Genomic DNA, 72,089 nt, shown 5'->3' with positions numbered 1-72,089 from the left:
CTGAAGAGAGACTGATTGAAAGCCGGCTGGGCAAAACGGTGTGAACGTGGCGGCCATCTTAGTGTGTTAATTCCGAATAAAGAAAAATGCAAATAAACTGAAAAGCGAAAGTAAAAAAGAGTGGAGTGTGCATAAATCTGAAGAAACATCACTCATGCTTACGTTCAGTGTGAAGAACTAAATAATACAACATTACTAACAATCAGAATTAAAATAAAAATGAATAAAAGATAGTGACATTCTAAATGGGGAAACCCCTGTTGCACATGACAGTAACATTAAACTACTTCATATATAGTGAATGCTGAATGCATCATATCAAATCTGTATGACACCTTAATTGCTAAGTATGGGCGAAATTTGCGAATTTGCGTTCCATGAATTCGCGCGAAATCGAACTCGCAATCCGCAAAATCTGCAAATTCGTGCGAATTTGCGAATTATTTTTTTTCTGTGTTCGCAAGGGTTTTTGGCAGTTCGCAAGGGTTTTTTACAAGTTCGGGAAGGCGAACTTGTGTGGTCGCAACGGTCGCGACCATGTTGTTTCTATGTGTCCAGCCTGTTTGCGACCCTGTGGTTCATCGCGGCCACCCTCCGGTTCATCACTGCCACCCTCTGGTTTACCACTGCCACCCTCTGGTTCATCACTATCACCCTCTGGTTCACCACTGCCACCCTCTGGTTCACCACTGTCACCCTCTGGTTCATCACAGCACCCTCTGGTTCCCCACTGTCAACCTCTGGTTCAACCCTGTCACCCTCTGGTTCACCCCTGCCACCCTCTGGTTCATCACAGCACCCTCTGGTTCACCACTGACACCCTCTGGTTCACCCCTGCCACCCTCTGGTTCAGCACTCACCACTGTCACCCTCTGGTTCATAACAGCACCCTCTGGTTCACCACTGTCACCTTCTGGTTCACCCCTGTCACCCTCTGGTTCATCACAGCACTCTCTGGTTCACTAAATTATTGTCCCGGCACTCATATGGTTTTGTTAAATAATTATCATTAATCCAGACAACTATAAGATGATTCACAATAGTCAAAATAACACTTGCCACAGAGATAGGTTGTTCAAAAAAGCAGTATATATTTATTTTCAAAAACAGGTATTTACAGGAATTCAAAATTGACTTTACTTTCTTGATACATCAAAGTAGGATCAAAAATGATGATATATTATGTCAGAATAATGCAACAGTCATGATCCTGGACTTGTATCTGATGTCCTCATTTTCTTGACCCGCACACTCGACAGCCGACACGTGTTTCGTCACGACAAGTGACTTTCTCAAGGCTTATACTTATTCGTTCAAAAGAGGGAAGGGAACGCACATAAATGTTGCCAAAGTTCCCATATTTATACGATTGTCCCAACGATCTGTGCTCTGAGCGCAATTGGTCATAAGATTATGTATAAATAAAAGAAGTAGATATTTCGGAAAGATTTATTTTTGTGCACAATCCCGTATTTCGAGAACAATGTTGCTGATTAGTGGGTACCTCCTATCCGGAATATCCAATCTTAATTTTGGTATCTCCAGTAAATAAGACACCACTGGTATCCTGAATACTTTGGCAAAGACTGAGGCCTCCCACTCGTACCACGATCCTTAATATATCCACCAAATTTGTTGGGGTAAGTCAAATGAATAGAACTTGTTTTAAAAAACCGGCGTCGGCACTTTCCCTTCGACCACGGAAGGAGCCAAGGAGGATACTCTGCCATCCACGATCCATTGACGTATAGCGAGGGCCTACTATAGCCAAGATCGGACACGCTACGCTCTCCACACTCCCCCAAAAGACGTATTTGGGAGGGCCTATCAAAACAAGTTCCATTCATTTGAAGAAAAATAATTCTACTTACCCCAACAAATTTGGTAGATATATTAAGGATCGTGGGAGGCCTCAGTCTTTCCCAAAGTATACAGGATACCAGTGGTGTCTTATTTACTAGAGATCCCAAAATTAAGATTGGATATTCTGGATAGGAGGTACCCACTAATCGGCGACATTATTCTCGAAATACGGGATTGTGCGCAAAAATAAATCTTTCCGAAATATCTACTTCTTTTATTTATACATAATCTTATGACCAATTGTGCTCAGAGCACGGATCGTTGGGACAGTCGTATAAATATGGGAACTTTGGCAACATTTATGTGCGTTCTTTTCCCTCTTTTGAACGAATAAGTATAAACCTTGAGAAAGCCACTTGTCGTGATGAAACACGTGTCGACTGTCAAGTGTGCGGGTCAAGAAAATGAGGACATCAGATACAAGTCCAAGATCATGACTGTTGCATAATTCTGACATAATATATCCTCATTTTTTATCCTACTTTGATGTATCAAGAAAGTAAAGTCAATAGTCCATTTTGAATTCCTGTAAATACCTGTTTTTGAAAACAAATATACACTGCTTTTTTGAACAACCTATCTCTGTGGCAAGTGTTATTTTGACTATTGTGAATCATCTTATAGTTGTCTGGATTAATGACAATTATTTAAGAAAACCATATGAGTGCCAGGACACTAGTTTAGTTATATTGTCTCTCATGGTTACTGCTTTGCAGAAACCTTAGTATTGTAAACATCCAGGTAGTGGGGTGTTTTGTATCCCTAGTGGCACCGCCCTTGAACCAAATGCGTTTGTTGTAAACACTGTGTTAACATTATAGGTGACCTGATCTGATTATACATTTTGTGGATGTGCGCCCCGTTCATCACATTACTACCAGAGATGTTTTTTGTGAAAACTCTCTGGTTCACCACTGCCACCCTCTGGTTTACCCCTGTCACCCTCTGGTTCACCACTGCCACCCTCTGGTTCATCACAGCACCCTCTGGTTCATCACTGCCACCCTCTGTTTCACCCCTGTCACCCTCTGGTTCATCACAGCTCTCTATGGTTCACTACTGCCACCCCTCTGGTTCACCCCTGCCACACTCTGGTTCAGCACTGGCACCCTCTGGTTCACCACTGCCACCCTGTGGTTCACCACTGCCACTCTCTGGTTCACCACTGTCACTCTCTGGTTCACCACTGTCACCCTCTGGTTCACCACTACCACCCTCTGGTTCACCACTGCCACCCTCTGGTTCATCACAGCACCCTCTGGTTAACCACTGCCACCCTCTGGTTCAACACTGCCACCCTCTGGGTCATCACTGCTATCCTCTGGTTCGTCACCCTCTGGTTCACCATTGCCACCCTCTGGTTCATCACTGCCACCCTCTGGTTCATTACTGCCACCCTCTGGTTCGCCACTGCCACCCTCTGGATCATCACTGCCACCCTCTGGTTCATCACTGCCACCCTCTGGTTTGCCACTGCCACCCTCTGGATCATCACTGTGCCCCTCTGGTTCATCACTGCCACCCTCTGGTTCATCACAGCACCCTCTGGTTCACCAGTGCCACCCCCTGGTTCACCACTGCCACCCTCTGGTTCATCACTGCCACCCTCTGGTTCCTCACTGCCACCCTCTGGTTCATTACTGCCACCCTCAGGTTCGCCACTGCCCCCCTCAGGATCATCACTGCCACACTCTGGTTCATCACTGCCACCCTCTGGTTTGCCACTTCTACCCTCTAGATCATCACTGTCCCCCTCTGTTTCATCACTGCCACCCTCTGGTTCATCACAGCACCCTCTGGTTCACCAGTGCCACCCTCTAGTTCATCACTGCCACCCTCTGGTTGATCACTGCCACCCTCTGGTTCAAGACTGCCAGCCTCTGGTTGATCACTGCCATCCTCTGGTTGATCACAGCACCCTCTGGTTCACCACTGCCACCCTCTGGTTCATCCCTGCCACCCTCTGGTTCAGCACTGCCACCCTCTGGTTCATCACACCACCCTCTGGTTCACCACTGTAGATTATGGGGAGAAAGCACACCGGCCCAGCCTCAACTGAGATTAATTAATTTGGGGCTGGTTAATGTGTCACTGAATTTAAGCTTCAAGTCTGGCACCTGCTTCCTTAGCTGTAAGTGCTTCCTGTTGCAGTTTACATTTTTTTACAGGAGCATTGTGCCAAACTTGTAACTATTCACTGACCCTGCTTTGAGGGTCAGAGCAGGGTCAGAGAATAGTTGCAAGTAGGCAACTGAACTCTGGAGGGGCCCCTCAGAAAGCACTACAAGGAATGGTTACTAATTAGCTTGAACTTTTGCACCTGCTAAGTGCTTTCAGTTTTGCAAAATTCGATTTTCTGCAATTTCGTGAGATTCGCGGTACGTGAATTTGCGCGAAATCAAACTCGCAATCCGCGAATTCGTGCAAATTAGCTGGTTTTTTTTTTTGCGTGATCGCAGGATTTTTTGCGTCTTCGCGGGCCGCTTGCAACGCAACAACCGCAAAGTTACCCATACGTCTTGTGCGCGTTGCGTATTTCCGGTTCCGGGTGCTATTGGCAATCTCGCGTTGTGTGCGGCGCCTTATTACGAGTTCGCGTGTGTTTTTGCGTGCTTGCGGGGAAAATATCGCGCAAACTTACCCACGCGGTCCTCTATGGGCGCGGCTATCTTGATTTTCATCCATTGCTATGGTTTTTGGGCATACTACCTTTCTCCCCATCTTACATCTTTGTAATCCTATGTTTTTCTGAACTTTTTTTTGCTTATTATCTATCTCTACAATTTCCTACATCTATATTTTGTGTTTTTTTAAAGTTTTTGTTACTTTATTACCTACTTTATTTCTTTCGCTCTCTCTCTTATTTTTTTTCACACCTATTCTTCCTTCCTTTTTCTTGTGCCCACACCATGGCTAAGGGAGCCGACAAGGGCAAGGGGAAAGGCCCAGCACCCCGTACCCGGCTCCCTTGCGGGCGTTTTAGGTGGGAGGAAGTCCAGGCCAGGGAGATCTTCTCTGTGGTGGAGTTGGCCGCCTTGATGGTTTTTGTCCAAGTCCACCTCCCTAAGACCGTGGCAGCAGGTGGGTGGATTGCTTCCGGTTACGGCCTCCGGGAGCGTCGCCAGCTGTGGGAGAAGGTGTGCCGGGGCATATGGAAGGAGTCTGGGGTCTGGCGCACCTACCAGCAAGCGACGCACCGGTTGACTGACATCCTGGACCGGGAGCATGACATGCTCGACCTGCTAGGATTGGAGACCCCTGGCCTTGGTAAGTAGCTATTTAATAACTACTTTTTTTCCTTCTGCTCTGTTATATTGCTAATCTATTTTTTCCCTGAAGAGTACGAATGCTGCTGATTTGATTACATTGCAGGTAAATCAATCTTTAAATAGCTTCTATCATTGCAGGTGCTCGCCTGGTTATTGGCGTTGCTACTATGCTTACTTGTTTGCAACTTTTTACTCATTTGAGAGCATTACTGCGTAATGCTAGAGACAGTAGACTCAAGTCTTTCTTTGTACTCCTGCTGCCCCCACTTTGAAGAGATAGTGGTGGATTGATACGTTGAGTATATTATTTATTACTTGTTATAGGAGATTTGTTAGTGGTCTGCAATCATGATGACGGACTGTGTCTGTCACGCGACGTCTCGTGCTGCTGAGTGATGGCAGTCGTAGTAGAACCTTTTTGTTGTTGGTGTAGTTAGTGAATTACATAACTTTCCTATTAGACGGTCTGCGAATCCTGCAATACTGTACTACTATCCTCCTAGTTGACCAGATCAGATGCAATTGTTGTTAATTTGTTTCCCCAGCATAATTTTAGATTGTGTTCAAAGAAATCAAATATTTCCAAAAAAACAATCATCCATGTTGTGTTTCTTTATTTCATGTTCACCAGCAACTCCCAGGGGCAAGGCGCCGGCGGCGAGTGAGACTCCGGTGGAAGAAGGTGGACAGGATCAGTCCCTTGCAGGCTCTTCTGCTGGTCCCAGTAACTTGTTCTATTGTTATATTAATACTTATAATTCCCTAACTTTTACAGCTCCTATTCATTACAAACTGTTTCCTAATAATTCTATGTTTTAGAAAATAGTCTTTGATCTTCTTCTAATGTAGACTACTTTCTACATTCTTATCCTGCCTCTACCATCACTCTCTGTGCTACTACTATTTACGATTGCGAGTCGGTCTGTGTAGGTAGCTAAGCTTGCCCAGTCGGCAAACGGTGTGAAACAAAACTCTGATCCAGCAATAGCTCTAGGCACTGAGTGCAGTCCTCTGGGTTGCCTTTGCTGGCTATTCCAGTCTTCTTAATGTAAGTGCTTTGACAATTTCCAACAACAAAATGTCAATGTTTACACCAAGTAAAAGGTAGCAGTTGCCTTTTTGATTTGAGAGGAGCACATCCCATACCGCTAGCGTTTTAGGGACTATTCTACATACAAAGAAGTATGGACAAGAGAAATAGGACATTGTTGATGATAGGTGCAGTTCGACTTTCGACATAGCTCAGTCCAAACAGAAGTTGAACCCCCAATCCCCTGACTAGTGTGTCTGACCAATGATTTTATGACCCAGAAGACCAGAAGAAGACTACCGCCGAGTCCCGGCCTATCTGAGTCACTGAAACATGACTGCCAAGTGCAGTAGTTCAAACCCTTCCGCTCACTCACTCGTGAACAAAAACCACACAGTGTTTGTTAGTTTTGAAGTTTTATTTTCAATTAAGAAATGGAAACATTATTTCTTTACTTTTAATAGCGTAGTATTCGGAGCGAGCAATGGTGAGCAATGGTGATGGATGAAGATGACGTTAAAGTTTAAACAACATTCCCATGAATGAAATTACTATGACTCAAACTTAATAATAGTTAACAGACACATGAAATTATTGGAATAACTGTGCGGGAGCCCCCACCTTCTTTAAAGTACTTAAAGTACTGCTGGTGATGACTTACTAGTAGTTGGTGAATCGTCTGGCAGAAGGGCAATGGAATCTTCTTTCTGTAATGAGAAAAATGGTGCACGTTAAGCAAGCATTCATCTGTTGTCATAAGAAGAAGTGTAGCATTTAATAGAATAAGCATATAAAAGGTTAACACTTCCTGCCCAAAACCGTTACTTTTTTTGAATCCCAGTAATAAAAAATGTGTTATGTAACATTTTCTTCCATTATGAGACAAAATAGGGGGTTGTGTATGGTATTTGAAAATATGACATGTTTTTCCTAGACGTCACAACATCTGATGCGGCACAGATGACCACCAATGCCGGGGCCAGCAGTGCGGAGGGGTCAACTCTGAATGCGGTGGTGCCAACAGGAGGAGCTGGGGGGGACGACTCAGCGGCGGCGGGCAGCGGTAAGTTATTATACTCCTTACTCATTGAAATGTTTTTGAGTAGGTTCGCAAAGGAGTGTAAGATGTACTGTACAGTAGTACACCGTGCACTAGTATAAGTAGACTGTACTTTTAAGAACAGTTACTAATTTAGAACTACTTTTTGGGCTATCAGGGAGAAGACAGTCAACCTTGACTTGTAATAGCATTAGCAGCGATACATCTCGGGTAACCAATGGCCCCCTCTATTTCACTTCAACTCAGCTGGCAAATTTTTATTGTGAAGCTAAATCATATCAGATGTAGTTTAGGGATGTGAAGAACGAAAAATTAAAGAAGGGTGAAACGAAGGATGAGTGATTCTTAATATTTATGACTGTAAAGAATGGTTTTGTTGAATGCAATTCAAGATAAGAAGACAGCGGTTTCCAAAATATAATGAAACGGTTGTTAGTTGATTGTTGACAAAAATAAATTTTGGTACATTTGAGACATTAAGAAGAATCATAGACGTACTTTGGAAGCCTGGATGTTATCTTCTTTATCCTCATCAATAGCAGAGGTGTATGATGTAGTAGAGCAGACGCTGAGTGGATGAAGTATGGCCAGTGGCAGTGCCACCCCTATAGAAAAGTAAGACATTCCTATCCCCACCTGCATGTACTGCTTAAAGTACTGCGAGTCTACATCATCATGACCTGTGTCTGTATTTCTTGGGTGAAAGCTGAGTGAGCTGCCATTATGGCGGCTACCACAAGTTCACGTACAAGTAATTTCTTTTGCAAAACAAGAGAAAAAAAAGTAAAAAAGGCCTTTTTTTATCACTCTCTGACTATGTATGTAGTAGTGAGCCCACCCATAGTGCTGCTAGTGGAATTCCTGAAACTCCCAGTAATGTCACAGGCTTACAAAGACGGCGGAAAGATACATGCCAAAATGTTATACTGTGTTTGTTACTTGCTGGTGTTACTGAGTGTCAACTTTCCGTTGAATTATTTTGACTTTATGTTAAAGACTAATCGCTACAGTATTTTTCTTTCTTACTTCATAGATGCTACTCCAAAAAAGCTCACCCGCAAGGAGATGGCTGTCCGGGCCAGGGCCCGTAAGCTGGAGGCTATTTGTGCCGAGTATTGGCGGTTGTGGGCTCGGGAGCATGAGGAGACATCAACCAGTACATCCTCCTCCACTGCCCCCGGGTCCACCAGCCAGAAGCCTCCAGCCAAACGGAGCCGTGGCCTGACAGCCTCCCCCACCGACGCACAGCAGCAACAAAATCAGCTGCTCCCCCAGATCCTGGATGGTACGTCAGCGCCGGCTCCGTAAAAGAGTGGAATACCTGGAGCGGTTGGGCAAAAAATATCAGCGCCAGCTCCGGGACCTCCGCAAAGAGCTGCGGGACGTGCAGCACCAGCTGTCCACACTACGCCACAGTCGGAAGTGACTTTCCCTTGCCCCTTTTTTAAAGACTGTTGGGGGTGGTGGGAATTGGGTTTTTGGGAAAGGGGACTTTTGGATTTTTGGACATTGGTTTGGTTAGTGAGGGGGGCTGAGTTGGGGTAATTTATTTTATATTTGTGACGACAACAACATCAATAATATCTATTTCTTACTAATTATATTTTTCATACCAAAACACAGTATACGCGCTCATATTATTTTATGTGGGGGTTGGCGGTGGTTACTGGACGTTTGGTTTCTTCAAACTTACCAGCATGAATGAAACATCTAGTCCTGAAATGTACCAATATGCAAGTAACTGAGTTAGTCAATTCAGTAGCCCTACTACTGTACTTTACTAGTAGTACTGTCAGTCTCTGCTCTCCTCCCAACTTAGTCCGAGCCTATTATTCTACTACCTCTCCAATATGCTTATCTTACCTGTGATTTGTGTTTGAGAATCGGGGTAGCCCCAGGGCTGCCTGCATTGCAAATGGTGATTAAGGTTGGTTGTTGACTTGAATCCTCGACGGATGCAATATCATTGTTGTGCTGGTAGCAGTAGTGGTACACACTGGCAGTGTCACCATATGAAAAAAAAGGAAATGAAACATTGAGTGGCCTGAGCGTAGCATTAGAAACAGTACAATAGATAGTACGGTAGAGAACAGTGCCCTAAATTATAGCCTAAGCTGTGCTAAATTAATGTAAATATAAGTAGAGGTTGCGTGGAGTTTTACTGCTATAAGAAATTAAGGCAAAGGACACGTCATCAACGTAACGTATTCAGAAAAGGGGGGTGGTGATGAACAGAGTGTCTGAATTGAGCAGACCACTCTTACCCAGTCCAAAGATCAGGGCTTGATCCATCACCGTTATTTATCTCACTGCACCATCCCAGCTCAGAACCTGGCTATATGCAAATCAGTCCGTCCCTGGCCCAGTGCATCATGGGAACAGGGCAGACTAAACTACAAAGCCAATTCTTTACCAGAAAGGAGACAAGCTACCGGGGACCGGTTTCTGGCATTTCAGCCGTCTTCGGCCCGGCTTGCTTGAATCCTGATGGTGCAGTGAGAAAGGGACTCATGTCTGAGTATACCCTGCCACACCTATAGTGGCCAAAAACGATTCAGAAAAGGGGGGTGGTGATGAACAGAGTGTCTGAATTGAGCAGACCACTCTTACCCAGTCCAAAGATCAGGGCTTGATCCATCACCGTTATTTATCTCACTGCATCATCCCAGCTCAGAACCTGGCTATATGCAAATCAGTCCGTCCCTGGCCCAGTGCATCATGGGAACAGGGCAGACTAAACTACAAAGCCAATTCTTTACCAGAAAGGAGACAAGCTACCGGGGACCGGTTTCTGGCATTTCAGCCGTCTTCGGCCCGGCTTGCTTGAATCCTGATGGTGCAGTGAGAAAGGGACTCATGTCTGAGTATACCCTGCCACACCTATAGTGGCCAAAAACGATTCAGAAAAGGGGGGTGGTGATGAACAGAGTGTCTGAATTGAGCAGACCACTCTTACCCAGTCCAAAGATCAGGGCTTGATCCATCACCGTTATTTATCTCACTGCACCATCCCAGCTCAGAACCTGGCTATATGCAAATCAGTCCGTCCCGGGCCCAGTGCATCATGGGAACAGGGCAGACTAAACTACAAAGCCAATTCTTTACCAGAAAGGAGACAAGCTACCGGGGACCGGTTTCTGGCATTTCAGCCGTCTTCGGCCCGGCTTGCTTGAATCCTGATGGTGCAGTGAGAAAGGGACTCATGTCTGAGTATACCCTGCCACACCTATAGTGGCCAAAAACGATTCAGAAAAGGGGGGTGGTGATGAACAGAGTGTCTGAATTGAGCAGACCACTCTTACCCAGTCCAAAGATCAGGGCTTGATCCATCACCGTTATTTATCTCACTGCACCATCCCAGCTCAGAACCTGGCTATATGCAAATCAGTCCGTCCCTGGCCCAGTGCATCATGGGAACAGGGCAGACTAAACTACAAAGCCAATTCTTTACCAGAAAGGAGACAAGCTACCGGGGACCGGTTTCTGGCATTTCAGCCGTCTTCGGCCCGGCTTGCTTGAATCCTGATGGTGCAGTGAGAAAGGGACTCATGTCTGAGTATACCCTGCCACACCTATAGTGGCCAAAAACGATTCAGAAAAGGGGGGTGGTGATGAACAGAGTGTCTGAATTGAGCAGACCACTCTTACCCAGTCCAAAGATCAGGGCTTGATCCATCACCGTTATTTATCTCACTGCACCATCCCAGCTCAGAACCTGGCTATAAGCAAATCAGTCCGTCCCTGGCCCAGTGCATCATGGGAACAGGGCAGACTAAACTACAAAGCCAATTCTTTACCAGAAAGGAGACAAGCTACCGGGGACCGGTTTCTGGCATTTCAGCCGTCTTCGGCCCGGCTTGCTTGAATCCTGATGGTGCAGTGAGAAAGGGACTCAACGTAACGTAAGCATTAAGCATTTGATTGTTCACATCGTGTAGGAGGAGGATGCTCTTATCAATCCACAATGGAGCACATGAACTTCTGATTGTAATGAATTTGGTTGATTTGGCCTTTTCCTCCCCAGCAAGTGTGTGGAATTTATTGTTGTTGTCAGTCACACCACAATGAAATACCACACAGCCCGGGGGAAGAGGGTTAGGGTTTGAAAACTGGATGGGAATGGGGGGTTTTGGGAAAGTTTGGTAGAGAGGAAAAAAAACACAGCGTGGACAGTCAAACAACAAATGAAGAGAAACAAATCTTTGGATTTGAAGATATTGATAAATCTTTAAAGGGACATAAAGGAAGTGCACTACTGCATGCGAGAAGTTGTTTACTAAATGGACGGTTAGGTTACTGCAAAGTAGCACTACTACTTACTGCAACTTACTAGTAACTACGAAGAAACAAGTTGACAGTACAGGGCTGCAGTCATTACTCAATTTCACTTGCTTCTCTGCCCTCAGAGAGAATAAACACTTAGAACATTAAATTACTGTTAAACATAGCAAAAACATAGCAAATTTAGAAGCAGAGAGCAAAGAAATGCAGAGTCACACTCATAGAAGTTCACAGCAATAACATTACTTAAAAGATAAGTAGAAATAAATGGATACTGTTACTGTATGTTGTTGTACTTGTCCTGTTGAATTTGGGAAGTTGCATGCATCCAGCCATTCCTCTTATTTGCGGTACACCTCCGTTCCATCTGACGCTCCGTCGATCAATATTGGATGACCAGAAGACACCCTGTCCACTGCCTGCCTGATGCTAAATTGCGGCTCGCTAATGTGAAGCCTGACTTCATCCTTTTTTCCATTGCACAGGGTGAAAGCCGCCCTGTAAATGTTGATGGAAAAACAGGAAGTGATATTAAAACACCACTGAGAAAAAAATATAAGGTACGTACGCTGTGTAGTGCAAAAAGTCACACTTTCAGTTTCAGAATCGACAGTACAATAGTTTCGAAAGGGCGTACTCTGAGTCTCCTTTTGAAGGATAAATAGGTATGGGCGAAATTTGCGGATCTTTCCCCTCAAGCTATGTGTACTGTAAACTACGATTTTAGAACAAAATCAGACCTTCCCAGCAGTGCTCCCAGACCCTTAAACCCAGACGCTAAAATGTAGAATACCCCCAATCAGACCCCAGAAAACGTGCGATACTGCTACCTGTCTGAGGCCTAGTGGAAAATGGTGACAAAACGTACTTTGAAAGTAAAGGTGGCCCAAATCCCCCCTTTCCCACCATGGATTTTCTTCAAACCACTTGCAACCAAAATTAGACATTTCTTGACAAGTGCTCCAAGAGTAGACCCCAGAACCCAGTTGCCAAAATCTCAAACACCCCCAAACACATGCAATACTGCTAACCCTAACGAGCCCTAAGTTAAAAATAGTGTCAAACGCTTTCTTCAACTAGGCCCTAACTCCCCTTTGCCACCATGGATTTTCTCCAAACCACTTGCAATCAAAAGTATCCATACCCAGCGTTGCACCAAGACCCCCCAAACACCAGGAACCCCCCCCAAGCAGGCCCCCAAAAACACAAAAGTGAGCGAAAACTCTGAAAAGTGAAAAACTTTCCCACCATGGATTTTCTCCAAACCACTTTTATCCGGTATTAGACCTTCCCAGCAATGCCCTCAGACCCGTCAACCCGGGCGAAAACAAGTTTAACAGCCAAAAAGCAAAACCGCAAAAAGTGAGACTTAGCAAATTTCAGGCCTACCTGGAATTCAGTCCAAATGCGCTCTGCAGCTAGGCCCTAACTCCCCTTTTCCACCATGGATTTCCTGAAAAACAAATGCAATCAACATTAGACTGTGCAAGCAGTGCTCCCAGACCCCAAAACCCACCCACAAAAACCTAGAAGCCCCCCAAACAGCACCCCAAAGACAGGCAAGTGAGCAAAAACGCAAAAACGTTTTCACCTCCGATTTTCTCCAAACCACTTTTATCCGGTGTTAGACCTTCACAGCAATGCCCCCAGACCTGTCAACCCAGGCGGAAACAAGTTTAACACCACCAAAGAGCCAAAAAGCAAAACCGCAAAAAGTGACACAGAATTATTTAGCCCTCAATCCCAGATCACTCCGTGCACGCTCTGCAGCTAGGCCCTAACTCCCCTTTGCCACCATGGATTTTCTTCAAACCTCTTGCAATGAAAACTATCCATACCCAGCGTTGCTCCAAGACTCCCCAACCCCCCCCCCCAAACACCAGGTACCCCCCAAGCAGGCCCCCAAAAAACACAAAAGTGAGCGAAAACTCTGAAAAGTTAAAAACTTTTTCACCATGGATTTTATCCAAATCACTTTTATCCGGTATTAGACCTTCCTGGCAATGCCCCCAGACCCGTCAACCCAGGCGGAAACAAGTTTAACACCCCCAAACAGCCAAAAAGCAAAACCGCAAAAAGCAACACTTAGAATTATTTAGCCCTCAATCCCAAATCACTCCGTGCGCGCTCTGCAGCTAGGCCCTAACTCCCCTTTGCCACCATGGATTTTCTCCAAACCACTTGCAATCAAAAGTATCCATACCCAGCGTTGCTCCAAGAGACCCCAAAACCCCCCACAAACACCAGGAACCCTCCCAAACAGCCCCCCGAAAATGCTAAAGTGAGCGGAATGTCTGAAAATGGAGAAAAAAAATTCTCCTCCGATTTTCTCCAAACCACTTTTATCCAGTATTAGACCGTCACACCAATTTGGTCCAAAACACTTGACCTTCTGAGCTAAGCCCCCAGACACCTGCAGCCACCAGCAAAAAAGCAGAACACCCCTAAACAGGCAAAAAGCAAAAATGCAAAAACTCATACTTAGAACATTTTCAGCCAACCAGTCAACATCGGTCCAAACGCGCTCTGAAGTTAGGCCCTAACTCCTCTTTCCCACCATGGATTTTCTTCAAATCACTTCCAATCAGGGGCGTGGCTTGGCCAGCGGACATGGCGGTCATGTAGAGCCGGAGCTCCGACCAGCCGATAATCATCCTGCTTACTATATCCTGCCCCTGGTCAACACTCTATGTTCCCTGCAGTTGGGCCAGTCCCTAACATCCGGACACTTGAATTCTGCGGCCGTAGCCCCCCGCACCGTGTTTTAAGGCGGTGCGACGTCCCGGAGGGTGACTGCGGTGTGGTGCGGCCCTTGGAGCCGGGGCCTTGGTTTCTGGACCATCCCACCGGGTGAGAGGGGCCGCGCAGAGAGTCAATGGGGAGCCAGCTCCGAGTGCTGCCGGAGCTTCGTCCAAGAAAAATAGTGGCGGCCCGCCCCCCCCCCCCCCCACCCCCCCGGCCTGGGAGGAGCGGCCCCCGCAGGGTCGCGCTGCTGGTGGCGGCTGTGGAGCGGGCCTGGCGGGTCACGGCGGCGGGGAGAGCTGAGAGGCGCGGCTGCCATCTTGCCGCAAAGAGCACCTTCATCGGCGCTGGAGGGCGGTGCTGCCCGGACAGGGGCTGATCTGGGGCCCGGCGAGAGACTGCAGCAGATCAAGGTTAGAGCGGGACCCGGAGGGTGGACAGGGGGTAGTGGAGCCGCGCAGCCATTCGGGGGTCCTGTCGGGCCCCGAGCGCACCCCTGCCTCTGCCCTGCATGGCGGCTGCAGCAGTGCCAGTGAGACCCAGGCTCAGTTAGGAGGGGGGCGGGACCGGCGCCTACTGGTCGCGGCGGAGGGCTGCCGGGGATGACAGGGCCCTGCTACATTTCGGGGGTCGGATCGGACCCCGGGGCCTGAGAGGACTGTGCAGTGGGACCCCCTCTCCCCTCCCCCCGGCAAGAGCCTAGGGACTTTGCATCGCTTCTTGGACATATTGGGGCGCTGGCTGGGGGGCGAAGCTACTGCTGAAAGACTCTAGTTAGTGCATCCTTCCTGGGACTGACGCCTTGTTGCAGGATACCTGGTCACAGGAGTCAGCGGCTGAGGGGTTTGGGCTGTGGCCGGCTGGCGCGGGCCCCTCTCCCCCACAACACCATGACACGGGGCGGCAGTGGCAATCAGGGCAAACAGGGCCCCATCGATAAGTTCACCGAGGCCGGGGGGCGCCAAAGGGACGCAACCCCCGGTGCCGGATAATGCTGCCCTCTTGGCCGCGATCACGCAGTCCAGGGATGTCCTGGACGCCAAGATTGGGGCAGTGGGCTCTGACGTTATGCTCCTTCGGCAGGACCTGCGAAACGCCGTGGAACGCATAACTGGTGCGGAGACGCGCATATCGGCCGTGGAAGACGACATGACTACCCTAAAGAAGAGGGTTGTGGCCCTCGAGAGGACACAAAACGGCCTGGTGGCGAGAGCGGAGGAGGCAGAGGGACGCGCCAGGCGCAGTAATCTTCGCTTCCTTGGGTTTCCAGAGGACTGCGAACAGGGCAATGCTGAGCGCTTCCTAACACAATGGCTGGAGGGGTGGATGCCGGCTGATACCCTCTCGCGCTGCTTTGTCGTTCAAAGGGCCCATCGGGCTTTGACGCAGAAGCCCCCGGTGGGAGAACGTCCTCGTCCCATGATCGCTAAATTGCTGAACTACGCCGACAGGGACGCTATCCTGAAACAGGCGAGATTGAAGGGTCAGCTCATGTTCGAGAACTCTCAGATCCTTATTTTCCCGGACTACACGAAATTGGTGCAGCAGCAGCGACAGTCCTTTACTGCGGCCAAGGCCCGCCTTCGGGGCCTGACTTTACCCTATGCCTTACTATACCCGGCTCGGTTGCGGGTTATCTTCCAGTCCCGTACCTTCTTCTTCGACACCCCGGAGGCCGTGTTTCAGTGGACAGATGAGACAGTCAGGGTGCGGGTCAATAAGGCAAAGGGCGGTGAGTCCGACTCCTCGACCGGGGGCCCCCCGAGTGGGGGTCCTGACGATCAGCGTAGGCGCCGGGGCCGTTCCTGCTCGCACCGCAGCCCAAAACCAAGATCCAACACAAGCAATGACAAGAATTTGCAGGAAGCTACTGCTGAAGTGCCTTGACTGTGGGGGGGTGAATGGGATACTTGCTCACCTGCTTGACAGTTCTTTTTGACCAGGGCGCTATAGCTTGGCTGGAGGCCACGCTTTCTCAGAGTTGGGAAGGGGTCACAGCCTAGTTTGACATGGGTTGTGCTGAGGGGATCCATTGGAAGGGGTGCTCCCTGGCTCCCCGTTGGGGCCGGGACCACTCCCTGACCACGACAGGTGCTTCCACGTTTGGGAGGTGCGGGGTGGGGGTTAGGGGGTCGGGGGGGGGGCTTTGTTGGGGATTGGGCCTGTTCTAGTTCAGGGGAGGGGTTTGTGTGTGCTGTGCTGCATCCGATCCGTGGTGAGTGCTGCTGTTGGTACCTGTGGAACGACATGCTTGAATTATAAGCCGCTGCGTAAATGTCTTCGAATGCTGGGGGCTCTCGGTTAGATCCCTGTGGGACACGCATACTGAGCTGGAATGTGCGGGGTATGCTAGATAAGGTGAAGAGAGGGGCTGTGTTTGCGTGGGCCAAAAGTAGGGGAACTGACATACTGCTCCTGCAGGAAACCCATCTGTTGGGTACAAAGGCGCTCTGCCTCCAGCGTAATGGCTTTACGCAGATATTCCATGCAGGCTTCACGAGGGGGTCGCGGGGTGTGGCAGTTCTGATCCATCGGAGAGTTCCCTTCACACATAACATAGACGCACATGGCTAGACGCGCAGGGCAGGTATGTGTTTGTACAGAGCGAGATTGGTGGTGAGATGGTTGTTCTTGGTAGCGTGTATGCGCCGCCCCCACTGCAATGGGCCCTAGTGGAGAAGCTGATGTCCCTATGGGTGGATATGCCAACAGTGTTATCGATTGTGGGGGGAGACTGGAACGACGTTATGGATGTCTCATGGGACAGATGGCGGGGCGCTGCATGCGAGGTGGCGGGGAGGGAGGGGCAAGTGTCTCGGTTGAGGGCAATGGTCACAGGGCTGGACTGGATTGACTCCTGGAGGTACAAGCGAGGGGCGCATAGGGACTTCACATACTTCTCTGCTGCGCGAGACTCGTTTTCGCGCCTGGACTACATTTTCCTCCCGCGGGCGATGGCCGGTAGGCTCCTGTCGGCGGATATCTTGCCACGGGCGCTCTCTGATCATTCTCCGATCTCCGTACTGGTCAGCACTGGGCGCACTAGGCAGCCATTCAGGTGGCGCCTGTCGCCCTGGCAGTTAACACAGCCCTCCTATCGCGCCCACGTTACTTGTGAACTTGCGCACTTTCTGTCCGTCAACGTGGGCTCAGTGACATCCCCGGCGGTCCTGTGGGAGGCCATGAAACCCACCATGAGAGGGGTTGACATTTCATGGTGCTCGGCAGCGCGGAGGAAGAAGCGTAGGGAACTGGTGCGGCGGGAGGCGGACTTGGAGGACCTGGAGCGCAGGGGTCGGGGGAAAGATGGCGAACGGATAAGACGTCAGCTGGTTTTGGCGCGACAACAGTATACTTCGGTATTGTTGAATGAGGCCCGCCAGGTTTGGCTGGCCACACAGAGCCGCATATACCAATGGGGCGATAAATCGTGTAAAATGCTCCACCGCCTGTGCCAGGGCATTATGCATGCACAGCCACTGCCCCAGATAGTCGCCCCCGAGGGGGAGCCGCTGTTGGAGCCCGTAGCGATAGCGGGTAGCTTTGCCTCCTACTACGAGACCCTGTATGCGTCTCGGGAGTGCCTGGATGCCGTCATGATACAGCGCTTCATAGACGATCTTCCGCCTCGGGCCGTTTCGGATGAGGTCCGCGATGTACTTGACCGGCCTCTGACGGATGAAGAGCTGGGCACTGCCCTGGGTGAGCTTAACCCGGGCAAGGCACCCGGCCCGAATGGGTTCCCGTGTGAATTTTTTAGACACTACGCGACGCTGTTGACACCCCATTTCCGGCCGGTTATCGAGGAGGCACGTGAGAGGGGAGTGCTGACCCCGGACTGGAGACATGCGGAGGTTGTAATTTTCCTGAAGCCGGGGCGTCCCCCTGAGAGACACGAGTCCTACAGACCTATTTCGTTGCTCAATACCGAGGCCAAGATTTTGGCGAAAGCCCTCGCCAACAGGCTCAAGCCCTACATCACGGACTTGGTCCATCCGGACCAGGCCGGCTTTATGCCCCAGCGGGCCACTCGCCATAACATCAGGCGAGCTCAGGTTGCGATCTCGGCTTGGCGGGGTCTGGGAGAGCGGGCTGCGTTGCTGCTGGCGGACATGGATAGGGCGTTCGACTCTTTGAGCTGGACATATCTGTTTGCTCTCTTGGGTCGCCTGAATCTGGGTCCCCGTTTCTTAGCATACATACGGCTCCTCTACACGGACCTGACGGCAGCGGTGCGTGTTGGCGGTGGCATTTCTCGTTCTTTCAGTATTCGGCGGGGAACCAGGCAGGGGTGTCCCCTCTCCCCGTACCTCTTTGCGCTCGCAATGGAACCCCTCGCGGTGTGGGTGCGGATCGATGCCCAGCTGAGGGGCTTTCAGTGGTCATCTGGTGTGGCGGATAGAATAGCCCTATACGCCGACGACGTGTTCTTTTTTCTCACTAACCTGGAACGCTCGGGGCCTCGCATTATGCGGATCCTGCAAATTTTTGGAGAAACGTCGGGGCTATATATGAACCCTGGGAAGTCCACACTCAGGAGGTCCGCAGCCACTGGGTGAGTGGGCCGATGGGCTGCAGGTGACGGTAGACGGCGTGAAATACCTCGGGGTGTACCTCACAGAAGACGCTTCCGTAGCCCTGGAGCGCAATATCACCCCGGTCTGGGAACGAACACGTGAAGATCTTAAGGCATGGGCCAGGATGCCGCTTTCCATTCAGGGCAGATCGGCCATCTTTAAGATGGTCGCGCTCCCACGCCTACTGTATCAATTACAGAATCATCCGGTGTTGGTCCCACACGCCTGGTTCCGACGCCTGAATGCGGCATTGAGTGGCTTTTTGTGAGAAGGTGGCATGATACGAGTCGCGTTGCGGACTTGCTTCCGTTCCACATATGAAGGGGGCCTGGCCACGTCTGACCTGTTGTCATACTATCAAGTATCCCACCTACTGGTACTCAATGATTGGTGGTACGCGGACAGGGGCGATCCCGCTTATGCGGTGGAACGTTTCCTCATGGGTTCTGCCTCCCTACACACATTATTGTATTCGGCGGTGCTTCGGAGATCTCTGCCGTCTGCCACGCGGGTGGTCTTTCAGATCTGGCGGCAGGCCCTGCGCAGGGTGGGCTGGTGGAATGTCCTGACCCTAGAAACCCCATTGTGGCAGAATGGACGACTGCCTCAACTAGCGGCCCTGGTGGGCTTTCGACAGTGGGAGGCGATAGGCATCTCCACCCTGGGTGACGTCATGTCTGGGGGAGTGCTCAAGTCCTTTGCCATGTTGCGGGAGGAGTTTGAAATGCCACATGCCCAATTTTACAAGTACCTCCAATTCCGGCATGCTCTGACCCCGTATATCCAGGGAGTGGAAGATGTACCAGACTTTAGTCCCATTGAGGCCAAGGTCTTCATGGGGGAGCTGCCGGACAAAAAGATTTCCCGCATATACCAGACCCTTGTGCGCCACAGCACCACAGACCTTGCCCACCTCAGGACCCAGTGGGAGCGGGATGTTGGGGAGCTTGAAGAGGAAGATTGGGTGGAGGCCCTGGAAGGGCCCAGGGGAGCAGCCATTTCCACGCGCTTGCGATTAATACAATTCAGGTACCTTCACCGTACATATTTTACTAGACAGCGTCTGTGGAGAGCGGGACTTATTGCTTCCCCGAATTGTCTTAGGTGCAACACTGAGCTGGGGACGCTGATACATACAGTGTGGGGCTGTTGGGCGCTTCGGCGGTTTTGGGACAGAGTGTTTCAGTGTTTGAATGAAGTACTGGCTTGGGAGCTGCAGAGGGACCCCAAATTGGCTCTTCTTCATGTTCTGGCAGGGGTTGGGGGCAACCGGTACAAGCGTCATCTACTACTGTTGGGACTGACATTGGCAAAAAGAGACATTGCGAGATCCTGGAAGGTGCCTCGTGCCCCTTCCTTCCTAGCATGGCAGAATGGAATGGACTTTTGTATGGGCCTGGAACAGCCGGTGTATGTCGCACGGGGGTGCCCTCTCAAGCACTATAGAATTTGGAAGCGGTGGGCAGACTATCGGGGCTTGGACTTAGACCCGCCACCGGAGGAGGATGATGTACAATTAATCTGACAGTCTCATAACCTGTGTAATGGCGAACATTGCAACACGCATGGCACAACACGGTCGGAGTAGGCAGCAGCACGCATGGGAGGGAGGGAGGAGTTGGGGGGGGCGGGAAAGGGCGGGGGGGCTTGTTTCTGCACAACTAGGCATTTTCTTTGTTTGATTATTTTACTGTTTGCTCGCCCGTACAAAAAGTTTGCATGTTGCAGTCCTTGATCATTTGCCCTAGTGATTGTCTCTGGAGATCAGAGAATTACTTGATGTATTTTTACCATGCAACTAATAAAATCTGTTGTGAAAAAAAAAATCACTTCCAATCAAAATTATGCTATCCCAGCAGTGCTCCCAGACCCCCACACCCTCCCCCACAAATCTAGAACACCCCAAAACAGCCCCCCAAAAACATGCAATACTGGTATATTCAAAACATGGCAAATTGCGCTGTTCACAAAACATTGCTATTTTCAGCACTTCCACTACTTCGATCCTCTTGAAACTTACCTGGACAGTCACTTGTTCCAAAAATTCACAAGAATCTCAGCAAGGCAGAACACAATCGAACCACTGCACTCTTTGAAGAAGAAGAAGAAGAAGAAGGTCTACGACTAGTTTTCACTTAGTTTTCACAAAAACACACGCGCCCGCAAAACACCCAAAAAGGCCAAAATTCTGCCAATTTTGGACCAAAGAACACCAAATCCCCCTAGAACATTTCCAACATCCTTATGAACTAGCCTGCATCGGGCCCCGAGCCCTAGAATCAGCGTGAACCATACCAACTTAAACCCAAAAACCCTAGTAAATCGCACTGAACCCTAAACCGTAGATATGCTTTGTCTGTCTGTGTCAAAGAGCCTAGGTATGCTACATCAGGAGGATGCTTCACTCAGTGGTGCCTGCCTTGACCGTCTGCATGGCCCTGCCGCAAGCATGGGCCAAAAATCCGTTCCCCTCAAGTATTTGCGATTTTTTGGTACTTTCGCGAGATTTGCGAAATACCGAAAAACAGCACATTTTGCAAACATAACGGATGTTTGGCCCAAGCTTGAGGCAGTGCCATGAAGGGGGTCAAGGCAGGCACCACTCTGTGAAGCAACCTGATGTAGCATACCTAGGCTCTTTGTCAGACAGACAAAGCATATCTAATTGTATGCAGCAAGCCACATAGCCCCAATTTTACATGAACTGCTGTCTGGAGTGGACTCTGCCTGGCATAACAACAACAGTACACTGCCTCGCCCTCGACCAATACATACCACGAATAGACAGACAAGTAGTCCTGCTGTAGTAGTTGTTGTAGACTGGTTTACCTGTTTGCCACTCACGAATTGGCCATAGTTCTTCCGTAAACCGACGCTGATGATCCATCCATCCCAGTGAGTGACTGTAAAGAAAAAAGATATATTATTTAATCAATCATCATGGTATACTGGCAAGTGAGTCAGCTCCAAGGACATTTTGCATATTTTGTGAAATGCAATATAGTGTCCCATGAATTTGAAGTACAATTTTAATTAAACAAGGTAAAAAAAACAGAGTTGTTGACATGAGTTACAATTACTGTGTGAAAGATTAAATAATAACTAAGACAAGACATATGAATCATCATTTCATGCACAAAAAACAAACAGCAATTGGTTTCATCAGAGCCAGACAGCCATTGCTGTCCACAGCATGCCATCTTCTCAATTATTCATTACCTGATCTACTTTTTGTCCGCATCTTCTTCGGAAAGTGAGGGCCCACAGGGCAGCCTCTCCTGTCAATATCAGAAGTAACTCTGTCAGCAATCAGCAAGCATGTAGTCAGTCAGTAATTTCAGTCCCACTTGAGGGGACTCGTCGTAATCCATCCATCTGCCTTGAGGGAAATGGATAGGGGGAGTCTGGAGGAGGAGTATAAAGGAGCATGATTGAGTTGTGAACTTGTGAACCTCAGGAATGCAGACTGCGGCACCTTCAAATCAATAAGGAATATAAGATGAAGACAGTGCTGCTGATGGACTTGTTATGATTAGGTGATTAGAGTTTTGTTGTGGTAAAAGTTGCAAAACAAAGAAAGACATACAGGAATAAAAGTGAATAAGGACGAAAAAAGGAAGTCATTTTCAGGGCTCTGTGTCAGGGAAGTAGAGCTCGTCCTCAAACTCCATGAATTGAGACGGGAGTAGGTCAGGTAACAGAGAAGAACTTCCGTCAGCTAAGTCGGTGTCCTCTTCTTTCTGCGTGCATTCACGTACTTTGTAATCTGGTGGTATCAAGGGCTGATTCATCTTGATCAGTGTTAACCTCTCCACATTTTTGGCCGAGAGGCGGGTCCTTTCTGAAGTTACAATGGCACCAGAAGCACTGAGAACACGTTCAGAAGACACGCTTGCGAGTGGGCAAGACAAATAATTTATAGACAGGTTGGTGATCAGTGGCCATAGAGCCATTTTCCTGTACCAATACAGCAATGGGTTCATCCAGATAGGCCTGCACCATCGACTCAAGGTTCTCCACGGTTGCTCAACTTTGCGTACCATCTGTGGCCTTCGCAGCACTGGAACAAGCAAACCCTTGATGAGTTAGCCAATCCGCTTCCGACAATATTATGGCTGGGCCTGGTGCAGGTGAGGATGATTATACGGTTGCTGCTGGTGTCGTTAATGGCTGTGAGGGAAAGTGACTCCCTTCGCCCACAGATTCAGAAGTGGAACTTGACGCTGGATGGCGTGCTGATTCAGTAGGACTTCTGACGGCTCCTTACATTTTCCGCCGATCTTTTTCGAACCGACTGGCTGACACAGCTAGCCAATGTTTGTACTTTGAAACATCTGCTTCATCAAAAGGAATTAATGCTTTGCTGGCCACTGCCTTTTTGTACCGTGGAGTCAGAATAGTGGCACAAATGTAATGTTGTTCTGTATGTATGTTTTTAAGCCTTTCATTGGCAACTAGGCGGCTTAATAACCTCTCCGCCAACAGATATGCGTCTTGCTTTTCAACATCATCTCTGAACGTTGAAGACACTGCCTTCAGTTGGTGCTCTAGCATGACCAACAATGGGATAGCTTAGCTCAAAGAACAGTCCTCCCTGCTGACTTCACGCGTGAAGACCTCAAAAGGACGAAGCATGTCTGTCAGGCTTTTAACTAGCTTCCATTCCTCCAACTCTAGCCTCATGTCTTTCATAGTAGAACCTAGTTGAAAGACATAGTCATTGATTACCATGCACTGCTCAAACAGACGCTCAAGCATGTAAAAGGTTAAGTTCCAACGTGTTGCCACCTCCTGGATGAGTCCTTTGACTGGCACTTTACGTTCATGTTGAATGCTCCTCAGCTCCTTCCAGGCCTTAAAAGAATGGCTGAAATATGTGCAGATTCATCGGCAGGTGGTCAGTAACTTCTTGACTGTGTTTTAATTTCTCAAGAAATCTTGAACAACCAGGTTTATACAGTCCGCCAAACGCGGCACTCTGAAATATTCACCTTCCTGCATGGCCTTAACTATATTAATGCCATTATCCGTGGAAACATAACCAACTATGCGATTTCTTGGTTGCAGCCATTCAGAGACCTTACTGTTAAACTCCTCCAAAATGTTTTTTGCAGTATGAGTTTTCTCCATGGCAAACATGGCTAATGTTGCATGTTTCCGAGTAGCTTGAAAAACTGTGTCCAGGTCAACAACTGCACTTGACTTGTCTCTAACCCCTGCAAAAGACCCTGCAAAAGAGACCCAGCGTGCAGTGATGCACATGTAATCAAGGGCTTGGCAACTGGTCCACATGTCTGTTGTCAAGTGGATAGTGTGAACAGCACTCTTCTGCAAAGCTGCCCAAATCACCTCCAGCACATCTTGATGTAGTGCTGGAACTGCAACTCTGGCAAAATAGGACCGGCTACGAACCTTCCATTTAGGGTAGACTGTTGCCACTAATTCTAGAAACCCCACCCCTTCCACGAAAGAAAAAGGGAGAAGGTCCAGCGCTAGCATTTTAGCCAGCTTTGCGTTATACAGACGTACCGTTGGGTGGTTGCGTTCAAATGGCGCCTCCGACCACAACATTCCGCGAATGGTGGGCTGGATCATTGTACGTGATGATGATGATAACGTCTTCAAACCAGTTAGGCCCAGTGATGTAGTTTTTCGCATTGGTGTCTCTCCCAGACTCTTAGTGAGCCTCATAGATGTTGCAGGGGTAGAGGGTGTGGGCGATACCACTGCAGTGCTGCTGCCAGCAGAACTGGGTGTACCAGAAAAAATGTCTGTCGCTTCTTCACTTCCCCCCTGCACGATCAACCTTTCGTCATCATCAGATGCAATATCAAGGGATACATTTGGATTTGTTTTTCTTTGATCTTCCTCATGTGTGCTTCCCAAATGATAGTGTGGTGTTGCTTGAGATGACCTCTCTGGCCTCTGGTACCATAGTTGGTACCAAGCTTACCCCGACTAACGGATACTTTACAAATTGAACAAACGACCATGTTTTCCGCCTTTGCGCTAACAGTAAAGAAGTCCCAAACTGGGGACTGGTGATGTCTGCTGAAGGTGGAGGTGCTACTTTGACTTTCAATGCCAGATGAAGTGGATGATGGGCGTGGCTGAATTCGTTTCTGTTGTTCACTTACAGCACCACTACTTGAGGTCGAGCTGGATGGAGGTCCATGCCGGCCCTTCTGACTAAAAAAGATGGAAGCTGTAGGTCGTGTTGGTGTTGTAGTTAACGGTGGTGGTACCAGTGCCACGCCGCCCATATCCCGCTCAGCAGCCATTCGGGATAGGGTTAAAATGTGTGTCTGCTGCATGCCCGCAGAACGAATTTCGTTCTGTGCCCTGCATCGCATTTTGCAATGCAGGGCACAGAACGAAATTTGTTGTATTAATTTAATTGGTTACTTACCTGCAATCATCCATATTACGGTGTTTATCACCACCCACCCTGCCCCTCCCCCGCCCCGCCTGCCTGCCCCACCGGAACTCCTACCACGGACCGCGGCTGCCCCTGGTGCCAGACAGGAACCGCAAATCCAGCTCACTCTGCACCCGCTGAGCCCGGCCCGTGCCAGAGTGATCCAAGACCACGAGGACATCTCCCCGGCGACTGGGACCCAAAGTCCAGTCCCCAAAGACCCTCCTCGATGACCCAGACGATGCCTGCAGCCTCAGAACCAGGAACCCCAGCCGAGGGTAAGATTTCCCGACATCCAAATACACCCCTGCACCCGGCGCCCCACGGCCCCCCTGTGTCCTCCTTTGGGGTACTTACCTCTTCTCTAAGAATCCAACTTACCTCTGGAAGTGGTGGTCGCACCTGAAGAATCTCCGTCCCCAAGCCTGTAGACTTTCTTCACTTTGTAACTTTCCTATTGGATAACATTGAGCGACCGATGGCTCAAAAGCACCTTGCACCCAGCCGCGCGAGTGCCGCTGGAAGTGCAACTACTACCCTACTCTACTTCTCCACTGGCCCTGAGTAATTGGCCAGGAGCTCAGCTTCCACAGCCGCGTGGCCTGCCTGCTTGCAGCCACCAACCAAAGGCCCCCTACCCTCCATTGGATTGCATTGGGCCTACTCTCTCTGCACCGGTTGCCCCTGTGCCATTCACGGTGTGCCAACTGTACCTTTCTGACCCTGAGAGACCCCTGAGTCTATGTCCAGAACCTTAACTTCACCAGTCAAGTACTCACCTAAAAGCCGATAACTCACTTTCCTTCCGTAGGCTAACATTGACTGGTTTTCACCAAAATTTCTTTTAAGTGTGGAGTTTTGAAACTTTAAAATATTCCTCTAAAATCAGCTGAATAACGATTTCCAAAATTCTCACCTGGAACAGGAGAGAAGCTAGTGCTGTACTTTGCTAGCCCAGTACTGAACCGCAGAAGTAATCCTAACTGTACATGCCAGTTACCTGCATTTTCTCCCAGAGGAAACCATTGACTGTTTTTCTCTGAAATTTTTCTAAGTGTCGATTTTTGCAAATTACAAATATTCTTTAAAAATCATACCAACTACTGAAACGTAAATACTTACCTGTCTTAGGTAGAGGTCCCAGTGCTGAACCTGGGAGTCCAGTACTGGATTACAAAAGTAACGAGAACCTACTTTACCTGTGACTTGAATTTCCATCCGTAGGATAACATTGCTAGTTTTTCACTGAAAAGTTTCTAAGTGTCAACTTTGAAAATACATTTATAGTCTTTAAAAGTTACAACTGTAACCAAAACACTTTTACTTAACTGTTTACAGCTTAGATCCCGGGACTAAATCCAGGGTCCAGTCCTGTGGTTAGAAAAGTAATCCTGAAAGTAATCAACTGCATTTATGTAGAAAAACCCATTGAGCTCAATGTTAAATTGTGTTTAGAATTGTATTGCCTATTGCAACCCCAGTAACTATTGTACATACCAAGTGTATTGCCTTTCTGCAAAGTAATTACTTCAAGTCACTCATATCGAGAAAAGTATATTTTGATTCCTGTTAGTTCTAAAATAAAACAACTATATCTTTTGATATAAAAACAATTGGCCTAGAGTTCAGTTATTGAGTGTGTGAAACCCTTTGCTGTCTGAGTGTGTACAACAAATGCTTTACACTGTCCTCTGATACTGCCTTACTGCTCGACCAAGCTACCAATTTAGAGAGTAAGGTCAGATCTGACTTCAACCTCTGTTATACCTCTGGAGATTGGGGACTCTATACACACTGTACCTTACTTTGGTCCAGTATATTTAGAGTCACTTTCTTACATTGGTGGCAGTGGTGGGATCCAAACTTGCAATTGTTGGACTACTTGGTTACCATCTGATCACACAACAGAACTCCTAAATTGCCTTTAGAATTCTTAGATTGGTTTTTCCAAAATACTAAAAGTCTTGTAGGGCCTTGCTTAAGTACGATTAGAATTTTAGAAAAATAAAAGTCACTATAGTCAGGGTAGAGGGTTAGAACTGTCAGGTTAGAATGTCTCAACAGAACCCAGCTATTAGTGAAGATGACCCCATGGACCTGGTTGTTGGGGAGCTCAACCTCAACCTTACTTACACTTGTCCTTCAAGGAATTGAGGTCCTTATGCAAAGCAAAAAGATAATCATGGCCCTGCATCCAACCAAACAAGGGCTCCAGGAGCTCCAGGCTGAGTATGCAAAATGCCACCCCTCTGAATAGGGTGACACCCAGTCAGAGGAAGAAGAGGAGAAGGAGGAGTCTGATGGTAATCACCCCCCCATCTCTAGGGAAGTGAGGGTCCCCATACCCTTAACTCCAAGAGTCAGCTTCTGGGAGCCTAGAACCACACAGGAGGGCTAGGCCCCAGAGAACACATTGGGGAGAGCCACAATGAAGAGGACAACTTCTTAACAAAGTTGGCCAAGAGATTAGATCTAGAGTCCAGACTCCTGGCTCTGGAAAAAGAAAGGAAAGAGATGGGTTTAGCACCTATCTCTGGTGGCAGCAATACCAATAACCAGGATAGAGAGCAATCTTATGATCCTAAAACCCCCAAAGGGATTGTCCCTAAATTTGAGGAAGGTGATGATATCACCAAGCGGTTCACAGCCTTTGAGTGGGCTTGTGGTATGAGAAAATTAAAGAAACCTCTCTGGGGGCACTCCTGTGGGAACCATTCTCTGGTAACTGCAGAGACAGGCTTCTGACCCTCAATGGGCCAGATACAGGGTCCTATGACCTCATGAAGAAAACTCTGATTGAGGGATTTGGGCTCACAACTGAGGAGTACAGAATTAGGTTCAGGGGGGCTCACAAAACCCAGAACCAATCCTGGATTTTGTAGACAACTCAGTAAAGACACTGGATGTTATGTTATGTTAAACTTTATTTGTAGAGCTCACGTACACCAGGTTAGTTTCTTGGCGCTGCTCTAAGGGAATTATACTAAGGTGTTACTAGTATGCCTGTTTGAATAGCCATGTTTTCAGGAGTCTGTGGAAACTCATGAGGTCAGTGCAGGATCTGATCTCCAAAGGCAGGGAGTTCCAGAATTTGGGGCCTATGGTGGCGAACCTTGTCGCCCCGGCGCGTTTTAGCCTGAAAGGAGGTGTGAGCAGGAGATACAAGTGGGCAGATCGCAGGTTATGGGCAGGGATGTATCTACTGATCAGCTGTTGATGAATTTGGGGTTTTTACTATTCAGGGATTTATAGATGATACATCCTACCTTGAAGGCGCATCTCTAGGTTATTGGGAGCAAGTGTAGTTTTTTCAGCAGAGGGGTGATGTGTTGGCACCAGTTAACTTGAAGGATCAACCTTGCCGCCTGGTTTTGAACCATTTGAAGGCAGTTGGTGAGGTAGGCTGGAATGCCAAGGTAGAGGGAGTTGGCATAGTCAATGTGGGATATTACCATCACAAGAACTGCTAGTATTTTTGCTTCCTAGTTAAGGAGCCTGCTGATTTTCCTTATTTTCCTTAACTGTAAGTAGCAAGTTGAGATCACAGATCCGATTTGACTTTTCATGGTCAGGTTGTTGTTAATTATGACCCCAAGGTTTTAGCAGAAGTAGAGGGGATGGGGGATTGTCCCAGTTCTTTAGGCCAGAAGTGGGAGCTCCAGTGGTTCGATGGGCCACCTGTGAGGATGACTTCTGTTTTGTCCGGATTCAGTTTGAGGTGGTTGCTGTTCATCCAGTCACGGATGAACAGCATTGTTGTCTGGAATTCGCGAGCAGTGGTAGGGGAGTTATTAATTGGAAAAACCAGTTGGAAGTCACCTGCATAGTTGAAAGTTTGGACTTTCCTTTCTTTTAGTGCGTGGATCAGTGGGAGAAGGTATATATTGAATAAGTGGGGGGAGAGTGAGGAGCCCTTGGGACCCCACAAGTGTTTTTAATATTGGGGGTTGTGAAGTTTCCCAGGCGTACCGCTTGGTAACGTTTTTTTAGGAAGGAACTTATCCATTTATACCATCATACCCAGTCGGGCTTCCGGGCAAATTTGAGCACGGGAACTGCATTGCTGGAAGTAACTGAGGTGATCAAGGAGGTTTTGGACTCTGGGGGAAAAGTGATGTTGGTGATGTTGGATCTCTCGGCGACTTTTGACACTGTCCCCCACAGCCGTCTCCTTTTAATATTCCGTGAGATTGGTCTGAGGGGGACGGTGTTCATCTGGTTTGAGTCCTTTCTAGCTGATCGCCAACAAACGGTCTGGGCCCTCCCGTACTCAGCTGTAGTGCCGCCATTTGAGGTAGGAGTTCCCCAGGGCTCAATTTTGAGCCCTACTCTTTTTAACGTCTATATGGCCCCTCTGGCAGCGCTGGCTGAGTCCCACGGTGCCCGGATTGTTTCGTACGCCGATGATACCCAGCTCCTTTTCTCCTGTGATAAGAACTCGGAGTTCAACAGCGAAAGTATCAGGGGTTGTCTTGGGGCTGTCTTCGAGTGGTTTCAACTTAATAACCTCAAGTGCAATTCTGATAAGTCAGAGGTGCTTTTCTTCGGCTGCCCTCCCGATTCGGGCTGGAAGTCGTGGTAGCCAGAGGCCATGTTTCCACCTTTGGCCGCCACCTCCGTGGCCAAAAACCTTGGGGTGAAAGTAGACAGTAGTCTCACGTTAAAGCCTCAGATCCTTGGCCTCGTTGGTCAGTGCTTTGGTCTCTTTAAAATGCTCAGAAAGTTCCTGCCATTACTATCTTTTGCCCATAGAAGAACTACTGTCCAAGCACTGATAGGCTCACGCCTGGATTATGCCAATGTTTCATATCTTGGCCTTCCGGAATTCCTGATATCACGTCTGCAAACTGTGCAGAATTCTGCCACAAGAGCAATTTTTGGTCTTCATCGGAGATCCAGTGCGAGAGACCTCTTAAAGGCCCTCCATTGGCTTCCAGTTCGGAAGCGTATCATTTTCAAGGTGCTCACTCTAGCATTCAAAGCTCTTCATGGCACAGGTGCCAAATATATTAGGAAAAGACTGAACTTTTATTTGCCTTCCCGGTCGCTCAGGTCATCTTCATTGGCCTTGGCTTCCGCCCCAGAAATAAAACGAATGCGCATAGGAGGTCGTTCCTTCAAACGTTTGGCGCCACAGCTGTGGAATGCTTTGCCTCTGTCTTTGCGGAAGAACGTCAATCTCTTAGCTTTTAGGAAAGACCTTAAGACTTGGCTTTTTGTACAGTAGGTTTGCCATCTCCTCCCACTCCGTTCCTGCTTGGGGTCTAAAGCGCCGGGACACTCTTCGGAGTAGCTGAGAGCTATACAAGACATATATTAACATAACATTACATAACATTTGAGGGCTGGTCCTTGGATTCCTGCGTCCATGACACGGTCGATCAGGGTGTTAAGGTCGACCGTGTCAAAGGCGGCAGAGAGGTCCAGTAGCACTAGTGCTTGGGGCGATCTCTCGTCTGCTTTCTCCCGCAAGGAATCCAGGACTGCCAGTACCACTGATTCTGTGGAGTGAGCTGGGCGGAACCCTACTTGATGAGGATTCAGGTAGTCTGACTGCTCCAGAAAGGCAGATAAGTTTTTAGCTACGTGTGCTTCAAGCAGTTTGGCCAGATAAGGAAGTAGTGAGATGGGTCGGTAGTTAGTGAGGGTCCCGGGATCAGCTCCTGGTTTTTTCAAGAGAGGGATGACAGATGCCTCTTTGAAGGTATCAGGTACTTGGCCCTGGGATAGTTGGTTGGTTAACTGGACACAATGTGCATGGTTTTTTTGGACTTTACAATTTGTTCGTGAAGGAACACATTTTGAGTAATTGCACAAATGAAAAGTTGCATCAGCATTTGGTATACCTAGGTATAATTTCTCCCCAAGAATTGGAAAAGAAGGCAGACAATTGGGTCAAGACTAGGGTGACCAGGACAACCACTGGGGGGGACCAAAAGAAGGTGGTTACAAAACCTCCCCAGGGGAAAGGTGGTGAGAATCCCCAAGATAAAAAGTCTGAGTCTTCCAAAGGGCCCCAAAAACCTGTACAGGTGGGTGGGTTCCAAACTACTCCCTATGTGCCTCAGCCCTATAGGGGGAAGAACTTTGATCCCGCCAAGGCCTATTGTAACAACTGTAAGAAGTTGGGACATTTAACTATAGACAAAAACTACCCCAACAACAAAGCTCCTAAGGCACCCAGAACAGCTACTCCTGGGGCAGCAAGTCTACAAATGGGATCAGAGGAGTTCCCAGAGAAAATCTGGGAATACACTCAAGCAAGTCTAGTCTCCTTGTGGGAAGTAAAGTTTGCCAATGTAGCTGTGTGGCCACCCACCTTGAAAAAGTATTTGCAATACCCCTCCATTAATGGAACTAGGATAGAAGCCCTGAGGGGTACAGGTGCCAGTGTCACAATGGTGAGAGATATACTTGTTTCCCCAGAGCAATACTTGATTGGGAAAACGTACCCAGTCACCATTGCTGACAGTGTTACCACTAATCATCCTATGGCTATGGTGACATTAGGTTGGGGAACGTTTACTGGCCTGAAACTGGTAGTGGTCTCCCCAAAGTTGCCAGCTGACTATTTACTTGGAAATTACCTGGAAACCTCAGCCTGGGGTGATGTTGAGCAAGTAACCCATACAGCCATGCTGGGTATCCCTAGACTGGTGTGTATGCAAACCAGAGCACAGAGCAAAAAGAAGGGTGATTAAGTAGGTTTGGAACCTGAAAGTATGGCCCAACCAATCAAGATTAAAAGCAGGAAGACTGGGGGCCAGCTTCTACACAGCAAAACCTTCAGGCTCTCCTCAGGGAGAGGACTTGGAAACCCTAGAGGGAACTGAGCCCATGGAGCATTATGATTTTTTCCTCCGTTTTTTCTTTATTTTAATGTTTGAAAAAGGGTTCATTTTGGTAAAATAAAAAAATCCTTATTATTAAATGTAACCCCCAACCATGAGGTTATGTTTTAAATTCTGAGTCTGTGCTACTCCAGGCCAAGCGCTCTTAACTATACTGTCTACCAGTATGGATGACATGGGACTCACCTTCTAGTCTTCTGGCTCATGTAACATTTCCTATACACTGATTTACACACCTATGATTGATTGTCTCTGTGTAGTGTTTGTGATGTAAAGTGCTCTGACACCTTACACTGGTATAGGGGGCGCTATATCACTATACAAATGGTATATTAACAACTAGAAGGGTCAACTGGATTGGTGATTTTAGGAAGACCAGTTCGGGGGACTGTGTTATCATCAATTTTAAGCACCCCCAACATGTTGCTACAGTTCTGCTTAGAGCGGATTCCTTACCGCTAGTTGAAAATAGTTTATGTGTACGCCCGCTTGGCTTCTTCTATAGTCATTTAAGTAATGTAACCCCTATTGATTCCTATAATTCGATGCCGCCGTCACCCTTTCTTAGACCTGATTTAGATATCCCATTACAAAATCGCTTCCATGCCTTAAGTAGCTTGGACTGCAATGATTGACTTAATCCGGATAATCCATTGTCCTGGTGCGAGATCATTGACCCCCCAGCAATTGGAATAACAGAAAGCCCTACAGTTTCCATGTCAATTAGTTCTGGGAATTTTAACCTGTCAATTGAATGTGAGGGTTTACCTAATGGCAAATCAGGTGAATAGACAGATCTACTGTATCCTTACCATCGGACAGGGCCTGTACAGGGGGTAATGGGGTAATCAGTACCAGCTGGAACATTGCGGGACTCAAATCAAAGGGGAATGTTTTGGGCTGGTCTAACTTCATTAATAGCTATGGTATTCATTGTTTCCAGGAAACTTGGTGTAGGGAAGAAGTAAACTATGAAGGTTTTGTCTCTTACAACTTGCTGGCACAGGGGAGTGGGCCAGGTTGAGCAAAAGGTGGTTTATTAATCCTAGTTTCTATTAAACGCCCGATTATTGTAAAAAGGTATATCACTGTAGGTGCACATGCACAGATCCTTTGGTTATTAGAGGGTCGTGATCATAACAGTCTTCTGGTAAACTATTACAATAACATTTTCGATAGCTCTAGGGTAGCAGTTGTTGATGAACTGGCTAGTACTGTCGAGAATTTAATTTCAGATGTAAATGTTTATTTCGATTTTATCTGGGTTGGTGACTACAATACTCCACTATGTGAAATGCCAACTGGGAAAATATGTGGATTTATTGACGATACTGGCATGGACGATTTACACTTTGGCCACAATCGGTATGGAGAGGCATTAAATAACTTTTTGGGATGTTATGACCTTGAAATCCTGAGGTTACAAAAAGATGAAAATGGCTAAATCATCCCTGCATTTAAGAACTGGTGCTCCAGCTCAGTTATCGATCATGTGATCGTCTCTTCCAATATTACATCTTGTTGTGCCTCCCCTAGGATTGAAATATCTACCTTAAGTGACCATAATTGTATAATTCTGAAAACTACTTTATGGAGTAACCATTTTGTCAATGTGGGTACTATAGTCTCAAATTTGGAACCCCATAGACCCAATGGAGTTCGTTTAAAGTGGGTAGGCGAAAAAGCTACCGAATTAACCGGCTCAATTGTCAGGAATTGTATGGGCGAAATCTCTCTCATACTTGATAAATGTACTGACCATAAACTGGTTTTATCTGCTTTTAATGACATTAATAAATCTATTGAGGCTAGGTTTACTAAATTCATAGGGGGTCAGCGTCAAAATAAACCGGCCTGGTTTGACCACTCTTGTACCAGGTTACTAACTGAATTAAAACAGGCTCTAGCCAAAAAACCCAGGAACTCCGACTCTGTCATAAATTTAAGACGAGAATATAAATCTGCCCTAAAGCAAAGGAAGAGTGAGCTACAGCAGATGGCGTGGGATTCTCTCAACCAGGCTGCTGAGTGCTCTAATAGTACCCTGTTCTGGGCTACAGTGAACTCTCCCTTCCTTAAGGATGAAAATTTGCCAGAGTTAACATCTAATGTCCTGAGTGATGACTGGATAGCTCATTTTTCAGAGATTTTTGATTCCAATCGTCAAACGGATACAGACCTGAGAAGGTGGGAAATCCTACCTCTGGATATCACAGTCAGTGAGGTAGAACTTGGCATACGGGCAAGTAAGGGGGGGAAAACCCAAGGATCCGATGGAGTACCCATCAATGTCTATAAAGCAGTGCCGGAGTTGTGGAGCCCTCTTCTGGCCATTGTTTTTAATGCAGCAGTATGTACCGAGTCCCCGGAAACATGGGGGGGAATCAATTATTGTTCCGATACATAAAAAGGGAAGTAGGTCCGAGGTGAAAAATTATCGCCCGATCTCTCTTCTTGACTCCTCAGTCAAGATTATGAGTCGAGTTATGCTAGCAAGGTTAGAGGAATGGGCCGAGGAAGAGGGAATCCTCGCTGATAGCCAGCTTGGATTTAGAAAGGGCCGGGGCACACTTGAGCAGTGCTTAAACCTCGATCTATTGATCAGGATTTATACCGAAGCCAAGCCAGGGTCACCCCACCTCGGAATTAATGGGGAATGCACCCCAAAATTTGGAGTCAGAAGAGGGATTAGACAGGGATGTGTATTGGCCCCCCTTCCTTTTATTTTATGTATTAATGGAAGGCCACTTATGATCTGGCGGTCAATTTGGCTTCAGGAGGAAAAATCTTTCACTAGATCGATCATTGAGGGCTTTCTCTGACTGGACAAATACTCTAAAATACCTCGGCTAAAATATGTGATTAGTTGTTTCTCCGAAATTTTTAATCTAAATGTCCTTGCTGACCCCGGTGCAGTGGCTCTAATCCCAAAATCCGAGCTGAAATCTAAATTCTTGGCCTTTTCAGTAAGAAAGAGAACTGTGGCTAATGGATCTTTATCAACTGTTAAATTTTATAATAGTTATACCATTGCCGAATGTTTCCCTCTTTATTTAATATGGGTCACAAAGCCATCACACAAATTTGTGCTAACCAGGTTGAGGTTCGGTGTAGCACACCATTTAGTAGCTCTGCCTACCATTAGAAGGCACCCGCAAGACCATGTATGTGTGATGGTGTATCTAGACAAAGCACTGTGCACTTTCTCTTGATCTGCAAACTGTTTATGAATTTTCGTATAACCTATTTAAAACCACTATTTATTATATATGGCGTGCGTACAGTTATGCAGGCTATGAGTCTTATTTTTAACTTGCTATATGTCGATGTCTGTTTTTTAACTGCAACGTTTTTAATCCAATCTGTAAAGGTTAGGAAAAGCATGTGCTTTTAAATTATTGTGTCTGTTATATTATGGTAGTTTTCTTTTATTTTGTAAATAACTGTAATTACTATGCATTGTATGTATTTTGTGCTTTTATGGTTATTTTTTATGCACCGAATAAAGCTTCATAACTTAACTAGACTTGGTATAGGTGGCGCTATATAACTAATCAAATACATCTGAGAGAGAGTGGTTATGGAGCCTTGAGGGGGCACTGTTAAAGGGTGGTAGTGAGGGAGTCTGAGGGGACGCCAACAAACGTTGTCACACAGGGCACCACCAGCGCTAATGCCGGTGTTCTATAATCCGCTGCTCCCATGATTGAGCGCCCCCCCTGTCATTGTGCGCATGCGCACCAATGGTGCGCATGCGCACATTAATTTTTATGACGTTTCAATACCCCGCCCATCAGGGACTGCACCCCCGGTTTGTGCGCACATGCGCATGCGCACATTAAGGTTTGTGCGCACATGCGCATGCGCACATTCATTTTCTACGTTGCCAGGAGGTGGACGCTCCTCCGTGAATGCGGCAGCCTAGGTAAGGATGGTCTCCCCTCCAGGCCTTGTACTTATGCGGCCCGTTTCCCTAGGCAGTGCCGCGGCCTCTCGTGGGTGGCAGATCCAACAGGCTCGCAGGTCGCGCTCCGTGGGAAGACGCCACAGTGGCGTCACTAGGGTGGTGCGGGGGTGCCTCTCGTGGGTGGCAGATCCGACAGGCTCGCAGGTCGCGCTCCGTGGGAAGACGCCACAGGGCGTCACTAGGGTGGTGCGGGGGTGCGGAGCTAGTTACTTAGATGTCCTACATTTATTTATGCATTTTTACATAGCGCGGACTTTACCCGGAGGCGTCAGAGCGCTTCACATTGGGAACAGAAATGAAACATAATGAGAAACATTACAGAAGAGCAGATTACTAAAACATACGTTACTTACATAAGGTAATAGTGACAATTGTGAGCAAACAAAAAACACGAGGCAACCGAAAAAGCATGCGTTGTAATTGCATTTGTTGTAACGTCATATGTTCCTCTTGGCTGGGCTATTCATGACATTTCCAAGCGCCAGTCAAATTTGTGAACAGATAATATGCCACAGATTTGGGCGTTCAGGTTATTAAGGACGAGCAATCTAAATCCGGCCATTCTGTGGGTGTCGAGTGGCTCTGTGATTTTGTCAGGTCCCGCCACACGCTTACTACTTACTGCTCCTGTTGCTATGATAATCCTGGATGTTCATACACAAAGTATTTCACTTAAATTGATTGAGGCCTGTGTACTTTTTCAGGAGAAAATCATATTTAGGAAAGTTTTGCAGGTGTGCACCTGGAAGTCTCTGACAGCCAGATGTTTTAAGGCATAATCTCGAAAACGTTCGTTAATTTGAAACACCGAAAATCTACACCCAAGTGACGTGGAACCCAGTGGATGAACATTTCTGGATTTTCTGTGAATGAGGTCCTTGAATATCCACATAGATACATTTACATATCAAAAAATCTAAATGCAGCTCGCGAACATAGCCTGTGGTTGTTCTCCTGCCCTTGAACACCTTATGTACATTCCTCGGCTCCGAGGTGTTGTATGTATGCCGTATATTATTCGTGTAAAATGTTAGAAGACAAGTGAGTTCAGTCAGTCAATAGTCAGTCCGCGGCATTGCACTTTTAAGTCGTTTCCAATTTCGGGCTGTTCGGTACATGGTTTAGCTCTCTTTTAAAGTTTAGTGTTTGTGTTCTATAGAAGAACACGAACCCTGCTAAACTTATAGTTTAAGTACTAATCCCCATATGATGGTATACGAGCAAACTACGGTTTCAAACTCCAGAGCCTGCAGCGACCGGCACCATATAATCTACAGTTGGCGCCAAAAAAAGTTTCATTCAGCAGTGTCTCCGGGATACCTACAGGGGGATTTGCACAGAGCCATGCTGGAGGCTGATTGGTGCAGTGCTCTGTCGGACTTTACCCGGAGGCGTCAGAGCGCTTCACATTGGGAACAGAAATGAAACATAATGAGAAACATTACAGAAGAGCAGATTACTAAAACATACGTTACTTACATAAGGTAATAGTGACAATTGTGAGCAAACAAAAAACATGAGGTAGTAAAAATTGTGAGCAACCAAAAATACATGAGGTAGTAAAGGTAATAATGACAATTGTGAGCAAACAAAATACTTGAGGTAGTAAAAATTGTGAGCAACCAAAAATACATGAGGTAGTAAAGGTAATAGTGACAATTGTGAGCAAACAAAATACTTGAGGTAGTAAAAATTGTGAGCAACCAAAAATACATGAGGTAGTCAAAAGTGCACAATAGGAAAAGTGACAAGTGGGCAGTTATAAGAGAAAACAGAGTATAATTTGAGGTATAATACTGCAATAAGTGCTAGGCACAAGAACAGGCGTTACGTAGGCAAGGTGGCACTTGTGCAAGTATCAAAGGTAAAAACATGTGAGAGGTAGCAACCGTGGGTTACAAGGGCAAAGTGTTGTGTGCATGTTACAAAAGGGCACCGAACACAAGTACATGGAGAATACTGCAAAAAGGCAGACACTCCCACCACAGGAAAACACTGGGAAGGCACTCCCATGGTCATGGAAAGTAAAAAATATCAGTAGTGGGAAGTCTTCCTCCGAATAGCAAGAGGACGTGAATTACTTTTGGAGGTGTCTCTGGAGGAGGAGAACTTTGAGGTCCCTTTTGAAGGCCTGGGAGGAGGCGGTGGTCCGGAGCTCAGGCGGAAACGAGTTCCAGATTCTCACTGCGTTGCCTGAAAAGGATTGGGCCATTGTTCTTTCCTTCTTGAAAGTGGGAGGTTCAAGCAGTAGATTCTCGGCATTGCGTGAAGGTCTACAGCCTCCAGAGAGTTTCAGTTTATTCACCAGGTAGCGGGGAGAGGAGGAGTGCAAGGCTTTGTGGGTGATACAAGCGGTCTTGTAGATAGCTCTAGCCTCGAAGGGAAGCCAGCGGAGGGTGGATAACAACGGTGTGATGTGATCGCTTCTTTTGGCCCCATAGATGAAACGAGCTGCTGAATGGAAGACAGACTTAAGTGGGGACAGGTGAGATTTGGGGAGGCCAGTAACAAGAGAATTGCAGTAGTCTAGTCTGGAGAGGACCAGCGATTGCACCAGGGTTATAAGGTCCTGCTCCGGGAAGAAGCGACGGATTCCCCAAAGAAGGCGCAGTTGGTAGCGAGCAGATTTTGCAATAGAATTGATGTGGGGAGTTAGATTGAGTTTTTTGTCTAGAATGACACCAAGAGATTTTGCGCTGTCGACAATGATGGGTTTGTTGTTTAGTAGATTCATCTGATCCATCCATGATTGAACCGGGGGAGGAGAGAGTGAGGAGGAGAAGAGGAGGAATTCAGTTTTGGAGGGATTCAGAATTAATTGATGAGATGACATCCAGTTTTGAATGGAGTCAAGAGTAGATTTTAGGATGGAGAGATCATGAGTGGAGGCAACCTTGAGGTAGAGTTGAGTGTCATCTGCATAGAGATGATAGTGAATCCCGGATTTGCTTAGGAGGTTTCCCAGTGGTTCTAAGTAGAGATTGAACAGTGTGGGTGCAAGTATAGAGCCTTGGGGAACACCTTGACCCACCGCCACAGGAGACAAAAGACTGTTCGCTATTTTGATCATTTGAGATCTGTCAGAGAGGAAGGATGCAAACCATTTAAGCACAGTGCCCTCCATGCCCATTCTCTGTTGAAGAATATTGAGGAGGGTGTTGTGATTAACAGTGTCGAAGGCTGCGGAGAGGTCAAGGAGAATTAGCAGACAGGACCCCCCTGAGTCGAGTATCCTCAGCGCATCATCAACCACTTGCAGTAGGGCTGTTTCAGTGCTGCAGTTTTGGATGAAGCCGGACTGACAATTGTCAAGAAGATCATTGTCCTTGATATGACGAGAGAGTTGTTTGGCTACACATCTTTCCGCTATCTTTGCAAGAAAGGGAAGGTTAGTGATGGGGCGGTAGTTATTGAGGTCATTCGCATCAGCAGTGGGCTTTTTCAGCAGAGGGGTGACCTGCCCAGTTTTGAAGGGGACAGGAAGGGAGCCTTGCCAGAGGGAGAGGTTGATCAGAGTGGTCCAACAGGGGAGGGAATGGGCATAGAAGTCAAAGGCAATGGCACTGGGGATAGGGTCAAGCGAGTGGTTGGAGGGCTTTGTTTCGCGTATGCATTTGAGAAGGGCATCTTCAGATATGGGGTCAAAGCTCTGCCAAATGGCTAAGGATTTGCGCTCCTCTGGAGGTGTAGGATGAGCAACCTGATCCACAAGTGATTTCACCTTTCCATCGAAGAAAGTAGCGAAATCCGCTGCTCTCTTTGTAGAATCCTCCACCTTGGAGGTTGGGGGAGAGCAGCTCGGAGTCTTGATGAGATCGAATAGTTTTTTGGGTCTATTTTTGGCGGAATCAAGGAGGGTTTTGAAGTGCGTCGCTTTCTCAAGGAAGATGTGCTTGTGGTATTTGGATCTTGCTGTGCGAAGCAAGGCTAAATTGTCAGTGGAAGGCAATTGCCTCCATTGCTTCTCCAGGAATCTTAGCTGCTTCCTTTCCTCATAAAGGGATTTGTTGAACCAAGGTGCTGAGGGAGTGGGCCTTATCCTTATCCTTTTGCTTTTGAGTGGAGCGACGTTATTAATTTCAGCTTCAAGAACTGTGAGGCATTGGGAGGTGAGATCGTCAACAGCTATGTTCGGGTCTAGCCTTGGAAGTGAAAGCAAAGCTGATTCACAGAGGGGACCGACATCAATGTTTTTGGCATCACAGAACCAGGAGATGGCCCTCTTGGGTTGGCCAAGAGTTATAGAGTGTGAAAGTTGAAGAGAGAATGGGATGAGGTGGTGGTCAGACCAATCTACATGAATAGGGGTAGTAGTAGAAAGCATGCCTGCTTTAGAAATAACAAGGTCCAGGATTGCGCCCTTAGAGTGGGTTGGTTCAGTGCAGTGTTGGATAAGATCATTTGCCGAGAGGAAGGTGGCCAGTGAGTTCGCAGAGGAGTCTTGTGGTGCGCCCCAGTGGAGATTGAAGTCACCCACGATGGTCTGATTGTCACTTTGAGAGTATTGGTCGCTGATGAAGTCTTTGAGATCTTCTATAAACGAAGAGCTACTGCTACAAGGCGGGCGGTAAATGATATGGAATCTGAGCGGTGAACGGTGTTGCAAATGAAGCTCAAGAGAAAGGCACCTGCTCTCTGACTCATCACAGCGCGGTCACGCGCCCTCCAGGGAGTGGACTGAGGTCGCGGAGACCGTGCGTGCGCCGCAGTGGTGAAACACAATACCTACGACGACATCAGACAGAGGCCACCACCTTCTTCTCTGTGATATCGCGTCGCAATTCGCCTTCGAATTTGGGATGCCAGGGACGACTGTGAGACCAGAGAGAAATAATATTTACATCAGATAGATGCCAAGTTTCAGAATGCTTATGTGTGAATTTTTTTTAATTTCAGTGTAATTATGAGTGACACGATTCGGCCACTCTTTCTCGCGAGCAAATTCAAGCAATGAAGACCAGGGTATTAGGGTCCACACTCTGCTCCTCAGTCAATCATAAGTCTCTTTGCTCGGTCGGTTGCAAGGCCGTCCATTTTAGTACCTTGCGAGAACCACTGAGCCTGTCGCCATTTCTTACATCCCTCCCTGATATAAACACTCCCCGATAATGCTCCACTCAGCCCTTGGTCCATCTACCAGGCCCAGAGGGCTGCCCAGGTCATGCCCAGGTCACTGTCCATCTGTCCCTGCATATACTTGGATTAAGGAGTCTGCTGTCCACATGGGTAAAGATTTGCGTATTAAAAAGGCAAGTCTCATCTGATGTGGTTAATGAGCATTTGCTCTGTTTTTTAAAGGAGGCATTTGATCCCACCTCTACTGCTCTCAACTTATAATACCTAGGAATTGGGGAGACATTCAAGAAAATAGTAGCGATGCAAGTGGGATTGGGGAGGGACACACGCATAACCACCCGTGGTACCCTGTTACTGCTCTCGTGTCCATGAGGATTTATACTGCTCAGATGCTGTCCCACCTTAACAGATGTATACTCTTCAATGGTGGTACTGCGAGAACATGCCCCTGCCCATTAAATTGCACACTCGTCAATAGCAGTAGTACCAGATGTTCTCCCACTAGCAGGCTGCATACTCTTCGATATTACTATTGCCCAGACATTCTCGCTCCCAGGAGGATACATACTCCTCAACGGTGGTACTGCTCTGATGCTCTCCTGCCCATGACAAAGCAAGCATACTCCGATTTGAAAGGATAAATGCTGGATTTAGATCTCCGGACGGTGAGAGCCTAACTTAATAGCGGCCATTCACCAGTGTACCACCTAGCGCCTAAGAACTTAAAACCTGAAATTCTTAACGAGGCATAGCTCTCTCAGTGATTCCTATCATAATGTCGGTCTGATGTTTCCACTGCATCTAGTGCATATTTTAAGCAGGTATTGGCGATGCTCTTGCAGGGCCGGACTGGGAACCAGAACCGGCCCTGGCAAAGTGTGTTAAGAATACAAAACTATTGAGTGTTCTTAACTTCTTTATTCCGACCAACACGTTTGCTCCTAACATGGAGCGAAGCGGCAGTCAGCTCGGCGATCAGCTGGTAACTGTCATATGTGACAGTTATCAGCTGGTGACCTCACTGCTAAACGGTGTCCTCGCAGGGACACTGGGAAGCACGTCTAGTAAGGTGTCCTAGGAGGGACACAAGTATTATAAACACAACACATCCCCCTCCTTTGGGGGTGATGGGAACAGTAGAAACAGATAGAGAACATAAGGTTCCACTATCCACAAATGTAGTCCTTAAGTTTAGCTGGCGGTCCTAACAGTCTGCCGGTCCTGCTAATGTCCACCGGTCTCGCCCCGTCATGGGTTGGAACGACAGGTAGTCTGCGCCTTGCGCCTGCAGGTCTGGATGAAGGAACAGAACGGTCCGCTCGCTGGGTGTTTTCATGTGTACCTTAATCGCTCCCGTCCCCAGGGGTGGCAGGAAATTCAATGTCGGATTCGGTGTCAGAAAAATAAAGTCCTCCCTTACTCTATCGCCCTCACTCTATCTATCGCCCTGTTCTCTTCTCTTCTCACGTGCTGATCTGCTGCTCTCTTCCACCCCACCTCCTTCTTTAACTCCCTGTTCTTTTACTGTGCTGATCTGCTGTTCTTTCACCCCGCCTCCTTCTCTAACTCCCTGTTCTCTCACACACAACCACACCACACACAACCAAACCACACGCACAACCAGACCCAACCACACACATGTTTATAAGCATTTTATCTTCTTTATTTCTCAACTCACTAATGCAAATGAAAACCTGTACAGCAGTGTCCTTGCTGCAGTTTTCATAATTGTACCCAAGAAGTATCTACACCTACCAGAATGGCAACAACTGCTGCTTAGCCTACGAATTCCTTGACCACCCAACATTGGTTCTTGGATTATGCCTGCCATTATTATAAAACTGTTAACACATTTTTGGACACCATGTAACTTGCCTTATCTGCATACTCTCTGCTAATTTTATGTTATCAATTTGCAGGATTATGGCGGTATTCAGAGACCTGGAATTGTTGTCGACTACCAGAAAAGTCTGGTATTTGGTGGGCCTGCTGGAAGGTGGATGAAAAGAAAGATGATGCAATCGCTTAATAAACCCATTGGAGGGGCGTTTGTTGGCAAAAAACCTAAATTGAGAAAACCTGGATCAAATGGCAATGCGGTCAAAGAAGGTATGTTTCTAGATAGACAGCTTCTGTTTTTTAGGTTTCGCCTGGCGATCCGCTGCATAGCAGTGTTCGCGCAGGCGAAACCTTTTGTTTAGCAGTATGGGTGCTTTGTCCCGCCTGCTCTTCCATTGGCTAGCTCCATAAATGGAGGCTAGCCATTGAAAGGGACATCTGTCTGTTATTGCCCTCCAATCTATCTCTCGCACTCCCTCCCTCTATCTCTCGCACTCCCTCAATCTATCTCTCGCACTCCCTCAATCTATCTCTCGCACTCCCTCAATCTATCTCTCGCACTCCCTCAATCTATCTATCGCCCTCCCTCTATCTATCGCCCTCCCTCTATCTCTCGCCCTCCCTCTATCTCTCGCCCTCCCTCCCTCTCGCACTCCCTCCGTCTATCTCTCGCACTCCCTCCCTCAATCTCTCGCACTCCCTCCCTCCCTCTATCTATCGCCCTCCCTCTATCTATCGCCCTCCCTCTATCTATCGCCCTCCCTCCCTCTATCTATCGCCCTCCCTCCCTCTATCTATCGCCCTCCCTCTCTCTATCTATCGCCCTCCCTCTCTCTATCTATCGCCCTCCCTCTCTCTATCTATCGCACTCCCTCTCTCTATCTATCGCCCTCCCTCTATCTATCGCACTCCGTCTATCTATCGCCTTCCCTCCCTCTATCTATCGCCTTCCCTCCCTCTATCTATCGCCCTCCCTCTATCTATCGCCCTCCCTCTATCTATCTATCGCCCTCCCTCTATCTATCGCCTTCCCTCCCTCTATCTATCGCCTTCCCTCCCTCTATCTCTCGCACTCCCTCCGTCTATCTCTCGCACTCCCTCCGTCTATCTCTCGCACTCCCTCCCTCAATCTCTCGCACTCCCTCCCTCCCTCTATCTATCGCACTCCCTCAATCTATCTATCGCACTCCCTCCCTCAATCTATCTATCGCACTCCCTCCCTCTATCTATCGCCTTCCCTCCCTCTATCTCTCGCCCTCCCTCCCTCTATCTCTCGCCCTCCCTCCCTCTCGCACTCCCTCCCTCAATCTCTCGCACTCCCTCCCTCCCTCTATCTATCGCACTCCCTCAATCTATCTATCGCACTCCCTCCCTCCCTCTATCTATCGCACTCCCTCCCTCTATCTATCGCCTTCCCTCCCTCTATCTCTCGCCCTCCCTCCCTCTCTCGCCCTCCCTCCCTCTCTCGCCCTCCCTCCCTCTCGCACTCCCTCCGTCTATCTCTCGCACTCCCTCCCTCAATCTCTCGCACTCCCTCCCTCCCTCTATCTATCGCACTCCCTCAATCTATCTATCGCACTCCCTCCCTCAATCTATCTATCGCACTCCCTCCCTCAATCTATCTATCGCACTCCCTCCCTCTATCTATCGCCTTCCCTCCCTCTATCTCTCGCCCTCCCTCCCTCTATCTCTCGCACTCCCTCCCTCAATCTCTCGCACTCCCTCCCTCCCTCTATCTATCGCACTCCCTCAATCTATCTATCGCACTCCCTCCCTCAATCTATCTATCGCACTCCCTCCCTCTATCTATCGCCTTCCCTCCCTCTATCTCTCGCCCTCCCTCCCTCTCGCACTCCCTCCGTCTATCTCTCGCACTCCCTCCCTCAATCTCTCGCACTCCCTCCCTCCCTCTATCTATCGCACTCCCTCAATCTATCTATCGCACTCCCTCAATCTATCTATCGCACTCCCTCCCTCTATCTATCGCCTTCCCTCCCTCTATCTATCGCCTTCCCTCCCTCTATCTCTCGCCCTCCCTCCCTCTATCTCTCGCCCTCCCTCCCTCTATCTCTCGCACTCCCTCCCTCAATCTCTCGCCCTCCCTCCCTCCCTCTATCTATCGCACTCCCTCAATCTATCTATCGCACTCCCTCCCTCAATCTATCTATCGCACTCCCTCCCTCTATCTATCGCCTTCCCTCCCTCTATCTCTCGCCCTCCCTCCCTCTATCTATCGCCTTCCCTCCCTCTATCTCTCGCCCTCCCTCCCTCTATCTCTCGCCCTCCCTCCCTCTCGCACTCCCTCCCTCAATCTCTCGCACTCCCTCCCTCCCTCTATCTATCGCACTCCCTCAATCTATCTATCGCACTCCCTCCCTCAATCTATCTATCGCACTCCCTCCCTCTATCTATCGCCTTCCCTCCCTCTATCTCTCGCCCTCCCTCCCTCACGCACTCCCTCCGTCTATCTCTCGCACTCCCTCCCTCAATCTCTCGCACTCCCTCCCTCCCTCTATCTATCGCACTCCCTCAATCTATCTATCGCACTCCCTCCCTCAATCTATCTATCGCACTCCCTCCCTCTATCTATCGCCTTCCCTCCCTCTATCTCTCGCCCTCCCTCCCTCTATCTCTCGCCCTCCCTCCCTCTATCTCTCGCACTCCCTCCCTCAATCTCTCGCACTCCCTCCCTCCCTCTATCTATCGCACTCCCTCAATCTATCTATCGCACTCCCTCCCTCAATCTATCTATCGCACTCCCTCCCTCTATCTATCGCCTTCCCTCCCTCTATCTATCGCCTTCCCTCCCTCTATCTATCGCCTTCCCTCCCTCTATCTCTCGCCCTCCCTCCCTCTATCTATCGCCCTCCCTCTCTCTATCTATCGCCCTCCCTCTCTCTATCTATCGCCCTCCCTCTCTCTATCTATCGCACTCCCTCTCTCTATCTATCGCCCTCCCTCTATCTATCGCACTCCGTCTATCTATCGCACTCCCTCCCTCTATCTATCGCCTTCCCTCCCTCTATCTATCGCACTCCCTCTATCTATCTATCGCCCTCCCTCTATCTATCTATCGCCCTCCCTCTATCTATCGCCTTCCCTCCCTCTATCTATCGCCTTCCCTCCCTCTATCTATCGCCTTCCCTCCGTCTATCTCTCGCACTCCCTCCGTCTATCTCTCGCACTCCCTCCCTCAATCTCTCGCACTCCCTCCCTCCCTCTATCTATCGCACTCCCTCAATCTATCTATCGCACTCCCTCCCTCTATCTATCGCCTGCCCTCCCTCTATCTATCGCCTGCCCTCCCTCTATCTCTCGCCTTCCCTCCCTCTATCTCTCGCCTTCCCTCCCTCTATCTCTCGCCTTCCCTCCCTCTATCTCTCGCCTTCCCTCCCTCTATCTCTCGCACTCCCTCCCTCCCTCTATCTCTCGCACTCCCTCCCTCTATCTCTCGCACTCCCTCCCTCTATCTCTCGCACTCCCTCCCTCAATCTCTCGCACTCCCTCCCTCAATCTCTCGCACTCCCTCCCTCAATCTCTCGCACTCCCTCCCTCTATCTATCTATCGCACTCCCTCTATCTATCGCCTTCCCTCCCTCTATCTATCGCCTTCCCTCCCTCTATCTATCGCCTTCCCTCCCTCTATCTATCGCCTTCCCTCCCTCTATCTATCGCCTTCCCTCCCTCTATCTATCGCCTTCCCTCCCTCTATCTCTCGCACTCCCTCCCTCAATCTCTCGCACTCCCTCTCTCTATCTATCGCCCTCCCTCTCTCTATCTATCGCCCCTCTCTCTATCTATCGCCCTCCCTCTCTCTATCTATCGCCCTCCCTCTCTCTATCTATCGCCCTCCCTCTCTCTATCTATCGCTCTCTCTATCTATCGCCCTCCCTCTCTCTATCTATCGCCCTCCCTCTCTCTATCTATCGCCCTCCCTCTCTCTATCTATCGCCCTCCCTCTCTCTATCTATCGCCCTCCCTCTCTCTATCTATCGCCCTCCCTCTCTCTATCTATCGCCCTCCCTCTCTCTATCTATCGCCCTCCCTCTCTCTATCTATCGCCCTCCCTCTCTCTATCTATCGCCCTCCCTCTCTCTATCTATCGCCCTCCCTCTCTCTATCTATCGCACTCCCTCTCTCTATCGCCTTCCCTCCCTCTATCTATCGCCCTCCCTCTCTCTATCTATCGCCCTCCCTCTCTCTATCTATCGCCCTCCCTCTCTCTATCTATCGCCCTCCCTCTCTCTATCTATCGCCCTCCCTCTCTCTATCTATCGCCCTCCCTCTCTCTATCTATCGCACTCCCTCTCTCTATCTATCGCACTCCCTCTCTCTATCTATCGCCTTCCCTCCCTCTATCGCCCTCCCTCTCTCTATCCATCGCCTTCCCTCTCTCTATCTATCGCCTTCCCTCTCTCTATCTATCGCCTTCCCTCTCTCTATCTATCGCTTTCCCTCCCTCTATCTATCGCCTTCCCTCCCTCTATCTCTCGCCTTCCCTCCCTCTATCTCTCGCACTCCCTCTCTCTATCGCCCTCCCTCTCTCTATCTATCGCCCTCCCTCTCTCTATCTATCGCCCTCCCTCTCTCTATCTCTCGCACTCCCTCCCTCTATCTCTCGCACTCCCTCCCTCAATCTCTCGCACTCCCTCCCTCAATCTCTCGCACTCCCTCCCTCAATCTATCGCACTCCCTCAATCTCTCGCACTCCCTCCCTCAATCTATCTATCGCACTCCCTCCCTCAATCTATCTATCGCACTCCCTCCCTCAATCTATCTATCGCACTCCGTCTATCTATCGCACTCCCTCCCTCTATCTATCGCCTTCCCTCCCTCTATCTATCGCTTTCCCTCCCTCTATCTATCGCCCTCCCTCTATCTATCGCCTTCCCTCCCTCTATCTCTCGCACTCCCTCCCTCTATCTCTCGCACTCCCTCCCTCTATCTCTCGCACTCCCTCCCTCTATCTCTCGCCTTCCCTCCCTCTATCTCTCGCCTTCCCTCCCTCTATCTCTCGCACTCCCTCCCTCTATCTCTCGCACTCCCTCCCTCTATCTCTCGCCCTCCCTCTATCTATCCCCTTCCCTCCCTCTATCTCTCGCACTCCCTCCCTCTATCTCTCGCACTCCCTCCCTCTATCTCTCGCACTCCCTCCCTCTATCTCTCGCACTCCCTCCCTCTATCTCTCGCCTTCCCTCCCTCTATCTCTCGCCTTCCCTCCCTCTATCTCTTGCCTTCCCTCCCTCTATCTCTCGCACTCCCTCCCTCTATCTCTCGCACTCCCTCCCTCTATCTCTCGCACTCCCTCCCTCTATCTCTCGCACTCCCTCCCTCTATCTCTCGCACTCCCTCCCTCAATCTCTCGCCCTCCCTCCCTCCCTCTATCTATCGCACTCCCTCAATCTATCTATCGCACTCCCTCCCTCAATCTATCTATCGCACTCCCTCCCTCTATCTATCGCCTTCCCTCCCTCTATCTCTCGCCCTCCCTCCCTCTATCTATCGCCTTCCCTCCCTCTATCTCTCGCCCTCCCTCCCTCTATCTCTCGCCCTCCCTCCCTCTCGCACTCCCTCCCTCAATCTCTCGCACTCCCTCCCTCCCTCTATCTATCGCACTCCCTCAATCTATCTATCGCACTCCCTCCCTCAATCTATCTATCGCACTCCCTCCCTCTATCTATCGCCTTCCCTCCCTCTATCTCTCGCCCTCCCTCCCTCACGCACTCCCTCCGTCTATCTCTCGCACTCCCTCCCTCAATCTCTCGCACTCCCTCCCTCCCTCTATCTATCGCACTCCCTCAATCTATCTATCGCACTCCCTCCCTCAATCTATCTATCGCACTCCCTCCCTCTATCTATCGCCTTCCCTCCCTCTATCTCTCGCCCTCCCTCCCTCTATCTCTCGCCCTCCCTCCCTCTATCTCTCGCACTCCCTCCCTCAATCTCTCGCACTCCCTCCCTCCCTCTATCTATCGCACTCCCTCAATCTATCTATCGCACTCCCTCCCTCAATCTATCTATCGCACTCCCTCCCTCTATCTATCGCCTTCCCTCCCTCTATCTATCGCCTTCCCTCCCTCTATCTATCGCCTTCCCTCCCTCTATCTCTCGCCCTCCCTCCCTCTATCTATCGCCCTCCCTCTCTCTATCTATCGCCCTCCCTCTCTCTATCTATCGCCCTCCCTCTCTCTATCTATCGCACTCCCTCTCTCTATCTATCGCCCTCCCTCTATCTATCGCACTCCGTCTATCTATCGCACTCCCTCCCTCTATCTATCGCCTTCCCTCCCTCTATCTATCGCACTCCCTCTATCTATCTATCGCCCTCCCTCTATCTATCTATCGCCCTCCCTCTATCTATCGCCTTCCCTCCCTCTATCTATCGCCTTCCCTCCCTCTATCTATCGCCTTCCCTCCGTCTATCTCTCGCACTCCCTCCGTCTATCTCTCGCACTCCCTCCCTCAATCTCTCGCACTCCCTCCCTCCCTCTATCTATCGCACTCCCTCAATCTATCTATCGCACTCCCTCCCTCTATCTATCGCCTGCCCTCCCTCTATCTATCGCCTGCCCTCCCTCTATCTCTCGCCTTCCCTCCCTCTATCTCTCGCCTTCCCTCCCTCTATCTCTCGCCTTCCCTCCCTCTATCTCTCGCCTTCCCTCCCTCTATCTCTCGCACTCCCTCCCTCCCTCTATCTCTCGCACTCCCTCCCTCTATCTCTCGCACTCCCTCCCTCTATCTCTCGCACTCCCTCCCTCAATCTCTCGCACTCCCTCCCTCAATCTCTCGCACTCCCTCCCTCAATCTCTCGCACTCCCTCCCTCTATCTATCTATCGCACTCCCTCTATCTATCGCCTTCCCTCCCTCTATCTATCGCCTTCCCTCCCTCTATCTATCGCCTTCCCTCCCTCTATCTATCGCCTTCCCTCCCTCTATCTATCGCCTTCCCTCCCTCTATCTATCGCCTTCCCTCCCTCTATCTCTCGCACTCCCTCCCTCAATCTCTCGCACTCCCTCTCTCTATCTATCGCCCTCCCTCTCTCTATCTATCGCCCCTCTCTCTATCTATCGCCCTCCCTCTCTCTATCTATCGCCCTCCCTCTCTCTATCTATCGCCCTCCCTCTCTCTATCTATCGCTCTCTCTATCTATCGCCCTCCCTCTCTCTATCTATCGCCCTCCCTCTCTCTATCTATCGCCCTCCCTCTCTCTATCTATCGCCCTCCCTCTCTCTATCTATCGCCCTCCCTCTCTCTATCTATCGCCCTCCCTCTCTCTATCTATCGCCCTCCCTCTCTCTATCTATCGCCCTCCCTCTCTCTATCTATCGCCCTCCCTCTCTCTATCTATCGCCCTCCCTCTCTCTATCTATCGCCCTCCCTCTCTCTATCTATCGCACTCCCTCTCTCTATCGCCTTCCCTCCCTCTATCTATCGCCCTCCCTCTCTCTATCTATCGCCCTCCCTCTCTCTATCTATCGCCCTCCCTCTCTCTATCTATCGCCCTCCCTCTCTCTATCTATCGCCCTCCCTCTCTCTATCTATCGCCCTCCCTCTCTCTATCTATCGCACTCCCTCTCTCTATCTATCGCACTCCCTCTCTCTATCTATCGCCTTCCCTCCCTCTATCGCCCTCCCTCTCTCTATCCATCGCCTTCCCTCTCTCTATCTATCGCCTTCCCTCTCTCTATCTATCGCCTTCCCTCTCTCTATCTATCGCTTTCCCTCCCTCTATCTATCGCCTTCCCTCCCTCTATCTCTCGCCTTCCCTCCCTCTATCTCTCGCACTCCCTCTCTCTATCGCCCTCCCTCTCTCTATCTATCGCCCTCCCTCTCTCTATCTATCGCCCTCCCTCTCTCTATCTCTCGCACTCCCTCCCTCTATCTCTCGCACTCCCTCCCTCAATCTCTCGCACTCCCTCCCTCAATCTCTCGCACTCCCTCCCTCAATCTATCGCACTCCCTCAATCTCTCGCACTCCCTCCCTCAATCTATCTATCGCACTCCCTCCCTCAATCTATCTATCGCACTCCCTCCCTCAATCTATCTATCGCACTCCGTCTATCTATCGCACTCCCTCCCTCTATCTATCGCCTTCCCTCCCTCTATCTATCGCTTTCCCTCCCTCTATCTATCGCCCTCCCTCTATCTATCGCCTTCCCTCCCTCTATCTCTCGCACTCCCTCCCTCTATCTCTCGCACTCCCTCCCTCTATCTCTCGCACTCCCTCCCTCTATCTCTCGCCTTCCCTCCCTCTATCTCTCGCCTTCCCTCCCTCTATCTCTCGCACTCCCTCCCTCTATCTCTCGCACTCCCTCCCTCTATCTCTCGCCCTCCCTCTATCTATCCCCTTCCCTCCCTCTATCTCTCGCACTCCCTCCCTCTATCTCTCGCACTCCCTCCCTCTATCTCTCGCACTCCCTCCCTCTATCTCTCGCACTCCCTCCCTCTATCTCTCGCCTTCCCTCCCTCTATCTCTCGCCTTCCCTCCCTCTATCTCTTGCCTTCCCTCCCTCTATCTCTCGCACTCCCTCCCTCTATCTCTCGCACTCCCTCCCTCTATCTCTCGCACTCCCTCCCTCTATCTCTCGCACTCCCTCCCTCTATCTCTCGCACTCCCTCCCTCAATCTCTCGCACTCCCTCCCTCAATCTCTCGCACTCCATCCCTCAATCTATCTATCGCACTCCCTCTCTCTATCTATCGCACTCCCTCTATCGCACTCCCTCTACCTATCGCCCTCCCTCTCTCTATCTATCGCCTTCCCTCTCTCTATCTATCGACCTCCCTCCCTCTATCTATCGCCTTCCCTCCCTCTATCTATCGCCCTCCCTCTCTCTATCTATCGCCTTCCCTCTCTCTATCTATCGCCTTCCCTCTCTCTATCTATCACCTTCCCTCCCTCTATCTATCGCCCTCCCTCTCTCTATCTATCGCCCTCCCTCTCTCTATCTATCGCCTTCCCTCTCTCTATCTATCGCCTTCCCTCTCTCTATCTATCGCCCTCCCTCTCTCTATCGCCCTCCCTCTATCTATCTATCGCCCTCCCTCTCTCTATCTATCGCCTTCCCTCCCTCTATCTATCGCCTTCCCTCCCTCTATCTATCGCCTTCCCTCCCTCTATCTATCGCCTTCCCTCCCTCTATCTCTCGCCTTCCCTCCCTCTATCTCTCGCCTTCCCTCCCTCTATCTATCACCCTCCCTCCATCTATCTATCACCCTCCCTCTATCTATCACCCTCCCTCCATCTATCTATCACCCTCCCTTTATCTATCTATCGCCCTCCCTCTCTCGATCTATCGCCCTCCCTCTCTCGATCTATCGCCCTCCCTCTCTCTATCTATCGCCCTCCCTCTCTCTATCTATCGCCCTCCCTCTCTCTATCTATCGCCCTCCCTCTCTCTATCTATCGCCCTCCCTCTCTCTATCTATCGCCCTCCCTCTCTATCTATCACCCTCCCTCTATCTATCTATCTGTCTATCTATTGCCCTCCCTTACTCTATTGCCCTCCCTTACTCTATTGCCCTCCCTTACTCTATTGCCCTTCCTTACTCTCCTTTATCTATCGCCTTCCCTCCCTCTATCTATCGCCTTCCCTCCCTCTATCTCTCGCCTTCCCTCCCTCTATCTCTCGCCTTCCCTCCCTCTATCTATCGCCTTCCCTCCCTCTATCTATCGCTTTCCCTCCCTCTATCTATCGCTTTCCCTCCCTCTATCTATCGCCCTCCCTCTATCTCTCGCCTTCCCTCCCTCTATCTCTCGCCTTCCCTCCCTCTATCTCTCGCCTTCCCTCCCTCTATCTATCACCCTCCCTCCATCTATCTATCACCCTCCCTCTATCTATCACCCTCCCTCCATCTATCTCTCGCCTTCCCTCCCTCTATCTATCACCCTCCCTCTCTCTATCTATCACCCTCCCTCTCTCTATCTATCGCCCTCCCTCTCTCTATCTATCGCCCTCCCTCTCTCTATCTATCGCCCTCCCTCTCTCTATCTCTCGCCCTCCCTCCCTCAATCTATCGCCCTCCCTCTCTCTATCTATCGCCCTCCCTCTCTATCTATCACCCTCCCTCTATCTATCTATCTGTCTATCTATTGCCCTCCCTTACTCTATTGCCCTCCCTTACTCTATTGCCCTCCCTTACTCTATTGCCCTCCCTTACTCTATTGCCCTCCCTTACTCTATTGCCCTCCCTTACTCTATTGCCCTCCCTTACTCTATTGCCCTCCCTTACTCTATTGCCCTCCCTTACTCTATCGCCCCTCCCTTACTCTATCGCCCCTCCCTTACTCTATCGCCCCTCCCTCCCTCTATCTATCGCCCTCCCTCTCTCTATCTCTCGCCCTCCCTCCCTCAATCTATCGCCCTCCCTCTCTCTATCTATCGCCCTCCCTCTCTATCTATCACCCTCCCTCTATCTATCTATCTGTCTATCTATTGCCCTCCCTTACTCTATTGCCCTCCCTTACTCTATTGCCCTCCCTTACTCTATTGCCCTCCCTTACTCTATTGCCCTCCCTTACTCTATTGCCCTCCCTTACTCTATCGCCCCTCCCTTACTCTATCGCCCCTCCCTTACTCTATCGCCCCTCCCTTACTCTATCTCTCGCACTCCCTCCCTCTATCTCTCGCACTCCCTCCCTCTATCTCTCGCACTCCCTCCCTCTATCTCTCGCACTCCCTCCCTCTATCTCTCGCACTCCCTCCCTCTATCTCTCGCACTCCCTCCCTCTATCTCTCGCACTCCCTCCCTCAATCTCTCGCACTCCCTCCCTCTATCTATCGCACTCCCTCTCTCTATCGCCCTCCCTCTCTCTATCTATCGCACTCCCTCTATCTATCGCACTCCCTCTATCGCCCTCCCTCCCTCTATCTATCGCACTCCCTCCCTCAATCTCTCGCCCTCCCTCTCTCTATCTATCGCCCTCCCTCTCTCTATCTATCGCTCTCTCTATCTATCGCCCTCCCTCTCTCTATCTATCGCCCTCCCTCTCTCTATCTCTCGCCCTCCCTCCCTCAATCTATCGCCCTCCCTCTCTCTATCTATCGCCCTCCCTCTCTCTATCTCTCGCCCTCCCTCCCTCAATCTATCGCCCTCCCTCTCTCTATCTATCGCCCTCCCTCTCTATCTATCACCCTCCCTCTATCTATCTATCTGTCTATCTATTGCCCTCCCTTACTCTATTGCCCTCCCTTACTCTATTGCCCTCCCTTACTCTATTGCCCTCCCTTACTCTATCGCCCCTCCCTTACTCTATCGCCCCTCCCTTACTCTATCGCCCCTCCCTTACTCTATCGCCCCTCCCTTACTCTATCGCCCCTCCCTTACTCTATCTATCGCCCTCCCTCCCTCTATCTATCGCCCTCCCTCCCTCTATCTATCGCCCTCCCTCTATTTATCGCCCTGTTCTCTTCTCTTCTCACGTGCTGATCTGCTGCTCTCTTCCACCCTGCCTCCTTCTCTAACTCCCTGTTCTCTTGTCTTCTCACGTGCTGAACTGCTGCTCTCTTCCACCCCGCCTCCTCCTCTAACTCCCTGTTCTCTTGTCTTCTCACGTGCTGATCTGCTGCTCTCTTCCACCCTACCTCCTCCTCTAACTCCCTGTTCTCTTGTCTTCTCACGTGCTGATCTGCTGCTCTCTTCCACCCTACCTCCTTCTTTAACTCCCTGTTCTTTTACTGTGCTGATCTGCTGTTCTTTCACCCCGCCTTCTTCTCTAACTCCCTGTTCTCTCACACACAACCACACCACACACAACCAAACCACACGCGCTACCAGACCCAACCACACACATATTTATAAGCATTTTATCTTCTTTATTTCTCAACTCACTAATGCAAATGAAAACCTGTACAGCAGTGTCCTTACTGCAGTTTTCATAATTGTAGCCAAGAAGTATCTACACCTACCAGAATGGCAACACCTGCTGCTTAGCCTACGAATTCCTTGACCACCCAACATTGGTTCTTGGATTATGCCTGCCATTATTATAAAACTGTTAACACATTTTTGGACACCATGTAACTTGCCTTATCTGCATACTCTCTGCTAATTTTATGTTATCAATTTGCAGGATTATGGCGGTATTTGGTGGGCCTGCTGGAAGATGGATGAAAAGAAAGATGATGCAATCGCTTAATAAACCTGTTGGAGGGGCGTTTGTCGGCAAAAAACCTAAATTGAGAAAACCTGGATCAAATGGCAATGCGGTCAAAAAAAGGTATGTTTCTAGATAGACAGCTTCTGGTTTTTAGGTTTCGCCTGGCGATCCGCTGCGCAGCAGCGATCGCGCAGGCGAAACCTTTTGTTTAGCAGTATGGGTGCTTTGTCCCGCCTGCTCTTCCATTGGCTAGCTCCATAAATGGAGGCTAGCCATTGGAAGGGACATCTGTCTGTTATTGCCCTCCTTCTATCTATCGCCCTCCTATCTATCTATCGCCCTCCCTCCCTCTATCTATCGCCCTACCTCTATCTATCTCTAGAGATTGGCTCGTAAGGGAGAATGCGGTTCCAAGTCTAGCCGGTGCCATTCAGCCGCCACTGTGTGGCTGGCACCAGAGGGTAGGTCCGACGACAGGGTATGTGTGGTCCGGTTAAACAGTTTTCGTTTAGCTGGCACCGATGGGTGAGGCGCACAGCCTGGGATGATGACGGGCTGGGTAGACTGGGTGTGTGCGCTGCTACCAGAGGGCGAAGTTCGAAGATTATGTCGCTGGCGGGCAGAGATGGGGTCTGATGGCCAGGGTGCAGCTGGCATACGTCTGTGGCTTTCACTCGATTATTGTGCACCCCCTGCCTGCCATGCTCTTCTGCGCTCTTCTCCCTGGCAGGCTACGGCAGCCAGGGCAATGCCTCATTGTCTTTTGGGAGTGGTTGGCAGGTTGGCGCTCTCTTGTAAACGCCAGGCGCGCCGCCCAGCGGCTGCTCTCTGAACTGCCTCCTGTTGAGTTCAGACGGAACCAGCCTTTCCCTTTTCTGCCTGAACCTGGTGCCCAGAGCAGGCGCCCGTGGCCCGCCCGCATCCATCCCCCCCGAGGCCTGGGCCGAGGCTGCGCCGGTGGAGCCGCATTCCAGAGGAGCCAGACCCGGCTGAGTGGGCCTCCAGAGACCCGGGGACCCGCCGTGCTGTAGCAGATAACTGTGTCGGGGAGGAAGCTGTGACCGTCCGAGGCACTGGTGAGTCCCGATCGCGCAGTTGTTGGGGACTGACTGCTGTGATCCTGGGCACCGCGGTGAAAGAAGACCGCCCCTGCTCTGACCGGGACTCCAGAAGGGGCGCCGCGCTAAACGTGAGTCTGCACCCGGAGCTGTGGTAAGCGATCCGGGAACCGGGGACTTCGCTGGGAGACAGGGACACCATTGGTGAGCGGCACATGAGGGATAGGGCAGAAGCAATGCGGAGCTGAGGAGGGGCGAAGTCCGGCCTGAACCCGCCCGCAAAGCCATTACTCCTGACATATCGGCTGCCGACCGTTGTTGTGAACTGTGTGCCGGTTGAACGCTGCTGCTCCCTGCTGCCCAGGTCCCCGGGTCTCCATTGCACTACTGGCCCTGCAGCCTAATTAGTCGGCACACTACCGCACTGCCTCACTACTTGAACTCCGGTGCCCGCCATTTTGTGCCTTGGTGCTGTCTTGCCTTTCACGCTGCAGCTACACAGCAAAACTGGGCAGTCTCGCCATTTGAGCTCTACACTTGGCCGGAGACTTGAACTGCACAGCTGCACCTTCGCCCCCCATCGAGTCTCGAGGGGACGCCTGGTTTCCCTTGGGCGCGCAGGTATTGCGTCTGAACTGAGTAAATGGTGGTAAGTCGCTGAGGCGCCCTTGGGCGTCAAACTGAGGCTGCTGGCTCCATGCTCTCTTTGTGGCTGTGGTTAACTGACGTGTTTCGTGGACCCTGGGATGGGAGTTCCGCTGGTCACCAGGAGGTCAAACATTTGTTAGTAGCCACCCCGTGCATACGGGGGTGTACGCTGGGCGCACCACGCCTCATGGGGTGCTTCCCACTATCGCTGATGTTGGGGGTTTCGCACGCCCTGCGTGCTTTCTTTTGGGTTCTTTCACGACCTGATTGGGGGGTTGATGAGGGTGGTGGGTGGTGGGGGGGGGTTTTTGACGTTACAAGTTCTAGTTATTATCTGGTGCAATGTACGGCTAATTTGGACTACCTGTTTGCGCATTGTGTTGATTGTCATGATGTGTGGGCGACCTTCCTGCTATGGGGGGTGGGGGCGATCGGAGATAAAACAGTCTCTTCTACACCTGCTCGATGGGAGGGATTAAACTTTGGACTTGGAACATTAGAGGCCTAGGAGATTACAAGAAAGCTCGTTTAATGCATGGCATATTGTCAAGGCATAATGTAGACATTTGCTTCCTACAGGAGACTCATCTTAACTCGACCCCCTCGCCCAGGTTGAAGAATTCCAGATGGGCTCATGTTTACTCTGCTATCTATTCAAATTATGCGAGGGGTGTTGCTGTACTCATACGCAGGGGGTTGGATTGGCGGGAACATTCTCGCGTGCTTGATGTGGAGGGGAGATATGTCTTATTACACGGTTCCTTGCAGGGGCGGCCTATTGTACTAGCTGCAGTGTATGGTCCAAATGTGGACGACACAGATTTCTTCAGAGGGGTTTGGGCGGAAATTACATTACTGGACTGTGGGTCAGTTGTGTTGGGAGGTGATTTCAATATTGTACTGCATGATGAAATGGACCGTAGAGGCGTAAGCAGGCCGACACATATTAGAGCGCGACAGGCAGTCTTAGATGTGATGAAGGAGGGTATGCTTTCTGATGTGTGGAGAGCCAGGCACCCAGATGCCAAAGTGGGTACTTGCTACACTTGCCACAAGGCTACCTGGTCCAGATTAGACTTCTGGCTGGTGTCTCCGGAGGTTGCAACGTGGGTGACAAAGGTTGATATACTGGCCAGGTCGCTGTCAGATCACGCCCCATGCGGATTGGAGCTGCGACCCCCAAACGCTATTTACAGGCCATTCACATGGCGCCTCCCACCACACGCGCTCACGGACCCAGTATTTGTAGAAGAAATTAGAGACGACATAGTCCATTATTTTGCCGAAAATACTGGATCAGTCTCATCTGAGGCCATAGAATGGGACGCCTTTAAGGCTGTGATCAGAGGTCAGTGCATAGCACGGAAGGCGGGAGTCCTGCGTGCCATAAGGGACACGTTAGCTAAGCTGGAGGGGGAACTGAGAGACCTAGACGCTGCCTTTAGTGCTGACCCATCATTGGAGATAGCTGGGGCTCTGAAAACCAAGCTGCTAGCTTTTAATGAGGAAGCGGAGAGGGAAGTACGGTTCCTGGGAAAACTGGCAGAAGCACGCAGATATGGGGAGATATGGGGAGGGGGACAGGCCGAGCAGAACACTAGCTAGGTTGATAACTCCTTGCACACAATCCAATTACATCCACACCATATATGACAAGGCCGGGAACCTCGCGATGGGCCAAGAGGCAGTACTAGGCGCCTTCGCGGATTTCTATGCCTCCCTCTACACCTCCAGGCAGCCCACGATACCGCCCACTTTGCAAGCCTTTTTGGATTCCATAGCTCTCGTATGGTTTAACAATAACCACCGACAATACATGGACCTCACTGTCACGGTCCAGGACATACCCCAGGTGATAAAAAGCATGCCGGCCAACAAAGCCCCTGGCCCAGATGGCCTGACAACAGCCTTCTATAAAACCTATGTGGATGAGTTGGCGCCGAAACTGCATACAGTGTTTGTTGAGGCCCTCGAATTGAATTCCCTACCAGACTCCATGCGGGAAGCCCTAATAATTACACTCCTTAAACCTGATAAAGACGAGCTACACCTAGATTCCTATAGGCCCCTTTCTCTGATAAACATCGATGCTAAAATCTACGCTAAGGTAATTGCGGATCGATTGCAGCCTATGCTGCCTATGATTGCACTCCCTGATCAGTCGGGGTTTATCCCGGGCCGCGCAACATCACATAACCTCAGAACCATTTTTTCTGTTCTCCACTACTTGCATCCATCTGTACAGGCGGCGGTGGTGTTCCTTGACGCCACCAAGGCATTTGACTCCTTAGAGTGGCCTTATCTGTTTAAAGTTTTGGAACGGATGGGCTTTAGCCAAAACTTCATGACCTTGATTAAACTACTGTACACGGAACCTAGAGCTAGGGTGAGTGTCAACGGTCTCGTGTCTAAGCCCTTCCGAGTCTCCAGGGGGACAAGGCAGGGATGCCCTCTGTCACCCCTCCTCTTTGCCATTGCAATGGAGCCGCTTGTGGCTCGGATAAGACAACACCACACTGCAAGGGGCATCGGATTTAGCTCTCGGAGCTTACTAATCTCGTTATAAGCGGATGATGTCACCCTATACATCATCAATCCCAAGGACAACATGAATCCACTACTTCGGGAATTCGTGAGATTTGAGGGCCTAGCAGGAGTGTCCATTAACTGGTCTAAATCGGTTGCCTTCCCCTTGACGGACGAGACTAATCGCCCGGCTCCGGACTACCCTTTGAGGTGGGAGACGGACGCTGTTAAGTATTTGGGAGTCTGGGTCAGTCGGGATGTGCAGGAGTTGTGGACACTAAATTTCGGGAGGGCGGTAGACTGGCTGGAGGGGAAAATTGAGGTCTGGAACAAACTGCCCCTTTCCCTAGTCGCAAGGATAGCCTTAGCAAAAATGGTGGTTCTCCCCAAATTCTTATATTTGTTTGTGAACGTACCGCTACCAATGACAGCACACTTTCATGCTCGTGTTCGCTCACTATTGCTGAAATTGGTGTGGGCTGGTGGGCAAGCGAGAGTCTCCTGGGACCTACTCACACTACCGCTCCGACAAGGAGGTCTCGGTGCTCCTGATCTGAGGCTTTACTCCCTCTGCGCCCAAGCGCAATTTCTGCACTTCTGGGCCTTCCCTACTCCCTATCAACCGCAATTGGCGGTTGAACTGGCCGTGGTCGCCCCTTTGCCGCTGCGAGTGGCTCTATACGGTAAGGTCTCCTGCCCGTCGCGAGAAGTGGATACCGTGGAGATGATCCGCTGGGCTTGGCGTGAACTGCAGAAGAGAGCGGGTCTCTCTTTGCTTTATGCTCCGGCCATCCCCCTTCGGGGTAACCCGATGCTGCCTTGTCTCACCGCCAGGGGAGACGTCCTCACGATCCGGGGAAAAGGGCTGCACACATTCGCTGATTTATATCCGGATGGTACCTTCATCGAGATGGACACGAACGAGGATGTCCTGCCAGAATCTTTCGCGGACACGCTACTGTACCATTCCCTCCGTGAATCCTGCAAAAAGATAGGACCCCACTTCCCAGAGGAGCCATGCACACTAGACGCCCTCCAGAATCTGCTTTCACGGCCTTCCCCCAAAAAGCTGGTATCAAGACTATATAACTGCATGCAGGAGCAGGCACCGATCACTGAGGCCATGGCCAAACAGGCATGGGCCGCGGATCTGACTGATCAGCTAACGGATGACATCTGGGAGTACTGCTGTAAGCAACTCACGGCACTGTCTCCGAACTATCGACTGCGGCTCATACATTTCAAGTTCCTACACCGCTATTACCGCACGCCGACATTGTTACACCGAATGGGCATCCGCGCAGATGCCTCCTGCTGGAAATGCGGAGGGGAAGATGCGTCCTTTCTCCACGTGGCGTGGAGCTGCCCCAAACTGGATTCATACTGGTCGGAGGTTTTTACAGCCATAAATCAAATTACGCATAGGAATGATACACCAACTCCTCTCCTGGGTTTGCTAGGTTATGTTAAAGACACTGAACCCTGCGACAGGAAGCTACATGCCCTACTCCTTCTCTATGCCAAACGACAGATCGCGCTACATTGGGGTAGGAGGGCTCTCCCCTCATTCACGGGGTGGATTAGAGATGTAACATATGGCCATACACAACTGACACACTACTGGGAGACTATGCCCACCGCTTCCAGACCTATTGATATCTGGGACCCGTTCATACAGTGGGCTAGAGAACGTGAGGGCTCGGACACCCTGGGGAGATCACCGGATTCAGGTGTTTCAGATGATATGGGCTGACTGTGTTCATTACGTGATTGAATGCTTGTTGCTTGTCAGCCCTGAGGTAGTGCGGACCTGCCCTGTATTGTCACACGCACTAGCCATGCAACCCCATTGGCCCTGCATATGCCGCTGACCCTATCCCCTCAGACCCTCCTGCGGCCCCAGACCTCGGCGAATAGCCCCACTTATCCTCCTCCTCTCCCCCCCCCCTTCCTCCCTCCCCCCCCTTTTTTTTATTCTCTCGCCTACATGTGGAGGAGGTGGCAATCGCCACACCATCACCCTTATCGCGACTCGCCTTTACTCATGACACTCCAGCACAGGTCCGCGCAGCCCTAAGGACGGATGATATGTTGCATAGCAATTCTATGTACTTGCACCGCAGTTTGCTGTTTTAGTTTTTTTGACTGTTGGGGGGGTATGTTGGGAGAAAACAGTGCTGCTGGACGTATCCTTCCTACTGGCCGCCGCGGCGGGTTATTGACCGCTGTTCGCTCCAAGGCGACCTGGTTGCTTCCTGATACATCTGCATGTCTGCGACACTGAGAGAAAAGTAAGATCACTTATGCGCAGGTGTTGTACTGCTCACGACCACGTTACTACTGTTTTATATATATCACTGGGAGTGCCAGCTCCGGCTGGACGATAGCCCTCGGACTGTTTTACTGACCCTTGTGCATTGTATACCTGATAGCGGCCTGCCTCCGGGTTGTTGGCGTGACGCAGTGTACATCATTTGTCTCTTTAATACAGAATAAATGTCTTACACCAAAAAAAAAAAAAAAAAAAAAAAACGTTTTACAACCCACTGAAAATGCCAAAGGTTCCAGGGACGTTAGTTTCATTTTTACCCACACAACCATAGAAAAGTTAGCACTTATAATTTTAATAGGTTTTTTAAAAAAAGCAATTGCCCATGAGGGAGTCCCCCCATGTGTCCTATAGGTTCAGGATACCTGTATCCTGACTCGTGTTTTCACACTGTCAAACCCCCAATCTTCCAGGGTATTGGTGAGCTGCCAGTAGATTCAGAGCTATCCGTTGGAGATGTCTGCTTTAAATATAAATGTAATCCAGCAAATTCTTTATTGGTATTTCTAGTAAGTATATTTCTGTTGCAGTCTTGTATTCAACCAGAAATATGGCCATTCTGCAGTTCTACTTAAAAGCGAATTTCACACCACACATGGGTAACCCTTCAGCCACAGGCATAAAAGCATCAACAGCTTACGTTCTCTTTCAATAAAACTTCTCAATCTGCCCAATCTACCTTCTCTTTAGGAATGCTGGAAATCTCACTGGATGGAAAGCAATTTCCTTCAGCTGAACGCTGCAAAAACTGAGGTTCTGCTCTTTGGAGATGCCCCCTCCTCTGGTCACCTTCCTGGTGGCCCCCAGAACTAGGCACACCCCCGACCCCGGCAACCACAGTCAAAAACCTCTGTGTTCACCTTCAACAGTCCCTAAACATGAAGAAACACGTTACTCACACAGTCTAATCCTGCTTCCACACCCATGGCTTACTAAGGAAAGATTTTACTTATCTCCCCGACACAACAAGGAAAACCCTAACACAGGCCCTGATACCAAGCAAGCTGGACTATTGCAACGCCCTATTGATCGCCGCAAATGAGTCCTCCTTAAACCAATTGCAAATGATACTGAACACAGCCGCCTGCACGGTTCTGAATGCTCCCCCCAGATCAGCTTCCTCTCCCCTCCCTCATCAGCTACACTGGCTGCCAATACGACAGCGCGTGAAATTCTAGATCTGCTGTCTCACACACAAAGCTATCTGGGGCAATGGCCCTCCCGATGTAGTAGAGAAACTTCGCCGCTATTACCCGGCTCGGACTCTGCGCGCCAGCTCCCAATCGCTCCTCAAAAGCCCCAACATAAAAAAGGCTAGACCCGGAGGCAAGTCCTTCTCGCACCCTTCATCTGGAATCAACTACAGCTGGCCCTAAGACAGTGTTTGGACCATCTTAAATTCAGAAGACTCCTGAAAACTGCCCTGACAGAGTGAGGGAGTGAGAGTGGGAAAGGGAGGGAAAGGAGGGAAAAGGAGTGACAGAGTGAGGGAGTGACAGGGGGAAAGGGAGACAGTGAGAGGGAAAGGAAGGGAGGGAAAGGGAGTGAGTGAGGGAAAGGGAGACCGAGTGAGGGAGTGAGAGAGGGAAAGGGACAGTGAGGGAGTGAGAGGGAAAGGGGGGAGGGAGTGAGAGAGGGAAAGGGAGACAGGGGGAGGAAGACAGACAGAGGGAGGGGAACAGAGTATGGGAGAGGTAGGGAGAGTGAGGGAGGGAGACAAAGAGAGAGCAAGAGATGTGTGTATCCCGGGTCTGGTGGCTCAGTGGACGAAGGTGTCCGCTGCAGGGACCAGTGATCAACCTCATGGTCAGTTGTGTATTTTTTTGTTGCTCTAGCCCTGCCACCTCCCCCACTGACCCCGCCCCCACTGGTGCGGCCCTCGGACACAAACCACAGTGTAAATTTGGCCCCTGAGAGAACGTTTGTGAGTACCCATGACCTATGCTGTGCTTCCAAGCGCTGAGATACCCCCCTGGGGGTGATTCAAGAGCTATACAAATTAAATAAAATCATTAATTAAATCAAACAGGTACACATGCTGCAAACTGATAAGTTAATGACCATCAACAATTAGCTTGCAGCCTGTAATGCTGTGGATGCACTTCCACCCTTCCTGCCTCCAGGGCTCACACTGCATATTGAATGTTCAGATCTGTTTACTCCTTCCTCAGCTTTGCAAATAACACTTCTTCCGTACTGAGTTTCACCCAAAAAAAATTGTAGTTTCGCAGGAAATTAATTTCTTGGAAATGTGATGCCCACCCTCAATATTCCAGTCACCGCCCCCTCTGTACAAGGACTCCTCAGAGCTCATGGGCGTTCATAGACATGGCATGGATTTTTCCATCCTATGGCCTGTCTGGACATACTCTAAAATTTAGAAGTCCTGCATATGTTCTCCCCGTTGTAAGATGCCTTTTCTAATAATACATTCTTTCTGCTTTTTTGTGATCTGAAATCTGAGTTCTTTACTTGCACTGTACACAAGACTTTTGCTGTTACTTTTGTACTAGTTAGTGTGCATTTGTTCTGCAAAATTTTGCTAAAGATGGTTTAAAACTTGTGTTTACTTTTAGGGTGAGAATCCCTTTGAAATCGTTGAACAAACAGGAGAATCGGTAGTTGAGGAAACAACTGATGCGAATGATGAAGACAATGAGCAAAACGAAAAGGAGGACATTGATGGTGAAAACGATGAAAATGAGGAGCAGATAATGTGGAGGCAGAAAGTGCAGATGCGGATGATGCTGCTGACCCAAATGATTACTCTGGGGACTTAACCACCACTGATGAAAACTAGTTGAGAAACTGCCCTGAAAGACCAAACACTTTAGCACACTGCATTGGTGGACTTAAAGAACAATTTTCCGCAAAGTTGAGCAGTTCGTTCACCCTGCATGCATTCCACTTCTGTTTTAATTGCCTATGGGCAAACCGGTTTTATGTTTTGTTTTTTTAGTATATTACACACAGCAAATGCTTCAGTATTCTTCCAGTGTAAATTGATTTGTTCATGGTTATGTTTTGAGTAATTTTGAGCAGTTGGAGTTCTAAACATTCCAATGTGAATTTTTCCAGTTTTTAGCGCCCAATGTAGTGTTGTATATAATTCAAGCTGTTGTAGCAAAGAAACCCTGATTATGTCTTGCAGTAATAAAGGCTTACAACAAGATTATACACTTATTTTGCACCTCTCCTATGTGGTACTGTCTACCTCAAAGAAGGGGTACACTCAAGGTGGTGTTTTATGCCCGGAGGTAGCGCCCCAGGGGGGAGCACTCGCCTGTTTAATGCTGATCAAAGGCTCTTTGCTGAGGTGTGAGATTGGAGAGGGTGCCGAGGGTATTCTGGGTGACGAGGTGTCACTGTAAGGCCTGGTAGCCTCTACATAATCAGCAGAGGTGAGGATGGAAAGAAACATCCGCTCTGCCTATGGGGGCCTTGTGACACCAGCTGGGTGATTCACCCACCGAGGTGTTCCTTTCTTGCTTTAAAGCGTTCGATTTGTTTTGTGTTTTTTCTGCACTTTTATTTAGCGCGAACTCTATCGGAAGGTATTGCAGCGCTTTAAATAAACACTAGTTACATCACACAAGGTCACTTTTTAAACAAGAAAAACAAGCATTTTCGGAAATTATGTAGAATATTCCATTTGTGGAGTGCTGCAGTCGGGGCCGGAGCTGAATTTTAATCAGGGGGGGACTGCAGTGATGGACTGCAGTGTGTCTGCTGTTATACCAATGGCATAAATCACGCCGAGCCAGACTCTGCACCCACAGGCACCAGCTCCCGACTGTCAGGGTGGTCGGGAAGCAGCAGGAAAGGTCAGAGGTGCCAGGGAGAGGGGGCTGGACACACAGGAACGGAGGAACCAAGGAAGCAAGAAAGAGCGGGGAAGACGAGGGAGGAAAGGAGAGGAGGAAGAAAATAATATGATAAGGAAGAAGGAAGAGGGGCGAAGACAGGGATAAACGGAGGAGGGGGTTATGCGCACTGTTCCCAACAAGCTGCGCGGGTGAGCGCGCGCGCAGAGAAGTCACCCTGAGCGCGCAGGTTGCTGAATTTACCGCGCACTCCAGCAACACCGTTAGCGGCGCCGCTTTTAAAATGCGAGCGGCGCGAAAAAGTGCCATTTCCTCGTTGCGGGAGTTTGAAAAAAAAAAAAGCAGTCTCAAACACAGCGTGTGCTTTAGCACACGCTGTGTTTGACACTCACCATTCCTCTGCATTCCTTTTCTAACACTGCACAGCTGCGTGCTGATTGTGAACCTTTTGTATTAATGTTAATTGTAGGCCCCCCCCCCGTGCGCTGCAATTAACACAAATACAAATGCAAAGGACCTACAATCAGCCCCGCAGCTGTGCCTTGTAAGAATCGTCATTGTGCACTACTGAGGGGCTGTTTGTGATCCTTTTTGTTGCGTTGCCTTCCTCCAGCTCTCCTGTCCTGTAAGGGAGAGGAACGATCATCAAGACCATTAGTATAGACGAAAACACAGACGACTGAATGTAACTCACACGGACAGTAAAAATTAACAAGATTTTTGAAAAAGTTATTGCTGGAGAAACACCTGGGCCTTCAAAAATATTTTTGAAATGGTAAAACGTGCTGACCCACATTGATCCATGTTTTACAGGATAGTGTGCGTAATAAAATGCGAATGACAAACATAACAGGCCATTGTGAAGAGAGCAGGTTGAAAGTCCTTATAAAAATAGTATATATATATATATATATATATATATATATATATATATATATCATTTTAGTAAAAATGGAAAGGCCTCGGTTAACAACCGAACTAAAACCAGGGACAGACACCAGGGAGCAGGGACAGACACCAGACACAGGAACAGACACCAGGGAGCAGGGACAGACACCAGGGAGCAGGGACAGACACCAGGGACAGGGACAGACACCAGGGAGCAGGGACAGACACCAGGGACAGGGACAGACACCAGGGAGCAGGGACAGACACCGGGGAGCAGGAACAGACATCAGGGAGCAGGGACAGACATCAGGGAGCAGGGACAGACATCAGGGAGCAGGGAAAGACACCGGGGAGCAGGGACGGACACCCTGGAGCAGGGACAGACACCATGGAGCAGGGACAGACACAGTGGAGCAGGGACGGACACCAGGGAGCAGGGACAGACACCGGGGAGCAGGAACAGACATCAGGGAGCAGGGACAGACACCAGTGAGCAGGGACGGACACCAGGGACGGACACCAGGGAGCAGGGACAGAAATCAGGGAGCAGGAACAGACATCAGGGAGCAGGGACAGACACCAGGGAGCAGGGACAGACACCGGGAAGCAGGGACAGACACCGGGAAGCAGGGACAGACACCGGGGAGCAGGGACAGACACCGGGGAGCAGGGACAGACACCAGGGAGTAGGGACAGACACCAGGGACGGACACCGGGAAGCAGGGACAGACACCGGGGAGTAGGGACAGACACCAGGGACGGACACCAGGGAGCAGGGACAGACACCAGGGCAGGAACAGATATCAGGGAGCAGGAACAGACACTGTGGAGCAGGGACAGACACCAGGGACAGGGACAGACACCAGGGAGCAGGGACAGACACCGGGGAGCAGGAACAGACATCAGGGAGCAGGGACAGACACCAGTGAGCAGGGACGGACACCAGGGACGGACACCAGGGAGCAGGGACAGAAATCAGGGAGCAGGAACAGACACCAGGGAGCAGGGACAGACACCAGGGAGCAGGGACAGACACCAGGGAGCAGGGACAGACACCGGGAAGCAGGGACAGACACCGGGAAGCAGGGACAGACACCGGGAAGCAGGGACAGACACCGGGGAGCAGGGACAGACACCGGGGAGTAGGGACAGACACCAGGGACGGACACCAGGGAGCAGGGACAGACACCAGGGCAGGAACAGACATCAGGGAGCAGGAACAGACACTGTGGAGCAGGGACAGACACCAGGGAGCAGGGACAGACACCAGGGAGCAGGGACAGACACCGGGGAGCAGGAACAGACATCAGGGAGCAGGGACAGACACCAGTGGGCAGGGACGGACACCAGGGACGGACACCAGGGAGCAGGGACAGAAATCAGGGAGCAGGAACAGACATCAGGGAGCAGGGACAGACACCAGGGAGCAGGGACAGACACCGGGAAGCAGGGACAGACACCGGGAAGCAGGGACAGACACCGGGGAGCAGGGACAGACACCGGGGAGCAGGGACAGACACCAGGGAGTAGGGACAGACACCAGGGACGGACACCGGGAAGCAGGGACAGACACCGGGGAGTAGGGACAGACACCAGGGACGGACACCAGGGAGCAGGGACAGACACCAGGGCAGGAACAGACATCAGGGAGCAGGAACAGACACTGTGGAGCAGGGACAGACACCAGGGACAGACACCAGGGAGCAGGGACAGACACCGGGGAGCAGGGACAGACACCAGGGAGTAGGGACAGACACCAGGGACGGACACCGGGAAGCAGGGACAGACACCGGGGAGTAGGGACAGACACCAGGGACGGACACCAGGGAGCAGGGACAGACACCAGGGCAGGAACAGACATCAGGGAGCAGGAACAGACACTGTGGAGCAGGGACAGACACCAGGGACAGACACCAGGGAGCAGGGACAGACACGGGGGAGCAGGGACAGACTCCAGGGAGTAGGGACAGACACCAGGGACGGACACCGGGAAGCAGGGACAGACACCGGGGAGTAGGGACAGACACCAGGGACGGACACCAGGGAGCAGGGACAGACACCAGGGCAGGAACAGACATCAGGGAGCAGGAACAGACACTGTGGAGCAGGGACAGACACCAGGGACAGGGACAGACACCGGGGAGCAGGGACAGACACCGGGGAGCAGGGACAGACACCAGGGAGTAGGGACAGACACCAGGGACGGACACCGGGAAGCAGGGACAGACACCGGGGAGTAGGGTCAGACACCAGGGACGGACACCAGGGAGCAGGGACAGACACCAGGGCAGGAACAGACATCAGGGAGCAGGAACAGACACTGTGGAGCAGGGACAGACACCAGGGACAGGGACAGACACCAGGGAGCAGGGACAGACACCGGGGAGCAGGAACAGACATCAGGGAGCAGGGACAGACACCATGGAGCAGGGACGGACACAGTGGAGCAGGGACGGACACAGTGGAGCAGGGACGGACACCAGGGAGGAGGGACGGACACCAGGGAGCAGGGACAGACACAGTGGAGCAGGGACAGACACCAGGGATCAGGGACAGACACCAGACACAGGAACAGACACCAGGGAGCAGGGACAGACACCAGACACAGGAACAGACACCAGGGAGCAGGGACAGACACCAGCGAGCAGGGACAGACATCAGGGAGCAGGGAAAGACACCGGGGAGCAGGGACGGACACCCTGGAGCAGGGACAGACACCATGGAGCAGGGACAGACACAGTGGAGCAGGGACGGACACCAGGGAGGAGGGACGGACACCAGGGAGCAGGGACAGACACAGTGGAGCAGGGACAGACACCAGGGATCAGGGACAGACACCAGACACAGGAACAGACACCAGGGAGCAGGGACAGACACCAGGGAGCAGGGACAGACACCAGGGACAGGGACAGACACCAGGGAGCAGGGACAGACACCAGGGAGTAGGGACAGACACCAGGGACGGACACCAGGGAGCAGGGACAGACACCGGGGAGTAGGGACAGACACCAGGGACGGACACCAGGGAGCAGGGAGAGACACCAGGGCGGGAACAGACATCAGGGAGCAGGAACAGATATCAGGGAACAGGGACAGACACCAGGAAGCAGGGACAGACACCGGGGAGCAGGGACAGACACCGGGGAGCAGGGACAGACACCGGGGAGCAGGGACAGACACCGGGGAGCAGGGACAGACACCGGGGAGCAGGGACAGACACCGGGGAGCAGGGACAGACACCGGGGAGCAGGGACAGACACCGGGGAGCAGGGACAGACAACAGGGAGCAGGGACAGACACCAGCGAGCAGGGACAGACACCAGCGAGCAGGGACAGACACCAGCGAGCAGGGACAGACACCAGCGAGCAGGGACAGACACCAGCGAGCAGGGACAGACACCAGGGAGCAGGGACAGACACCATGGAGCAGGGACAGACACAGTGGAGCAGGGACGGACACCAGGGAGCAGGGAGCAGAAAGGCACCAAAAACGAGGGGCAGAGGGCAGAAGGGAACCAAAAACGATAGGACAGAGGGCAAGAGGTCATAAAGGCACAACAACGAGTGGGACAGAGGGCAGAAGGGCACCAAAAACGAGTGGGACAGAGGTCAGAAGGGCACTAAAAACGAGTGGGGCAGAGGGCAGAAGGGCACCAAAAACGATGGGACAGAGGGCAGAAGGGCACAAAAAACGAGTGGGACAGAGGGCATTAGGCCACAAAAAACGAGTGGGACAGAGGGCAGAAGGGCACCAAAAACGAGTGGGGCAGAGGGCAGGAGGGCACCAAAAAAGAGTGGGACAGAGGGCAGGAGAGCACCAAAAATGAGTGGCATTTGGCGCCGCAGACAAGCGAGGTTCGGTTCCTGGCGCACATAGCCATGGTTGCAGCGCACAGAGACCCTCCACTGCCGCACACAGAGGAAAAAAATTAGAGGGAACATTGGTTATGAGGGAGGAGAACAGAAGTGGATTACAGAATAAAGACTACGGAAGTAAAGCGCGAAAAGGAAGGAAGCAGTAGAGGCGGGCATGCAGGGTGGAAGGAGTAGAGGGGAAAGATCAACAGGATAGAAAGAAGAGAATGGAAGGAATAAAGACTGGAAGCTGCACATTGGGGACAGAAGAAATAATGAGCAGAAGTAGAGACGGAGAAAGGCAGACGGACAGAGAAAGAGACTGAAGAGGATGCGGCAATGTTGGAAAGAACGAGGAATGAGGTAAGAAAGAGAAAACCGGAGCGAGAACAAGGAAGGTGGAATGAAGAAGAGGAAATCAAATAAGGAAGGCAGTAACAAAGAAGATATGAGAATACAGGTGATGAAGTTGTAGAAAATATGGAGGAAGGGGAAGAAAGGAGAAAGTACACCAAAGCATGTAAGAAAATAAAAGATGCATCGAAGATGAAGAATGGGAGACAGGGAGATTGACAGAGAAATACATGAAGGAGGAGACTGAGAGAAGGAGATAGAAATGGGAGGAAAGTGAACAAGTCAGTGTAAAGTGGTAGGTGGAATGAAGCACCAAAAAAAAGCGAGAAAAACTAGCTCTGGCATTGCGCGGAGTGGGGCGGGGGAGCGGCTTCCTTTCAAGTCTGATGCCGAGGCATGGTGTGGGATGTGGCTGGCGATGTGCACGCGCCTGGCTCACATGAACTGAATTGAATCCGCAGTTTGGGGAGACTTTTCGGAAGCCTTACTATAATCTCGCCGAACAATGCTTACGCATTGGTTTAGCGAGACCTAACAATTAATGTGTTCGTCTCTAACACAACTGGTGCTCATGTAAAGCGCTCTGATGCCTTCAGGTCTAGTTCGCGCCCCCCCCACCCACAAATGTATAAACTTCACACAGGATGACTTCCTTCAGGATGTCCTGCACTGCTGCAAGCTCCTCAGTCCAGGGCGGCACCTCTGAAACTCAATTCTTGCAAGAAGAATTGACATCCACCTCAAATTGTGAAAGCCTTCAAACCTGGCTGTTTATAGTTCCTTGAAGCTGTGAGACAGCATGCTGCTGAAGCACAGGGGATACGGGTTTGCAGTCACAGAGGTGTAGTTTGGTCAGTAAGATTGGGGGTGTGAGCTTCAGATTTCCCAACAATTGCGCTGGCATTTAATGTTATAATACATTATACAACAAGCAGGGTGCATGAGAGGGGCTAAAGTGGCAGTGGAAAGGGAGACAAATGAGGATGGGTAGCGGTACTAAGTGAGAGAAAACACAATATTTTGTAAAATAACCAACATTTATGAAGACTTTTAAAACAGAGAGGAGACAGTGTATTTTTTGTCTGCATGTATGCAAACATTCCTGGTGAAATCCGACCGACACCTCACCATACCCGACTTAAAGCATCTGTACCCAACTATTTACCAGAAAAAGCATTTATTAGGGGGCTGTAGCACCACAAACACCCCTCCAAAGATACGGGGCCCAGATCTCAGGATGGGACCTAAAGAGGTCACCAGGCAATCTATCCAGCCCCAGTGCTTTACCCAGTGCCAGTCTCTCTATTGCGCTGACCACCTCCCCAAGGCTAAATTCCAATCAGTCGCCAGATTGGGATAGGACGGCAGAAGCCACATCATTGGAACCTTCGAAGATATCTTCGTAGAGCTTACCAAAGTGGTCTTCCCACACAGAGGCTGCAATGTTGGGCTCCACTGCAGTTTTTGGTTCGCCTGTACCAATGTTTACCAAAGACCAGAATCTCCTAGAATCCCTCGTCTCTAGGGCGAGAG

The 72,089-nt window shown here is 49.9% G+C and overlaps 1 long non-coding RNA gene across 1 annotated transcript; it reads left to right on the top strand.

The window, feature by feature from the left end:
• The first annotated feature begins 35,922 nt into the window (after positions 1–35,922).
• On the top strand, positions 35,923–64,810 carry LOC147730795 (uncharacterized). The gene is made up of 4 exons (XR_015308398.1): positions 35,923–36,016; positions 43,054–43,243; positions 55,048–55,194; positions 64,212–64,810. It is a non-coding gene; the product is annotated as an uncharacterized LOC147730795 (long non-coding RNA).
• Positions 64,811–72,089: the final 7,279 nt, after the last annotated feature.

Source organism: Lissotriton vulgaris, chromosome 2_1, assembly GCF_964263255.1.
Source record: "Lissotriton vulgaris chromosome 2_1, aLisVul1.2, whole genome shotgun sequence".
In the NCBI taxonomy this organism is placed as follows: Eukaryota; Metazoa; Chordata; class Amphibia; order Caudata; family Salamandridae; genus Lissotriton; species Lissotriton vulgaris.
The sequence above is the reverse complement of the archived record's forward strand: the minus strand, read 5'-3'. Positions and strand labels throughout refer to the sequence as shown.